Source organism: Tamandua tetradactyla, chromosome 3 (genome assembly GCF_023851605.1).
Source record: "Tamandua tetradactyla isolate mTamTet1 chromosome 3, mTamTet1.pri, whole genome shotgun sequence".
Lineage (NCBI taxonomy): Eukaryota > Metazoa > Chordata > Mammalia > Pilosa > Myrmecophagidae > Tamandua > Tamandua tetradactyla.
The window spans coordinates 15,723,291-15,795,379 of NC_135329.1; the positions used below are offsets into that span (position 1 = coordinate 15,723,291).

Consider the following 72,089-nt stretch of genomic DNA (forward strand, 5'->3'; position numbering starts at 1 on the left):
TAGTATCGATCAGTCAAATGGGCCAAAATTAATCATTCTGACAATACAAATGTTGGGAAATATACAGATTAGTAGACAATCTTATACTCTTGGATGGAAATATGAATTTGTACAACTGTAAGGATAACTTTTTATCTTATTTTTTAAAGTTAAAGATTTTCCCACCCTCTAGGATAAAATCATGAGCATGTATACCAGGAAATACATACAAATGTTTCCTAGCAGAATAATAACAATAGTAGCATAAAACTGGAAAAAAACACTCAAATGTGCATCAGCATTAGAATGAATAAATGTAGACTGCTATGCAGCAATAAAAATAAATAACTATAGCTGCCTGCAATAACAAAGATGAGGAGTCAGCAAACTGCAGCCCATAGGCCAAACAAATCTTCCCCTGACCAGTTTTTTGCATGACTCCCAAGCTCAGAATGCTTTTTACATTTTTGAGGGTTGTTAAATAAAGAAACAAACAAAAGAGAATATGCACCAGAGACTGTATATAGTCTGCAAAGACTAAAATATTTACTATCTGGCCCTTTACAGAAAATGTTTGACAAATGTTTTTATACTTACTCTTTTTTGTTTTTGTTTTTGCAGACATTGCCAAATTTCCAGAACCAGAAGCTGAGTAAATGCTACCTTTGCATTCATGCCAGGGAAAAACGTTGAAGACAAATACAGCTTCTACTGATTTCATTTTAATGCATCAATCAACAACAATTAACAATCAATAACAAATATTTACTTTGCAAGGTACTTTGTGTATGTAAAGAGATATAATACATGGCATAACAGAGTTAAATTCCTTGAATGTCACTCTAATTCAGGATTTCTCAACCTTAGCACTATTGACATTTTGGACCCAGATAATACTTCTTATATTAGCGAAGTTGTAGGTCTACAGAAAAATCCTGCATAAAATACAGATTTCCTATATGCTAGCCTATTATTGACACCTTGCATTATAATTCATGTTATAATTCATGAAAGAATGTTTTTATTTAGTGTACTATTAACTATAGTCCATCATTTGCAATACGGTTCCCTGTTTGTTTTGTACAGCCCTATGTCAAACATACTTTCGATCAAATGAAGTAAGACGTAAGAATGCAGACTGAATTATTCCTGTCGTTTAAAGTTCAAAATCGAGGAAAAATAAACTCTTGCTTCCTAATGAATACATGTGATCTAAAGATAGTTCACAAATATTAAGGAATATAAGGCTAAAAAAACTGTTATCTGAAGATACTTCATAACGAATGCATGTGTTAAAACTACAAAAAGGGAAAAAAAACTATTGCAGAATTGAAATCATAATTGCTACAAAGGAAGAGGAAGAGGTGAGCAAGGACATCAGGGGGCTGGGAGTACTGTCCCATTCCTTGGCCGCAGGTGCTCCCTCTATGATTATTTGGTAGGCTAATGCTCACATACACACATGCTCACACTCACACATTTATGGCATTTTCTGTATACATGCTTTATTTCTCAATACTTTTTTTTGAAGAGTAATTTGGAATTTGTTTCTTGCAACATGGAATACTGAGATATAGAACAACCTCCCTGCCACAGATAAATAGAAATGCTTGGTGGTATGTGATCCCAAATATTTCCTATGCTATTTGACCCATGAAAGAAGGAAGGGAAAAGTCTAAGATGTCAGAACCAGAGACATCTTAAAGTCAGAGAGGAACGCTCTGGAAGTGCTGCTCTGCTGGCCCAGAAGGGAACTGGATCCCAGTGCTGGCTTTCGGTGCTGGGACTAGGGAGGTGACGCCTGAGAAGGGGCAGGGGCCATGACATCAGGCCGCTTGGAAAAGCAGTCTGTTATCCAGACTCCTGCATAAAGTCCTGAGCTGGGATTCTCTGGGTAAAAGGAAAATAAAAACACATCCATCCATTAGCTGAAAGAATGGACAGATCTGTTTCTCCTTAGATGTATTGAACAAAATCCTCAGTTGGATATTGTACTTCATGGTCAAAGATGAAAGATTCCCTCTAAAGTGAGAAAGAAACAAGGTTGCCTGTTACCAGCACTTTCTGTGAAATTGTACTCATAGTCTTAGCCAGCCCAGTAAGATAGGAAAATGGGAAAGACAGGTAATTTGGAGGAAACAAAACGAACGTTAATCAAAGGTGACATGACTGTCTCCATAGTAAAGAAGGAACATGCACAAACTTTAGAACTAATAAAAGTACATCAGCATTACTGGATATAGGATCAATGTACAACATACAATGCTCTTTTGAGCCACAGTAAAAATTTAGAAAATATAATCTAACAAAATCCTATCTATGATAGCAACAAGAGCACATAGGAATACATTTTAGAAAGGTAGGGAATATACTTTATGGAAAAATTCTCAAACTTTATTGAAGGATATTAAAAAGGACTGAAATAACTGATGGTATAAAACAGGTTTTTGAATAGGAAGACACAATATTTTCAATGCAATTCTAACCACTATCCCAACAGTGGATTTTTTTTGTTTGCTTGTTTCTTTTTACAAAGAATATAAGAAAGACACTAATACTAATATGAAAGATAAAGATTACTAAGATTACCCTCAATAGGGAGACGAGAGTGAATTTCAGATAGCACGAGTTTTTATAAGGCTGTTGAGTGTGACGCAGATGCGTGGAGAGACAATTGAGCATCAGAGGAGGCCTGGAACAGACATGCATGTATGCTCATGCAGGCTAACCATCTGAGGCGGCTTTATAAATCTACAGTGGGAAATAAAAAGAGCTGTCATAAATATTGTTGGAGTAATTATCCATTCATAACCAATTATGTTAGATCTCTATCCGCCACACTGAAAATAACAACTACAATAACAAACCGTTCTTGTTGAGTGATCACTACATGCTAAGTACTCATCTAAGAATGCTCTGCATGTGCTAAGTCATTTAACCTCCTTACATGCCAGTGAGATATTACACAGACGAACAAATTGAATCCCAAAGAAACAGAATTTGCTCACAGTCACACAGTGAGTAAGTGGCAGAATGCTGCTTTATACACCAGCAATCAGGCGCCAGAGTCCTTGCTAGTAAGTCCCATACACTATCACATCGCGATAAAAATGAAATTTCCTGTAAATCAAGGTCCTAAAGGTGAAAGAAAACTTTCAAATTTCAAGAAGCAATTTTAAGACATACGATGCTGGGTTAGGAAATACATTCTATACACATACCAAATAATTTTATAAGCACAGGAATGTCATATAACATCCTGAAAATAGTGATAACATCTTGGAAGGAAGTAGAAGGGATGGAATAGGAGAGGAAGTTTTTAGCTTTCGGTGATTTTTTTTTAAAGCAATGATCTATGACAAATATGGAAAAATTATGTTTGTTAAATTTGGTTGGTGGATACAGGTATGCCTGTTTAGTTCTTCATAAATTTATTTCTCAAATATTTGCATTTTTAAAAATAGACATGATGTGTAATTTTTTAAAGGAATGAATTGGAGATAAGAAAGTTGAGTCAGTCAGTGCTAGAAAAATTTTACGATGTAAGTTTATATATATTTTAATGAGGTTGCAGAAGTTGAGAACTAGATAAAGTTGCTTGGAACTCTCTCATTTTTCTTCTTCCAAGTAAACACTAATGAATATGGCCACTAATGTGATAAAATTACCCAAAGCAGTCCATTCTCAGATGTTTATATCAAATTCTGGTTACCACCTGGGTCATATACTGCTTTGTTCATTGTAGCTCCTCAGTAAATATTTGTTAATTGAGGCATTTACAGTGGTATTAAGATAAAGTAAGCCTAACAGGTGGTCCTTTGGTTACAAAATTGATTTCCAGGTGTAACATTCAGACACGAGGCTACTGACACTGATTTCCTTCCTCTCTGCAGCAAAACAGATTCAGAAGTTTGTGCAAATTGAGTTTGAAAAAAGCTTCCTTGGAAAGTGTCCAGGGTTTGTTTACTCTTTAAGCATTTCACTCTCTACTCACACACTCAGCTAATCTCTCTCTTCAGCTAGTCTTGGCTGACCTCAGATGGCTTTTTCCCCTGTTTAGAATTTTGCAAAGATAAATTTCCATTTCAAGCACAACCCAGTGCTTCTGAAATTGTTCCCATCGTTTGCAGCAGTTTTCTCATCCTGATGGTATTTCCATTTGCTCTCCTCAGGGCATTCCTGAAGCCAGACTGCACAAAACTCAGGGGTATTCGTTTTTTTTCTCTTCTTCGTTTTGTTTTTTTTTTTATATCCATGATTATATGAAAATGCATGGAGATTAGATGTTTCAACATATTTGTCTAATTTCCTAGGACCGGATTGAAAGGATATGCCAGATGATGCAGGCTGTGCTGATAATGTTGTTTTTCAGTAAACTGTCAAGAGGTCATTGTGTCCTAACCTTCAAATACAGGTTTGCTTTAGTAATTTTTAGCACAGTTTGATGTCCATCGCTACTTTTGTTGTTGACTGGGTTTTTTAATTAATTTGTTTGTTTATGTGTCTATGTATTCATTTATTTATTTATGAAGTTGTGAGTTTACAGAACAATCATGCATAAAATACAGGATTCCCATACGGCACCTTACAATTAACACATTGCATTGGTGTGTTACATTTATTACAATTGGTGAAAGCAATGTAATTGATTTAAAATTTATGGTTTATTGTTTGTGTTGTGCAGTTCCTTGGGTTTTTAAAAATATGTTTATTTTAATTACGTATGTACAACCTAAAAGTTCCCCTTTCAACAACATTCAAAGATCAGTGCTGTTAATTGCATTCAGAATGTGCTACCATCACCACCAGCCATTAACAAAACTTTTCCATCTTCCCAGATATATATACTGGTTCTACACTCCTCTTGTTCCCAGCTTTCTTTGTACTTGTTACAATTATATCTTTGTACATTGAATGTCCAAAGCTTTACATATCATTAATTTGTATGCACTTTCATTTCAGCCTTGTAAGAAATAAGAAGTGGAGTTACATACCAAACAATACAATACTATAGTACCGTCATTGATAATTACCTTGGTGATTAGCTTTTCTGGAAGTCTTTATTTCTTTATGCTACTTTGAACCACTGTGGGCCAGTCTGAAAGTACTACATACCCCAGAAAAGCCATGTTTTAATCCTGATTCGATCTTACAGAGGCAGCCATTTTTTTTAATCCTGATCCAAGATTGTTGTGGAAAGTTTTGATTAGATTATCTCCATAGACATGTGAAGCATCCATTTGTGGGTGTGACCTTTTGATTAGGTGAAGATGTGACTTCACCCATTCGGGTGGGTCTTGATTAGTTTACTGGGATCCTTTAAAAGAGGAAACATTTTGGAGAGAGTTAGAAATGACAGAAGCCTCAAAGCTGACAGAGAGAGAACCAACAGAAATGACAAAGCTGGCAGAAACTTCAGAGAGCAGAGCTGACACAGATGCCAACACTTGGAGAACAGAGACATCAATGTTTGGAGATGCTGGAGCCCAGAAAACGTTGCCATGAGATGTTAAGCAAGCCAGAACCTCAAGAGAGCCAAGGAAAGCCAAAAAATGAAATCCAGCCTTGGAGAAGCAAAATGAGGAACCCCACAGAAACAGAGGCTGAAAGCAATGGAGCCCAGGAGCAAGGGACCAGCAGATGCCAGCCACATGACTGACTATCCAGCCAACAGAGGTGTTTCTGACACATTGGCCTTCCTTAAATTAAGGTACTTTCTGGATGCCTTAGTTTGGATATTTTTATTGACTTAGAACTGTAAATTTGTACTTTATTAAGTTCCCCCTTTTAAAAGCCATTTCTGTTCTTATATATTGCATTCTAGCAGGTTGCAAACTAACATACACCATCTAGTATCCTTTTCTTTCAGTCTGAAGAACTCCCTTTATCCATGCTTGAAGGGCAGGTCTAATGGAGGTGAAGTCCTTTAGCTTTTGTTTACTGGGAATGTCTTAATATCAAATGTATTAATATCTTAATCATTTGAAAGAAAGTCTTTCTGGATATAAATAATTTGTTGGCAACTGTTTTCTTTCAGAACATTAAGTATTTCAACTCACTTGCTTGTTCCATGGTTTCTGATGAGGAATCAGAACTTATTCTAATTGGAACTCCCTTGTACTTAACACATTGCTTTTCTCTTTAAATATTCCTTGTGGCCCTTTTTCTCTTTCTCCCACTTCTTGCCACCCCCCCCCCCCCCCCACCGTGTGTATATTGGGATCCTTGATGGTGTCCCAGAGGTGTCTTAGGTTATTTTCACTTTTATAGTTCTCTTTTCTTTCTGGTTCTCAGCCTTACTCATTTCAATTGTCCTATTTCCAAGTTTGCTGATTCTTTCTTCCGCCAGTCTCATTTCCTGCTGAAACCCTCTTGGAAATTTTTCATTTTAGTTATCGTGGCCTTTGACTCCAATAGTTCTGTTTGGCTCCTTTTTAAATTTTCTATCTCTTTATTGAGATTCTTATGTTTCATATATTGCTTTTCTGATATCCTTTAGATTTTTTCTCTGTATTTTCCTTCATCTCTTTGGGCTTATTGACCATCATTTTCTAAAAGTCTTTTGTCTGGTATGATCACAGTCTGTTCTTCTTCTTGATGCTTTCTGTTTTTCTCTCCTCTTCCGTTGGATGGGCCATCATCTCCTACTTCTTTATTTGTCTTGTAATCTTTTGTTGTACACTGTACCTTTTAATACTTTAAAATGTTAACTCAGATTTATTCCCTAAGATGTCTCTCTATTGATTTTGTAACCAGATGGTGATATGACAGAGTTTTTCCTGAGTGTCGGCCCTGCCATTGGTAAGGTCCATCCAGGCGAATGCAAAGTGCAGGGCCCAACCTGTCATTTCTGGACCTGGGGCTTGTCCTGGGCTTGTGTTAGCCAGTGACTTAGGAGCTCCCCTGTTTGCAGTTTGAATGCCTCCTCGACTTTGCAAAAGACAGACCATCTCCCCACCTTTAACTCGTTGCAGGAGATAAAGCAGGCAGCCTTTGCCCTAGGCCACCTGTCTCAATTGCTTCTTACACTACTTTCTTGTGGTGTTGCTTTTTCCTGGAGGGCAAATTCTGGGAAAGGGGCACGCCTGAAAGAGTTTCCTAAATCAGTCTTTTCCAGCCAGAACAAAGCCAGGGGCTCCCAAAGGGAGCACTGGCCACCCCAAACTGCCCTGGAGAGGGCATGAGGGAGTGGCAAATGGGCACCGAAAGCGTCTTCCGTGCTCCACAAAACTGCAATCTCTTGCTCTGCCCAGCAAATACAGCCCTTCAACTGTCATCTGCAACGCTGAAGAAATTTACTGTCGTTCGGTCTCTTCTGCTGCCTTTGTCTAAGTGACCTGGAAAAATGGCCACCCTCAGAGCCAGGCCCCGCTGATCCAGAGTGGACAAACAACAACCCTGATCAACAACTGCCCTGTGCCCAGCATAGATCTTGGGGAAGTAGATTTCTATGTCTCCTTCTGGCAACAACAAGCTACACCAGAGGCCAGACTCCATTGCTGTCTGCCCCAAGAGTGGGCTTCAGGTGCCTATAAGTGTAGCATGGAGAGAGCAGTTTACTGGTATTTACCATAATTTACTGGCCTCCTCCTCCTGCCTGCTCTTCCCTGGATGCTGCTCAGTGTTCTACTGGATTTTTGAAGTTCAAAATAGTTGATCTTCATGCTTATAAATGTTTGTACTATTTTTGTTTTGTAATTGTCCATATTCTCTCTCTTCACCTCTTTCTCTCTGACACTGTGAACAGATTTTATTCTTGTTTCCACACACTATTCCCACCTCCGTTTTCCCAAATATTTATTAAATCCCTTGTCTTAACCACTGTGTTCATCAGTGATGTCCAAAAAGAAAATTCAAATATGAATAAGATATAATCCTTTGAAAGTCTACTTAGAGAGATGTGAAACAATTAATTATAATACATTATGTCCTGTAAAAGAATTTAGACACCATTTATGGGCAATATCTTTGCATCAAGGTGCCAGGAAAGACCCTGTAGAGAAACTAACATTGGAGTTTGGTCTGAGGCAATATCAGATGGTAGTTAATGGACTTTGGAGTAGAACAAGCCCTGGTTTGGCTGGAGCTCTCAAATCTATTAGCCATATGACCTCAGCTGTGCTCCCTGTTATCTGTAAGCTGCAGTTTCCACACTGTCCAATGGTCTTAATGGTACTTATCTCAGAAGCTTGAGAGAATTAAATAAGAAAATAGATGGAAAGTATAGCATTGTGCCTGGCAACTGGTAGGCACTTAATAAATAGTAATAGTTAAATGATGTTATTTATTGATGTGCAAGTGATTCTTAGGCATATGGATCAGTCCTTGTGCAGGGACTAGTATGCCAGTAAAACAGTTCATGCAAGTTTATGACATATATCAATGAGATGACAATAAGCTCAAGTAATGCACAAAATGTAGTGTTTGACAAAGAAAGAGTTAAAATTTCACTGCAAAATGTAAGTAGACACAGATGAGTGTTCTTTCTACTTGCTAAGGAGTTGAATTTGATTCTGTTCTATTTGGAAGCTTACACTGTTTTTAGTAGGGATTGACATGATGTCCTTTACATTCACAGGACTGTGTAGAGATTACAGGGTAACAATGCACAAATGGCATCTGATTTCTAATCACCCAAGCAAGATTTAATGAGGTTCCAAATTAAGCCATGGTGCTGGAGAATAGGAGCAGAGATGGGATGTTTAAATGGTGGTATCAACAGATTTCAGAAAAAAATGAAATATGTGTGTATATGTGTGATTATACCCTCCTCCACTTGGCTTCAAAAATTGAATTGTACATATCAAAAAGGTTTGTGTTCACCACAAATACAATTCTATTGATACAGATTCTATCCAATAGTCCAGTCATCCTTTTATTTTTTGATAAATAAAAATTGATAATATTTCAATTATCGTTTGATTGACACCCATAGCAGAGGAATGTAAAAATAAATGAGACTCACTCATTTCTGTTTCAAAATGTTTCTGACTGGTAGTGAGAAAAGGGAGCATATGCATTTGTCTTTGTTCTGATTTTTAGCCATAAAGGACTTTTAAGTCAGAAAAAGTCCCAGAAGCTAGCCATTGCTATTTTGACTGTTGACTGGTATTTTGCTTTCTCATATTCCCAGCTCAAGGGCTATAAGAAGCTTTCTTTGCACATGATCTGCTGTACTGAGGGCTAAGTTAGTTATTTTTAGATGATAGTGAGAATTTCTCAAAGCAACTTGGGCTAAGTTCCATATTATATTTCCCTTACTAGATAAGCATCGCACGAAGAGTCATCATTTGCATTTTATTCTAATTTACTTTTCCTGGACATCCCTCTAGGAATACGTGTAGATACGTATATATATGCATATGTACACATATAAAAATGTGCTTATACAGTTAATATTTTATTGCATTTTTATTTTTTAAATAAGATAATTGACAGGATAGATTAGGTTATACTGTCATAGTGAACAAGACCAAAATCTCAGTGGTTTAACAAAACAAGATTTATCTCCTCATACATAATGCAGGCACATGGAGAGCCATCAGTGGGCTCAGTTTTGCTTCATTCCCTCTCCAGGGCACACGCTGATGGGGCAGCCACAATCTGGAAAGAGAAAGAGAATATAACTAATCGAGTACCAACTCTTAATGCTTACACATGGAAGGACAGCATGTCCTTCTGCTTACATTTCATTGGGCAACACAGAGCACTTGGCCACATTTATCTACAAGATGGGGGATGAAGTGGAGAATTCATTCCTACCATATTCCTGGAAGGTGGAAAAATGGAGTATTTGTGAGCATCCTCAATGACTAATCAGAGTTCCCTCTTGTAGGCACCAAACATTCTGTTCATTCTCCTTCCCACATGCAAAATGCCCACACCCCTTCCAATCAGGAAACAAACCAAAAGTCCAGTCATGTCATCAAGCTGAAAGTCCAAGGTTGCTGATGATGCTGTGTAGTCTCATTACCAGGGAAAATGTGCAATAGTCTAACTCAGACCCAAAAATGGGACTTCCACACAGAGGCTTATGAACCAGAAAGAAAAATTACCTGGCGCCTTCCAACACACACAGCTGATATACAGCCAATAAGAACTTCTTTTTACAAGGGAGAATAAAGGGGTACATACGGCTGTCAGAGGTTTTTAAGCAATTCTTAAAAATCGATTGGGAAGATATTTACTGGGCCTTCCAATTTGAGAGTAGAGAATGCCCTTGATGGCCTTCAGGGAAGTTCTTCTTTTTTCATCAACCTTCTCGACTACATCTGAAAAGGGCATTGGGGAATTTGTCCACCTCAGGTGCTGAGATGGTTTCTCATCCCACTTCTTGCCCAGAAGCAGTTGAGATGTACAGAGTTAATTTAAAACTTAAATGTACACATTCTTCTTTAGTCTGGCAGGATGGTTCTTTTCACAATAAAGTAAAAAAAATACCATTTTTAGAATTGTGTTACTTGAGTTGTTAACTTCTGGAATAGTCGACATAAAGGTATGTTGAATATGAACTGTCTGATTTCATCTGAGTGTGGCTATTGGTCTATGGAGATGATAGGAGTCACTAGATGAGATGCTAATAAAAGTATGTAACATTTTATCCCTTGAACAACGGTCATGACTCTTCTACCCATATTAAGTATCATATTCCTTTATTTACTTCTGGATGGAATTATATTCTGCTATCCCTCGTTTTTAAACATTTATCTAAATTTCCCTTCATATGGATGTATAATTTTATTCACTATGGCTGTTTTTACTTTCAAATGTATATTTGGCTTCATTTACTTTTACGCCCCCTTTTCAAATGTATACCCAGATTGTGTTTCAGATGTGTGTTATCCATCTTTGTGCTCCAGTGACCCCGTTAAAACCCTTCTGGGTGCTCCTAAACCAACCCCCTCCCCCCAAAGGCAGTGACAGCAGTGGGACCATATGTGAAGGAATGTTTTTCCCATAACATGCTTTTATCAGTGACTTCTTGAGAGAAGTGCTGTTTTTTGAAAAACAGATCATCTGAAAAATGGCAATAGACATATTGCCATTCCTCCAGAAATGGAATATTATTTATAGTTCGGGGCAAAATATTTCTCTCTCTTGAAATTCATAGATGGTAGTCAAATTTTTGTTTATGAGGGTACTTGTCTGTTCTAGTCTTTGGGATGAAAACAGAAACGTCTCTGTCTTCATTATGGAACTCACGATCTAAAGGGCAAGCACAGACCATAAACAACCAAGGAAGAAAATGTATCAGATGAAAAGTTTATTATTTGTTGTTGTTACTCTTTAAGAACCTTATGAATTCCCAAATAACCTCTGGAAAGTTGTCATTGGTGGTGGGGAATCTTGGGTTGTAATAAAAAATGAAAGAGAACCTGTAAAATTGAGCATTGGAACTGAGGGGAGGTGGTCACCAAACTTCTTGACAGTAGCTTCATCCCTCAGTTCTTGAATGCAATTCTTCAGGAAATAGGAAAAGTCAGACTTAAAACTTTCTAAGCCTGTGTTCTTTTTTCCGGAACAATCGCTGCGATTGATTACTTTCTAGATAATTAATTTTGTGTTATTCTTTTGCTTTCTCGATTCCATCTCTCTCTCTTTAACATATACACTCACTCTCTTTCTCTCATTAGATATTGTCAAACTTCTAAATTTTTGCCAGTGTGGTAGGTGAAAAGGGTACATTTTTATGTTCATTTGCATTTTTCCTGATTACTAGCCAGGCTGAACCTTTTAAAAAATATATTCAGTAGCTATTTATGTTTTTCCTCTTCAATTTCTTCTTCACATTCTTGGCTAATTTTTCCGTGGGTTGTTTGTTCATTGGTCAGTTGGTTAGCTGGTTTGTTTTTTTGCATTAGTTGGTAAGAAATGAATTCTTTTTATAATTATCAGAGCAGATCTTTCTTAAAAGATATACTATGACTTATAGTTTTTTTATGCCTTAAATTATTTTTAATTTTATTGAAAGTATATTCAGTGTTTTCCATTGTCAATTAGTTTATGAATCCAGCTTAAGAGGGTCAAATACACTCTATGTTGTTAAATGTATCAGCGACTGTTCTTCTGACATTGTATACTTTTTTGTGTGTAGGTCTACAGTCCATATAAAATATATTTTGTGAATTTTGAAAAACATGGATTTATAATTTCCCAAGTGTGGAGCCAGTTTTCCCAATACTATTGACTATATCAGAATTTCTTTTCAATATATGATGCTTTAATGATATAAGAGATTAGGGGAGATTTTATATATATATATATATATTTTTTATGTTTTTTTAATTTTTTTTTAATTCTTTTTTTTTATTTTTTTTTTTTATTTTTTTTTATTAATTAAAAAAAGAATTAACAAAACAATTAGAAATCATTCCAATCTACATGTACAATCAGTAATTCTTAATAACATCACATAGTTGCATATTCATCATTTCTTAGTACATTTGCATCGATTTAAAAAAGAAATAAAAAGACAACAGAATAAGAATTAAAACAATAATAGAAAGAAAAAAAAAACAAAAAAAACAAAAACAAAAAACCTATACCTCACATGCAGCTTCATTCAGTGTTTTAACATAATTGCATTACAATTGGGTAGTATTGTGCTGTCCATTTCTGAGTTTTTATATCCAGTCCCGTTGTACAGTCTGTATCCCTTCAGCTCCAATTATCCCTTCTCTCTTTTTTTAATTAACGGAAAAAAAGAAATTAACCCAACATTTAGAGATCATACCATTCTGCATATGCAATCATTAATTCTTAACATCATCACATAGATGCATGATCATCATTTCTTAGTACATTTGCATTGGTTTAGAAGAACTAGCAACATAACCGAAAAAGATATAGAATGTTAATATAGAGAAAAAAATAAAAGTGATAATAGTAAAATCAAAACAAAACAAAACAAAACAAAAACCTATAGCTCAGATGCAGCTTCATTCAGTGTTTTAACATGATTACTTTACAATTAGGTATTATTGTGCTGTCCATTTTTGAGTTTTTGTATCTAGTCCTGTTGCACAGTCTGTATCCCTTCAGCTTCAATTACCCATTGTCTTACCCTGTTTCTAACTCCTGCTGAACTCTGTTACCAATGACATATTTCAAGTTTATTCTCGAATGTCCGTTCACATCAGTGGGACCATACAGTATTTGTCCTTTAGTTTTTGGCTGGATTCACTCAGCATAATATTCTCTAGGTCCATCCATGTTATTACATGGTTCATAAGTTTATCTTGTCTTAAAGCTGCATAATATTCCATCGTATGTATATACCACAGTTTGTTTAGCCACTCTTCTGTTGATGGAGATTTTGGCTGTTTCCATCTCTTTGCAATTGTAAATAATGCTGCTATAAACATTGGTGTGCAAATGTCCGTTTGTGTCTTTGCCCTTAAGTCCTTTGAGTAGATACCTAGCAATGGTATTGCTGGGTCGTATGGCAATTCTTTTAATGTGTTGTTGGATACGATTTGCTAGAATTTTATTGAGGATTTTTGCATCTGTATTCATTAGAGAGATTGGTCTGTAGTTTTCTTTTTTTGTAATATCTTTGCCTGGTTTTGGTATGAGGGTGATGTTGGCTTCATAGAATGAATTAGGTAGTTTTCCCTCCACTTCGATTTTTTTGAAGAGTTTGAAGAGAATTGGTACTAATTCTTTCTGGAACGTTTGGTAGAATTCACATGTGAAGCCATCTGGTCCTGGACTTTTCTTTTTAGGAAGCTTTTGAGTGACTAATTCAATTTCTTTACTTGTGATTGGTTTGTTGAGGTCATCTATGTCTTCTTGAGTCAAAGTTGGTTGTTCATGTCTTTCCAGGAACCCGTCCATTTCCTCTAAATTGTTGTATTTATTAGCGTAAAGTTGTTCATAGTATCCTGTTATTACCTCCTTTATTTCTGTGAGGTCAGTAGTTATGTCTCCTCTTCCGTTTCTGATCTTATTTATTTGCATCCTCTCTCTTCTTCTTTTTGTCAATCTTGCTAAGGGCCCATCAATCTTATTGATTTTCTCATAGAACCAACTTCTGGTCTTATTGATTTTCTCTATTGTTTTCATGTTTTCAATTTCATTTATTTCTGCTTTGATCTTTGTTATTTCTTTACTTTTGCTTGCTTTCCGATTAGTTTGCTGTTCTTTCTCCAATTCTTCCAAGTGAACAGTTAATTCCTGAATTTTTGCCTTTTCTTCTTTTCTGATATAGGCATTTAGGGCAATAAATTTCCCTCTTAGCACTGCCTTTGCTGCATCCCATAAGTTTTGATATGTTGTGTTTTCATTTTCATTTGCCTCGAGGTATTTACTAATTTCTCTTGCAATTTCTTCTTTGACCCACTCGTTGTTTAAGAGTGTGTTGTTGAGCCTCCAGGTATTTGTGAATTTTCTGGCATTCTGCCTATTATTGATTTCCAACTTCATTCCTTTATGATCCGAGAAAGTGTTGTGTATGATTTCAATCTTTTTAAATTTGTTAAGACTTGCTTTGTGACCCAGCATATGGTCTATCTTTGAGAATGATCCATGAGCACTTGAGAAAAAGGTGTATCCTGCTGTTGTGGGATGTAATGTCCTATAAATGTCTGTTAAGTCTAGCTCATTTAAGGTAATATTCAGATTCTCTATTTCTTTATTGATCCTCTGTCTAGATGTTCTGTCCATTGATGAGAGTGGGGAATTGAAGTCTCCAACTATTATGGTATTTGTGCCTATTTCCCTTTTCAGTGTTTGCAGTGTATTCCTCACGTATTTTGGGGCATTCTGGTTCGGTGCATAAATATTTATGATTGTTATGTCTTCTTGTTTAATTGTTCCTTTTATTAGTATATAGTGTCCTTCTTTGTCTCTTTTAACTGTTTTACATTTTAAGTCTAACTTGTTGGATATTAGTATAGCCACTCCTGCTATTTTCTGGTTGTTATTTGCATGAAATATCTTTTCCCAACCTTTCACTTTCAACCTATGTTTATCTTTGGGTCTAAGATGTGTTTCCTGTAGACAGCATATAGAAGGATCCTGTTTTTTAATCCATTCTGCCAATCTATGTCTTTTGATTGGGGAATTCAGTCCATTAACATTTAGTGTTATTACTGTTTGGATAATATTTTCCTCTGCCATTTTGCCTTTTGTATTATATATATATCATATCTGACTTTCCTTCTTTCTACACTCTTCTCCATACCTCTCTCTTCTGTCTTTTTGGTTCTGACTCTAGTGCTCCCTTTAGTATTTCTTGCAGAGCTGGTCTCTTGGTCACAAATTCTCTCAGTGACTTTTTGTCTGAGAATGTTTTAATTTCTCCCTCATTTTTGAAGGACAATTTTGCTGGATATAGGAGTCTTGGTTGGCAGTTTTTCTCTTTTAGTAACTTAAATATATCATCCCACTGTCTTCTAGCCTCCATGGTTTCTGCTGAGAAATCTACACATAGCCTTATTGGGTTTCCCTTGTATGTGATGGATTGTTTTTCTCTTGCTGCTTTCAAGATCCTCTCTTTCTCTTTGACCTCTGACATTCTAACTAGTAAGTGTCTTGGAGAACGCCTATTTGGGTCTAATCTCTTTGGGGTGCGCTGCACTTCTTGGATCTGTAATTTTAGGTCTTTCATAAGAGTTGGGAAATTTTCAGTGAAAATTTCTTCCATTAGTTTTTCTCCTCCTTTTCCCTTCTCTTCTCCTTCTGGGACACCCACAACACGTATATTTGTGCGGTTCATATTGTCCTTGAGTTCCCTGATACCCTGTTCAAATTTTTCCATTCTTTTCCTGATAGTTTCTGTTTCTTTTTGGAATTCAGATGTTCCATCCTCCAAATCACTAATTCTATCTTCTGTCTCTTTGAATCTATCATTGTAGGTATCCATTGTTTTTTCTATCTTTTCTACTTTGTCCTTCACTTCCATAAGTTCTGTGATTTGCTTTTTCAGTTTTTCTATTTCTTCTTTATGTTCAGCCCATGTCTTCTTCATGTCCTCCCTCAATTTATCGATTTCGTTTTTGAAGAGGTTTTCCATTTCTGTTCGTATATTCAGGATTAGTTGTCTCAGCTCCGGTATCTCATTTGAACTATTGGTTTGTTCCTTTGACTGGGCCATATTTTCAATTATTTGAGCGTGATCCGTTATCTTCTGTTGGCGTCTGCGCATTTAGACAGATTTTCCTGGGTAACGGATCCAAAAGTTTGGAAGATTTTTCTGTGAAATCTCTGGGTTCTGTTTTTCTTATCCTGCCCAGTAGGTGGCGCTCGTGGCACACGTTTGTCTGCGGGTCCCACCAGTAAAAGGTGCTGTGGGACCTTAAACTTTGGAAAACTCTCGCCGTCCTGGGGGTTCGCTAGCCGAAGCGGCTTGAGCCGGCCCGGGGTCCGAATGCAGGGAGGGTTGCTGGTCGCCGCAGCCAGGGAAAGAGCCCGTCCGAATTTCCTAGTCGGCCCTGGGCAACAAGCGTGGCGGGAGGGCGCCAGCGGCAGCGGCCCGCCCGAGAGAGTGCACGTTCCCCGGGAGTCACGGGTTTGGAAGGGGCCTCCCGCACCCGTCACCGTTCTCCGCGGCCTGGGGGTTTCCAATCCAATTCTCTCAGTTGGTCCGGGGGCTGCGCGTGGTGTGGGCGCCAGCCGCCTTGGTTTCAGGGGACCACCTCTCCAATTCTCCCAGCCGGCCCGGGAAGGGGGAAGGGAGTAACTCCGGCCGCTTGCCACCCCGCCCGGTAAGGCCCGCGCGCCTCGGCGATCTCACCCGAGCTGCTTCTCTCAGCCAGCCAGCCGTTCCAGGATGGGGTACGCTGTCTTTTTTATCTCTGTTGTGGCTTTGGGCGCTTTCTGTATCGTTTCTACTCCCCTAGTAGGTGACCTGGAGAAGAAACTAAGATCCGCGCGTCTTACTAAGCCGCCATCTTCCAGGAAGTCTCCAGATTTTATATATTTTATATGTTCTTCTTGTAGACTCTTTGATCTGTGCCATTGACCTATTTTGTTTTTTTGTTGTTGTTGTTTCCCTAACAGCACATTGCCTTGATATTTAGACTTTATAATGTGTCTTGATATTGGCTAGAACAAGAATTCCCTGTTTTATTTTTTCCACTTTCAAAGTTGACTTGGGTATTCTTAAACATTTCTCTTTCACTTGAATTTTAAAAATAGGCTATCAAGTTCCATGGCAAATTCTACCTCTTATTCATGATTTATGCCTTTCTATCTCAGTTGCCAAATATTTATTCATGCTGTCAACTTTAAAATATATGGATTTTTCTGGGTGTAGAATTACAAGCCCAAAGTTTTTTTCATGTTTTTATGTGTCCAATTTGATTCTCATTTTTTCAAATGCTCTTTTAAAGCTCATTTTGTATTTTCTCTTTATATTTGATATGTTAATGTTTCTAGATGTGGGTTGAATAGGATTTTTTATTGTTTGTATTTAGTTATTTTGCTTTGGTTTGTAGGCCTTTCCTTCTGAAGAAGTCATGTCTAAGACTGGAATTGAAAGTAAGAACTCATAGTTTCCAATATATTTATATAGATTTGCAAATAAATATAAGTAATGCAAATGTAAATTCATACATGTTTGTGTGTGGATATATTTGTATACAGACATATGCATATATATACCTTTCTTAGCTCTAATCACTGAGAGTTCTTTGGAAAAAATGACACTACCGATGGCAATTATCACATCTAGTCTTAGATCTTGATTTTTAAATAGTTTTTCAATGAAAAGAATTAGGGATACCCTTGGAGAAATCAAGAATTCCAAAGCTGGACATGGAACATTATAAGATAATCTTAGAATACCTTTTGATGCCAGAGAAATAAAGAACTGTTCAAAGAATGATGGATACGTCAAAAGAACATGGGACCCAGTTTGAAGAGGCCTGGGCTGGCCAAACTTGAAGCAATTTGGGCATCAAAATAAATAATAATATTGGATTTTTAACTCAGACTAAAAACCCATAGGTCTGTATTAATATAAATGAACAAATAAATAAGTGAGAAAAGAAACTTCTTCCTTATAGTAGAATTTCAAGCAATGACTATAGCTAGCATGATGAATTCAGAAAATCACCATTTGGCAAATAGCACAGTAATAATCCTTTCAGTCAAGAATCATCAATGGGTGCTAAAACTAGTGGGTGACAGTTTGATGAGAAACTTCAGCACAGTAAACAAAGTTAAAATCACCATTAATGGAACAAATCAGTACCATATGACTCCTCTAGGATGCACTGAGAAGGACACAACTTTGCTTCTGTAGCATTCTTGCCAAAAAAAAAAGTGCATTTTGTGGATGGATCTAAGTAGAATGAGTCTTCAGCAAATCCTAAACTGAGGCACATTCTACAAAATAAACGGCCAGTACGCTTCAAAAGCGATCATGTTCCTGAAAGCAAAGAAAGGCTGGGTAAGGCTTTGAATTAAAGGAGAATAGAGAGACAAGACAACCAAATACAATGTTGTCCTGGATTAGATCCTGGACTAGGAAAATAAATCTTCAGCCTGTAAAGCATGTAGTGGGACAAATGACAAAATTTGAATAAAGACTATCGATGAGATAATAGAAGTGTATATATGTAAATTTCCTCATTTTTAAAATTGAATGCTGGTTTTGCAAGAGAATAATGCTCCCATTTTTAGGAACAAATCTACATAAACACACTGATTTTTCTGTGTGAGAGAGAAAAGGGAAGGGAGATTGAGAGAGAGGGGAAAATAATCTGATGTAAACGTAGAATTATTTCAAAATGAAGAGTTAACATAAGTTCTTTAAAATATATTATTGGTAAAGTGTCATACACCATCTGGGCACAGTAAACAAAAGTATGCAGGTTAAAAAATTTTTGTCTTAAACAGATTACAGAGGCAGAGTTACGTGCTGTCCCCTGCCAAGGACTTGTGGCATCAGCAGCAACAATCTATGATGCCACCTCTCCGTGGCGTTGCAGAATAAGAATATAGTTTGAACAAATGTTCAGTTCTGGCATTTGCCAGCAGAAGTCAAGCAATGAGAACATGCCATGTAATTGCTTATTAATCTTCGCTTAGTTGATAACAAAAGAGATCTCTAAAAGGCACGAATTTAGGCAGGCCACCTTTACAAAATGAATAGTTCCGGGGTCACTGAGAGACTCCATGTTGAGTTTAAAAGTCTACTTACCAAACCCCCTAGGAATGAAACAAAATGAAATATTAGGCCAGTGGATTCTCTGCCCCTATGGAACTGCAGGACACATAAAGAGAACATGAGGTTACTCTCAAATTGGCCTTTGAGTTACTGGTAGTCACATTAATGAAATCTTAAAAAGGACAGGGCATTGGTGAGTGGGTGATACATTTATGGGAAGCAAATGAATATTTTCCTCTGCATTTAGTGGCTAAAAGTTTTCCATAAACAGGAAATGAAATTGAGCTTCTTCATTACTGGAAATGCAGACTTGATTAAAGAAAGATGTTCAATGATTATTTTTCCCTTGGGCCGTAGGAAAAGAAATTCATGTGTGGTTTGCCTCCTATGACATTTTATTGTTCATAAAAGGCTGTTAATGTAGGGGACCATGTTTATAAAATCATTCGTTTTTCTTTTGAATCCCTCTCACTTTCCTTTCCATGACAATTTGAAAACAACCACCTTTCATCTCAACAGGAAGCTGACAGCTCACTGGGGAAGAGTGAGAATCGACAAAAAGGAATTGTGTTGACCTGATTCTTTGCTTAGTTGACTGGTTCTTCCCCATGCGTCTTCCATTTATGACTGGAGCTCTATGTCAGAACAGGCCTTCACTTGTTCATTTACCCACTCACCCTATGTTCACTGACTCTGCACTTACTGAGGTCCGGCATAGGTCAGGCCCAGCACTGCTCTAAACATTGAAAGGAATGAGAAAGAAAGGGCAAGATGTTGCATTTTAGAGTTCCTGCCTCATGCTTTTATTTTATGTATATATACATAGGAAATAATAATACTCCTGTTAGCTACTCATTAATTTCTCAAAAGAGGCAAAATCTAGATGAGTTTCTTTCCTAGACCCAGTGACAAATTTATAGATGGGATTGACTTAAAAAAGTTTAGGTGGCTTGAAAAGGCAGAGTAGAGGGGACATTAAATTGGTCCCTGACAAAGAGGTGGCCTGTGGAGAGTCAGAAAGGAGGAAAGATGAACTGAGCAGCTGGAATGCTGTGTTCCAGGCCCATGGGAGAGGTTACACCTCAAAGAAATCTTTGTGGCAAACAGGTGGTAAGGGGCTGGAACAGAGTTGGGTGTAGTCGTGATGTTCTGGGACCATCTTAACAATGTGATTCTGTCACTGCCTCAATGACTGTTCCTTCCTCTGCCCTGAGACCTGTGGGCCTCAACCCCCACGGCGCCTCATGTCTGTGGAACAATTTGCTATTGTTTTCAAGATTTCATTACATTGAAATCCATAGTCCTCAAATTGAATTTAATGAAGGAGAGAGTGGGCAGATGACTCAAATGCTTTCTCTAAATATTTGGAACCGCCTCACCATGGCAGCTTCCACACTATTAATCACCAAACTGGGCAGGATTTCAATGCTGCCCTTTGCGAGGAGCCACATGTATAGGTTTAACTTGTTCTTGTAAACCTACCAGCCTAGGAGACCGATTGTGTACATGGAAAAGCTACTTTGTTGAGTGTTGCTAACATAAGGACATTAAACATTAAAAAAAAAACAAACAAAAAAACAAAACCCACCTTTTTTATTTTAGAACAGTTTTAGACTTACAGATTGTTATAAGGGTAGTGCAGAGAGTCCCCAATATCCCCCCACCCAATTTCCCCACCGTCCCCATGTTGCTTCCACTAACATACTAGTCTTTTATTGTTGAAGGAACTCTCACCTGATGCACAGGCTCCGGGTTGCAAAATGGATTCCAGCAAAGTTGGTGTCCAAGGTGGAAAACCCTCACCACTGCAATCGGACTTCCAGTAGTGCAGTCTTCCAGGTTTGGAGAACAGGACTTACAGGAAACAGGACAAGAAAAAGAGGTGTAAGCTGTGACCAATCAGTTTTGGACAATTTTCCTTCTGCCTCAATGTTCTAATCAGCATCTCGAACAAAACTGATGTGACAACCACCATTTCCTTTTTTTTGGACTGTAAATTCCAGTGCCCCTGAAGGCTTGGAAACACCTGCTTTGATTTGATGTTGCCCAATTCATGAATTGTTATCCTGTTAATAAAGCTCCCTTTTCTATTTGCAGTAGCAGTCCCTTTGACATTACTAATATTAATGCTAATTTATCAGTAGGATATATTTATCATAATTAATGAATCAATATCCATACATTATTATTAATTAGAGTCAATACTTGATTGAGATTTCCTCAGCTTTCCCTAATGTCATTTTTTCCCCCCTCCATCCCACCCACAATATCGTATCACACTTAGTCCTCATGTCTGCTTAGACCCCTCTTGGCTGTGACAGTTTAAGTGACTTTCCTAGTCTTTTATGATATTAACAGCTTTTAAAGATTACCAGTCAGGTATTTTGTAGAATGCCCCTCAGTTAGGATTTGTCTGATGTTTTTCTCATGTATATACAGGAATCATGGATTTTGGGGAGAAAAATTACAGAGGTAAAGTGCCATTCTCATCACGCCATGTCAGGGATACATACTACCAACATGACTTATGATTGCCGATGTTAACGTTAGCCCCTGGCTTGAGGTAGTGTTTGCCAAATTTCTCCACTGTTAAGTTACTTTTTTAATATCTCTTTTCCCATATAGCACTCTTAGGAAGAAGGTCACCATGTGCATCCCACACTAAAGAAGTGGGGAGTTATAGAATACCTTTTTAAGAGTGGAGGATCTAAATAAATTATTTAAAATTCTTCTGCTCAGGAAATATATCGATTCCCTCCATGGATTTATTTTATTCAATCACTTTTTTTTATATTAGTACGGACTGATGGATTATCTAACACTTTTTGTTATAACCTAATACTACCTTGTTTTTGTTGCTCAGATTTTGACTGCACCAGCTTTGGCTATTGAGAATACATTTATTTGATTTCTGTGTCCCTTTGACATAACCCCATCGATGTTTGTTTGAACACTTTTTTTCACTTTCTGGCACTACAATATACTACAGTCACATCTTGAATATTTCCTGCCTCAGTTCTAGAATTAGCCTTAGTTCCTTTTATTGAAGAATAGTATTAGAAACCAAGCTATGTGTGCCTATTGCTTCTGCGGTATTCATGTCAACAATTTAAATGTGAATTTCACCTGGAAATTCTATGCTGATCTATCAAAAATGCTGGAAGTTGTAATATTCTCTTTAAGACGTCTGCCGATTTTAGGATCAAGAGATGATGCAAGCATTTTATTAGCATCAGTTTCTTTGGTTCTAAAAATAGCATGAAAAAAATCTAGGCTAGTCTCAGGATATTGATGACAATAAAAGGGAACTTAAGGCGGAGATCTGGGAAATTTAGAAATTACATCTTTGTGTCCATATTCAGCAAGCCTTCTTCCCCTGTCATAAGGTAAAAAAGGATTTTCCTCTTCATGAGACAGAGAAGGACACACACTGTATTAAGGGTTCTCCATACAATGGTACTCCAGAACTAACAGGAGACATATATATATATATATATATGTATATATATATATATATATGTATATATACAGCATGTAATATATACAGCATATTACTATATATTATATAACATATTATATACGTTTATACATAAATATTATGAGATTTATAAAATATACATATGTAAACATTATGAGATTTCTTATAGGAGTTGGCTTATATGACCATGGGGATTTGCAAATCCAAATTCCAAGGGCAGGTTGCAAGCGACAAACTCCAATGTACATTCTGATGGAGTCCCTAGGAGAAGAGGGTTGGCTGAAGCTAAGATAGAAATTCTTTTTCTTCTGGGTCCGTGGACTGCCGACTTCTGGCTGCTCCCCATGGCTTCTCTCTCTGTGGCCTACTCTACGAGACCTCCAGTAACAGGATTAAGACCCGTCCTGATTCAGTGGGGCCACACCTTAGCTCAAAGCAACCTCATCAAAAGTCCTGTTGACAATGGGTCATGCCCACAGAAATGGATTAAGGTTGAGGACACGTCTATCTGGGGTACATAAGTCAAGCTATTATACACAACGACTTGGTAGAGTGGGATTTGCTTCTGGATTGTTGTTTCACTTTAGGGACAAATTGGTGCATGCTTAGGGAGTAAATGGAGTATCCCTTTGGTGTCTTGCTAGCACCACCTCCCACCTCGTTTGTTTGTATTTATTATTTTGTTCAGAAATATTATTTAAGCATCTACTATGAAAATGAATTTTTTAAAAATCCAGTGTTCTGGTTACCTTCATAGCATAGCAAATTACCCCCAAATTTAGTGGTACAAAAAAACCATTTTATTTTGCTCAGAATTTTGTGGATGAGGAATTCAGAAAAATACAGCTGAAACAGGTGCCAGGAGTGTCAAGAGGTTCTATAGGCTGGAACCATCTGTCTGTCCCTGCTTGAGAAATGCTGATGGTCACTGGAAAGCACAAAGGGAGGACCATCCTCGTTCCCTTCTCCACTCTGTCTCCTTTTGCCTTCCAGTGCCTCTCGGTGCCAGCTACTAATAAGAAGAAAGAGGACAGAAGCATCGCCTGACCCAGCATCACATCCAGAGGATCAAAGGAAGGGCTGGAAGCAGAGAGAAAATAAGAAATAATTAATGGTAAAATGCTATAAGTAGCTGAAAACTTCCTTAAATGCCAAGAGTCTTTTTGTGTCCATGTTAAGTAAAAATAAAAATTGAGACTCTCCACAGAAGATTCTAAATTTAATTTTTCTTGGTAATTTAAGGTCAGTAGTGGGTTTTTTTTTTTTTGCTATTTATAGTAAACTATTTCCTCAGGGCCCACTGCACTCTTAAGGTTACCACCCCACCCCCAACCCATCAAAGGAACTGTGTTTTTTGAGATATTACTGATTTTCTTTCTTCTGACTTGAAGTAATTTCAACTGCTTTAGATCATTGACAAAAAAAAAATCTTGCCTATTTCTACACTCTTATTTTTATGTTATCATGTCAGTTCAGCTATCAAGTAGGAAAACGTATTTAAAATAGTACAAAATAATCATAAATAGGCTGGACTAAGTGTCTGAAAGATTTGTCTACAAGTTAAGTGAATAAATCTCATTGCAAGCACCATCCATTTTAGTTACAGTTACTTAGAGGTTCTGCTTCTAAGTTCTGGGTATTGAAGCCTGCCAGATAGCTGAGTTATGATTTGGGGTAGTGTGAGCATCCTCACCATTTTCAGTAGTTCTTTTTCTTTTCTTTCTATTTCTTTTCACTTTCAGCTGTTCAGAAGAGCCATATGGAAACGTTTTATTTTCCTCTTAGTCAGTCTCTAGGTGTCTTTAAGCAGCATCTGATTTCAGACAGGGCAAGAGAAAGTCATTAGGCAGAAGTATATTGCATTGCAAGTCCCTACCAGGAAGGTTTGAAGAATAACTTAAAGCATTTCTCCATAACCTGTGGGTCACTCTAAAGCTGATAATCTGAGCCTCAAAATGTAGCTAATATATATTCATCAAAGAGAATACCTTGACTGAGTAGTGGTTATTTAAACTCAAAGAAAAATCATCCTTCTTTGATGGATGGCAGGTTTCATTTCGGCAAGATCATATCAGCCAAACCCTATTTTCCTTCTTAAGGAAGGTCATTCCATTTTGTAGTGTTTTAGTACTTCGGGGATGCCATGCTCAGCACAGAAAATGTCAGATAACATATTTCTTATCCCAATATCTGAACCTCCTTTTGAGGTTATATTTTAAGGGTATATTTACCCTTTCCCCTGGTTTTCATTGCCCTAAAGAGTTGTCTAAATATCAGATTGCAGAATAGGTAATTAAACTCAGAAAATCCTAGGGATGGTCTGGAGGGGGTCTCTGATCATTCAGTGAAACATAAGATGCTCTTGTGATAGATGGCATATGCAATTGTATATTATAGATTGCAGCCACAGGAAAAGTCCTTATTAGAAAATAAAGGAACTTAAACTGGCCCTATTTCAAACATATTTCCCATAGACATTAAGAAATAAACTATAAGAAATTCACTTAAATATTACCTGGAGCTTCAAAATTTATAGGAATTACAGTAATGGACAAATATTGCCACAGCTTCATTCTGGTGTTAACTAGAATCTCTTCTCATTGTGTTATTCTGAAGCTATTAAGGAGGCAGCTTAAAAATACAAGTTTGGGCTTTGAAACCACAAGAGTAAATGAAAGCCCTGTAGCGAAAGTGTAGAGTGATAAGAGCATGGAGAGCAGAACTCTGGGGTCAAGGTAAGAGGAAGTGGTCAGGATCTAAAAGGAGAGTCCTGAGAATGGCACTACAAAGCCAAGTGAACCATTTCAAGTAACAGTGAGTATTTGATGAAAGATCAAAGAAGATGAGGAATTGAACATTAGTGACTGATGTCTCTTTCATGTGAATCTGGAAAAATAAAATGTGACAGCTGGATTAAATTCAGGTATGTCTTTCCACAACCTATGCTCTTTCTACCATACTATGATACCATAATATATATATTATATATATTTGAGATGCTGAAAAGATGAGTCAAATATTTATATAGAAATGCATGCATTAACTCAATAACTATTGACTCCATGACTACTATGCCTTAAGCCCTGCTCTAGGCAATGTGTATAGAATAGTAAATAAAGTGGATATGATATCTGCCCCTTGTGGAGGTTACAATCTTATGGAGGAGCTAGTTATTAATCAAATAATCATATTTAATCAGTTCTATGAAGCAAGAGTAATCAGGGCTCTATAAGGAACTCATCAGGAGGGTCCAACTGGGTGTGAGGTTCAATTATGGCATCATGTTTGAGCTGAGAGCTCAAGAATGGTGGAAGCCAACAAGGTGGGATGCGCTGGGGTGTGGGGCAGGGGTGGCAAAGGGAGAATAAATGTGGAGTGTTGAGCAGCCAGCATGGAATGGTCATTAGGGGCCAAACTATGCAAAGCATGGTAAATTGTGTTAAAAATCTTTGTTTAAATGTAAGGAGAATCCTCTGCAGGGTATTACTTTTATAGTGACTTCCCTCCCAGGGCTGAGTGTGAGTATAGCCAAAAGGGGAAGTCAAGGGTTGTGTATGTCACTACAAGGAAAGTTAGAGGATAAAACACGCGATATAACATAGTGAACCCTGTTGTGGATGGTGACTGTAGTTAAGGTACAAATATAAGAAAGTTCTTCCATGAACTTATACAAATGTCTGCCACTACTATTAACATGTTAATAATAGAGTGGTACATGGGAAGAATGTAATTAATACAAGCTAAGGACTACAGTTAACAGTAACATTATGATATTCCTTCATCAATTGTAACAAAGGTACCATACCAAGCTAAGCATCAGTAATTGGGGGGTATAAAAGGTATGGGAATTTTTTTATTCCAGAGCAACGAGAATGTTCCCAAATTGACTGTGGTGTTGAATGCATAACTCTGTGTTCACACCAAGAGCCACTGATTGTGCACTTTGAATGAATTTAATGGTATATGAATAAAACCATTAAAAATTGTTCAAAATTATAGTTATTCTCAAACTATATTTCTGATCCACACTTTCCTGCAGCTCTTACCAGTGAAAAGCACTGCTTCAAACAGTGGAAATCAATGTTATCATTTTTCCTAGCTGCAAAGTGCAACTATGGGTGATTTTCCCTCTTCTTCTTCACCAAGTTGACTTGAGTGCCAACTTGGATTAATAAAGATTTATTCTTGTAACATCAGCATCATAAAAGCCATGATTTGGTAAAAGTCCTAGAGAGATGATCTGATAGCACTATGGTATAATTCTACCTTGTGGATCCATATCAATACAGTATTAGAGAAGAGAGGAAAATTAAAGGTATGAGAATTGAAGCCATAGTGAGCTTATTTTGACTTTAAATAGGAGTAAACCTAGCAGTGAACACAAATTTATCTTTGGAGAAAGGAGTGTCAAAGTCCCAGTGAGAATTAAGGGTGACAATGAGGCAACTCAGAACTATCCTATAGCCGGGGACCCACTAAATCAGTTTGCCACATGGATCTTTGTCCCGGTTGCAAAATGGTGCAACTCAGCTCAGTAATTGTCCTAAAACCTATTAATTGGGAGGTGGAAGTTGAAAGCTCTTTTGATAGTTCCTGTTTGGACTGTGATTCAAGAAGACTTAGCTCCATTCTGGACCCCCTAGATTCAGTCACTCCCAAAACCTTATCTGAGAAACTCCCTTGTTTGTTCATATTATTTATTTCTATTTGGAGCAAGTTGCTATGCAAAACACAGTATATCCCATGGCTTTGTTCACTCTGAGTTTTCAAATCATCATTTCCTGCTTGGTCCTCTTCTCCATGATACAAACCTTAAACTTCTAGTTGCTTATGGGACATAACCATCCTTCCCTCAAAGTCATTTTATGAAACTGAATCCATCATCTTCTGCTAAAAGTGATTCCTTGTTCCAAAAACCAAAAATCTCAAGCTCATTCATTCATTCACTTATTCTGCATTTATTGAAAATTTATGTGCTGAGCTCATATAAAAGGGTATAAAGTGGAATTTTTTTATAGTCCTTGCTGTCATAGAACTCACATTTCCATTACACTTCACTCCTGCTCATTTCTGTCATTAACACTTCCATTATCTCCATCACCCTGGCTATAAATATTAGAGTCATTTTCCATTTCTCCATCTTTAACTTTAATTTCTGGTCAGTCTGAGCTTTTTGAGCCATACACCTCAATTCCTATCTCTACCATTTGAATTTCCTTCAACTCTCACCTTCTACCAATTCCTCAAATGACATCACACTAAGTAAAGGAGATATGAACATCTGAACAAACATATTTAGTGGTGATGTAAATATAGTTGAGAAAATAAAGGAGTCATCAGAAGTTTACATGGGTCTTAAGGGTTTACATGTGAATGGGTAAAAATCCCCAAATAAATTCATCCTAGAAATTAAGGCCAAACTAGTGCTTGGTATAGTTGAGGGAATTGACATGGAAAATGCACTCTGTTTGCATTCAGGAAACACCAGGTCTCTTTTTGATCAGCATGAGAGATCCTCAGAGGCTTCAGTGAAACAATCATTTCTAGCATGCAGGGCTTCAGTATTTTGATCCAATCTATTGCTACAAACCATACTGAAAGTCTTTCTCTCTCTCAAATTCTGGGGCTTAATTTAAAATTACTTTCCATCAGAACTAAAACGAGAAAGGCCCAGTGAAACACTCTTCCGTCTTCTCCTCCAGAATTTCTCATTCTTTCAATCATTTATTCGTCGAGTGACCAGTTTTCTAACTTTGTAGAATGAGAAAGTTAGATTCGATGACCTCAAAAATGCTTTTCATGTACTGTAATCTGTTGCAGTTATGAAGTTAAGATTTATGAGTTATGAAAGATAGTACAAGTCCTCCTGTCTGTGAATATTCAGTTAAGTTGAATAGTCTATAAATAAAGCCCAAACATGAAGCCATACACTTTGTAACTAACCGGTATATTTTGCCACTAGTGGCCAATGACATGAAAGAAACCACAGATGCAGTAGAGAGGAGAGGAAGGTCCTTAAAGGATTGGGGACTATAGATGGGTTTATTCAAGATGAACTTTGGAAAACAGAAGACAAATTAGAGGAGGTGGTGGAAGCATCCTAGGAGGGGAAACTTATTGGGGGATACTGTAGGCCTGAGGGATAACGAGGCGGTGGGCATACCAACTGGAGTTCAGATTTCAGATAGAAGGTAGTGGAAAAAATTAGAAATGGAATATGGAGACCACAATATTGAAATGTTTTGGATACCAGACTTGGGGGTTGTCTCTATTCTTAGGTAAATGACTTTCGAATTTTACACAGAAATGTCCCAAAGAATGGTGAGAATTGTTGAGCATTCTTTTTTACTATTCAGCTATAAAGGCCAAAGAGGGATCCTCTTGAAGTTTTATCCTAACAATGTATGGATGATTTGAAAAATAAAGTGAAAAAATGTATATGAGTGTTGCATTCTACCCCATGATATTTATTTTCATTTTCCTATAACAATAGTGATTTTCTTTTACCAAAACTCCAGTACATCCAAGCTGCAGGAAGATGCTTTGTCTTAGAACTTTAAGTACTTCTTACTTACAGTGGAACAACCTTTGAGGTAATAGTACTCCAGTGAAAAGTACCAGCGTTAGGCAATACAAAACCATTGCAGGTGTTTTGAAAAGAAGAGACTCATACACTATTTCAGGACATGACACACTTCAAAACCAAACAAAAGCTATAGGCAAATGAAAATTTTTTCTGTTTTTTTTTTTTTGGAGGGGGGGGACCTCTTCCTTTTCCTGGGTTCTTCCCCACAACCTGGAAACTTTTCAGGGTAGAGAAGATGGAGATCATCACTATCATTGCTAAACATGGATAGTCTCTACCTCTTCAAAGTACGTGCACACTCATTATTGTACTTTGATCTCAGCATATTCTGCCAAGAATGGCTCAGAAGCTAAATAGTGGGTGACAAAGAGACCCCTGAGAAAGTATGTGCATTTTGCTCCTTATTTGATGTGAATATTTCTTTTATTTAAAAAGTCAAAGGTTTATTTCAAAAAGTTTCTAACTCAGGAGATATGAAATTCCAAGTACAATCTTCACTTCTGACCAGCGAGGCCTTTTTCTGCTTGGTGAGATAATACTATTTTCCATCAAGTTACTTGTATGGGCTAGGCTAAAAACTCTGCAATCAAGAGTATATGCATGCATGTCGGCGGGCCGCGGTGGCTCAGCGGGCAAGAGTGCTTGCCTGCCGTGCCGGAGGACCCCGGTTCGATTCCCGGCCCCAGCCCATGTAAAAAACAAACAAACAAACAAAATATAATAAAACAAGAAAATGTTTAAAGATGTTTCCCTTTCTTCCATCCTTCCTTCCTTCTCTGTCTTTCCTTCCCTTCCTCCCTCTCTCTTTAAAAAAAAAAAAAAAAAAAAAAAAGAGTATATGCATGCATGCTGATAGGTCCTGGTTCCTAGGAGCTGGGCAGGGATGCTTTTTCTGGAAGGACAGTTGTTCTTGGGGCTGTTGTAAGGAAATCACTATTAAAATTAGTGTATGTACTTGTGATTTACAACCTTTGTTTACATGTGCCTTGATGTCTAGCATATTCTATCTTGTATAATTTATAATTGGGGATATAATAGAATATTAGAATGTGCATGATTCTTCCTGTGTTATTTATTCCTTAACTCTCCAGTGACCCCTAAGTTTTAGGTCCATGAAATCTGAGTTGGAAGTATATCATATAAATAGTGATTAGAAAAAAGTAGCATTTAAATGCGGGCCCTAAAAGCCCCTATTTAAATGCTACCACAGATATTTCTGTCCACCCACCTGCCAAGAATCTGCCAAAAATGTAAATTTTTCGAAGTCGGTTATGAAAATGCAAATACACTTTGGGGATGAAGAGTGTAAGGAGAAGGCAGTGAGATTAAGTCCGTGTCAATATTATCTCCCACTTTGGAATCTCAGAAATTTGTATGCCAGTAATATATAAGGAATGAGCCTGTTCATATTTCCACCTAAAATGGCAATACCTTGTAATTTCAGAAAAGTTGTCATCCAGCTTCAATTCCAATATAGTTAAGACCTAGGAATTCACCACATAATCTACCACACAATTTCCTCCATAATTACATCATAATAATGGTATCTGCTTTAATTCTTGTGCTTACAATTTTCAGCACACTTTTATAGCTATATTATCTCATTTAATACAGTGTTTTAAAATACACCTGCTACAACTCAACAGTAAAGACACAGCTCGATTTAAAAATGGGCAAAGGATTTGAAATGACATTTCTCCAAAGAAGATACACGAGTGGCCAAAAAACACATAAAAAGATGCTCAACATCATTAGTCATTAGGGAAATGCAATTCAAAACCACAAGGAGATACCACTTCACACCCACTAGAATGACTATAAGAATAAGATGGAAAATAACAAGTGCTGACAAGGATGTGAACAAACTGGAATGCTCATACATTGTTCATGAGAATGTAAGATGAGGAGGCTGCTATGATAAACAGCTTTTCAGTTCCTTGAAAATGTAAATTACTATATAATCCAGTAATTCCACTCTTCGGTGTTTAAACAAGAGAAATGAAAATATATGTCTACACAAAGACTTGTACACAGATGTTAATGGAAGCATTATTCACAATAGTCAAAATATGAAAATGACACAACAGTTATTCATCAACTAGTGAACAGATAAATAAAATATGGTCATGAGTATGAAGAATGGTCTAAGCCTCCTTTGCTATTAAGCGTAGGATGTGATCAATTTTTGGTCAATGGATGGAGGTTTCCATTCCTGCTGGCTGGAAGGTAGACATGATGACTGGAGCCAGAGCAGCCATCTTGGACTAGAAGGTAGAAGCCACTACTGAGGATGAATGGTAGAACCTGGTTCCCTGGTGATGGCAGAGTCACCAAACCAGTCCTAGATGATCTGGACTTTTAAGCAAAAAGAAATAAACTTTTCTGCTTAAAAATAAGTTCTTTCCTATATTGAACTATAATCTGCCTCCATGTAATGTCCATCCTTTGTTCTTAATTCATTTGCTTGGAGTAGCAAGCACCAAAAAAGTAGCTTCCATGACAACACATCATGTATTTAAAGATCATTCTCAAGCCCTTAAGTCTGGCTAGGGTGGGAAAAGGAAATATCAAACTTCTTTCTCCTTCTTCTCACTGTACCTCTCCCCCTCCCTCTCCCTGGTGTGTGGGGAGGGGTTCACAGGACTTCTCTGCACCTCGTCTTAGGATTTATATGGAATAACTTTAGAAACTGTTTAGTATCCCAGAAAAAATAACTATTTTAAAGATAGTTGCATGAAAAACCATTTATGTATAATTTCACTTCTTGCATTTTCAATAGAGAGAGAGAGATCAGTTAAGAAAATAACAATTTATCTCCATCATGCAATGTGACTCAGCTATTAAAAATTATTGTATAGTACTGCATTCAGACATCGTGTCATATTGAGTGAAAGAAGCTGCTTATAGAAAGATATATTTGATTCCATTTAGCAAAGTTATAAGCATATGTATTCATTTTTAGAAATATGCATGAAGAGATGTAACTAAGCAATGATTAATGTCAGTTATGTTTGGATGGTGGGAACAGAAAGAACTTAAAATTTTTTCTTCTTTATATTTTTTATTTTCTTTTTACAAGGGTCCTCTTTCATTTCTTCCAAGAATATAGCTATTCTCAAAATAAAACATCAACAGAAAATGACAGCTTAGTGCATATTTGATACTAAGCACACACTTGTTGAATTGAAACTTGAAAGTGAAAATAAACCATCACCCAAATCCTTTAAGTTTAGAGAGAGAGATTGTGGTATATGTACATGTATGTGTGTGTTGTGTGGGAACGAGGCAGAAAATAAAAGAAAGAAAATTGCCAGGTGGTCTAAAAGAAACAATGGAAAGAAACCAAGAAATATGTTAAAGCTGAATTTAAAATCTCCCAACTGAGAGGTACACTGGATGAGCCACAAGGGAAATGGGAGAGTCTATCGCTTGAGTCATGCTAAAAACAAAACAAAATGTGAACAAAACAAAACAAAAATACTAAAACAGCATTTTGTATATCTTTTCCAGTTTCTGAAAGCTACTTTTTAGGAGCCTATCTCCATTTCTTCCATTCATTATGAAAAAATTAAAAAGCATCAAAATTATATGTCATATTTCTCCTAGAAGCACCTCCATGCAGGAGAGTGACCATTCAGTGACTTATCTGTGCAGAGAACAAGCTCTCCTACAGGGGAATATGTTCTTTGTAAAATTCTAGCCTGGGGCCTTTGCAGCTGGCTGGGCATTAGCTTCTTAGGTGCATCATGGAAAATGAGGGTCTGCATTAGTGACACGTGGGCTATATTTAAACAGTATGCTATGGCCTCCTGCCTCTGTGTAGGTTTTTCAGAAGGTCAGAACACATCTGGTTCCAGTTTGTCTTTGCAGTTTGAGCAGGAAGTAAGTAGGCTCTGCAGGGGCTGCTTCTGAGCATTTAGAAGGAGGTTGTGAGGCCGTCTTGTACAATTAAAGGGAGTACAAAGAGTATTTTAGCATTTCTTCTTTCTCCTTCTGATTAATATAAGCCAATATTTGAAGCTCACATTTCAAGCCACAACATAAAGTCAAAAATCAGATTATGAGGCTCATGCTGGTATCTCAGGCCAGGGCAGTGCTTTATATGAGAATCTGTAGCTTCTCGGCCTGTTTCAAAAGTTGTCCCATGCCCAAGACATCCCCAATCTAGAATAAGCAATACTGTCTCTGTAGCTGCAATCCTACTTCACACTCTCTGGTGTCTTCTCCCTGACCATTGCTGACTCTGTCGTCTGCCTTTAATACCTTCATTTGGCATTCCACTCTTCCTTCAGCTCCATGTACTGCCTTTCACCCTAAATCCCATCCCCAACAATGAACTCAGTTGTTCCATTCAATTTTGGTATACTCTCCACGTATGTAATCCTTGATATTAATGAAAGTTTTGGCCCTCATACCCATCCACTCCTTAGAACTCACATCCCTGCTTCCTTAGCATTGTACTGTCCTGTTTCTCCGAATAACCTTCTCTTCCTACACCTTTGCTCTGCTTTAATGGCACGTTTTTCTCTTTCACTAAAGGCTGTTCGTGTCCCCTCTGCTCTTCTCTCTTGTTCTAATTCCCTTTGAGGATTAGCTGCTCTAAATGCTTTCACATAGTTGACTTCTGTAGCAGTCACAAACTCAACATGTTCAAATAAAACTGGTCATTTCTACCCGTCTATATGAAAATCACATTTTCCCAATCATTTTATTCTGTCCACCATCTTCTCAATCTTGAAGGCCAGTTTATAATTAAACTCTATTCTTCCCTTCTTGTATGTCCATCTTTCCACCAAAGTCTTCCTCTTTTTTTGCCTTTAAATCACTACTCAAACTCATCTATCCTTTCTCCTTATATCCCAGCTATGGATTATTCCAAAAGCTTGGCCTCTCTGTACTGGCATTTCAAACGCCGCACGGCTATCAGATGAATTTTCATAAATATTCCCTCTGCCTGCATATACTGGATCATTCCATTTCTCAAGAACGTATAATGACTTCTTATAATTACATGAAAAATGATAAACATTTCTCTCTAGCTTTTAAGGTCTTCAAAATCCAACCTGTACAATTGCTACAAACTTTGAACCCTCTATCCCTCAGAGAAATTAAGTCAGACTATATATTATGTATTTCTTTTTCTAGTCATCTTGGTTGACCTTCTGTTTCAGCAACTTCTTCAGTAGGATGGAACTGAGTCCAAGCAGAGAGCACCTCTCCAGTGATTCTTTTTGACGTGGCTCTTAACTCAATAACCACAGTGAGAAGGAATTTTACATATGAACTGTGGGAAAAATATTCTAAATGGGGAATAAAGTAGCTTTCATCTCACTTTTTGCCCAGAGCATTCATATATAAATCACTGCAGAAAGTTCCTATGAATAAAGTATTTCCTTCCTCACATCTGAATTCGCATTGACTCTAAAATGAAACCAACAGCAGTAAATGTGAATTGTCGGAGAAAAAAATCCAATTCAAAGGAGTTTACTAATAATGTCCCTACCCATTTATAGCCTCAGTAGAGAATGAGCATCATAAACACTTTACTGTTTTTATCCCAGAAACTGCCTCCATTGCTAGGTCAATCTCAAGGGGATTTTATGTATATATATATACTGGTGAACTTTCTGTTAGGAGCAAGATATAAAGCCAAATTTCATACTTTTATGAATATGATTCATACTTTTATGATTTTATGCATATATATATATATATACTGGTGAACTTTCTGTTAGGAACCAGATATAAAGCCAAATTTCATACTTACGTTTTTATAAGCATTCTGCACTGTTGTGATAAGTGAGATGAATTGAAAATTTTCTTTGCTTTTGTAAAGCCATATTGATAAAAATACAGTACATATTTAAAAGCTTTATATTTTAAGCTTATTTCACAAGTTGGAATTAGTTTTCATTTTGTACTCAATGAACTTTAACATTTCCTAATAATGATTACAGACTCTTTTTCTGAAAACAACAATTATTTATTAAAAACACTCATGGCTCACAACTTGATTTGTAATGACAAGAAAGGATGTTTAGCAAAGGGAAGTACCACAATCTGAGAAATCCTCCATTCTTTTTCTAGTTAAATTGTCTCACAGATTTTTGCCAGCTAGCATATGTCACTTTCGTACACTCCTGGGAATATCTGGATATTTCTCTGAATATTTTTTTCTTCACAGTCTTAGGATGAACACTAAATTACAGAAAATATCATAGAATACACATTAAACATCCAATTGGCATGGATTTTCTAGGGGTGATATTACTCAACATTCCTACAATCAATTGCTGTCCCTGCCCGGTGTTTTATTGTGAAATATGCAATACATACACTGTAAAAATTATACATGTACAGTTATATGAATAAACAATAAAATGGACACCTGTGAACTGACCACCCAGATTAAGAAACTGAACATCGCCAGAACCTTAGGAGTCCTCTTTGTCTTCCTCTTCTTTGTCCTCTTCCTAGGCTGGACCATGAGACATGACTGTGCCGTTCCTTCTTGGGTCCCTTCTGCATATGATTACTGTTTAGAAATGGCCTTTTCTCTTCTTTTCCTCTGCTGGTCCAGCCTTCAAATACTCAGACTGCAATTGCTCCACAGTCTGCCTTCTAGAAATCCAATCTTACCAGTTTTCACCTGTATCAGCCAGGATCCTAGCGGGAAGTATATGGCACACTCAAATAAGGTAATTCAAGGAGCATTTAATAAAAGAATTTTTTTTCTCACACAGTTCTGAGCATAATTCAGGGAAACCAATACAGAATAATTTACTATTGCTGAGCTAGAAACAGAGGAAAACTCTTACCACCCGATCTGTAGGGTTAGAAAAGAAAACAGTTTCTGGAGCCCAGAACTCAAGAGTCCTGTCAAGTTTGAAATGACTTGTAGCCTTTAGCAAGAGAGATAGGCACTATGGGAATTTGGCATGAGAAATCAATGAGAGTAAAAACTCCAAACTCACTCTACTCCTTTTCCCTTGTATTCTGATGACTGCCATTCACACCAGTGAAGAATCCAAAGGGAAGACAAGGGATAAGGGAAGCCTTTCCTTCATTCTGTGGATCACCCTCCTGGGTCATTAAGCAGGTAGAGAAGAACGGAGAAGTCTGGAGAGTGAAATGGAGAGCACCCACCTCAGCTTCTAAGACACCAGTGAAAAAAAAGTGGTGGAAATCATAATCTCTAAAAACCTTTCCTCCCTTTTTTTCCTGTGTTCTTTGTCTCAACTCAAGAATTGATTCTCATCTTTCTTTGGATCCTCCAAGACCCCTCTGCCCATTTTCCTTCACCTTGATCCCCTGAGGACCTGACCTGTACATGGCATCTTTTACACATATGTCTGGCCAAATATAACAATATCTCAAAGCTCAAATAAAATAATATTCCTTTCCGAGGAACTTTCCTAACTACATATTTCTCAGAAATCTCTTTGCCTCTCAATGGCTTTTGAACATAAAACCCATACTCATGTTCTGCAACCTTTATTGGTCACAGAGCTTATCAAAAAAAAAAATTTTGAGCACACTTCTATTTGCCTATTTATAAATTATATACATGCACTGGACTAAAATATGCATTATAAAACAGACACATAAATAGACATTGAAATAAAAAACAAATATGAATAAAAGTATAAATGTTTTCTTCACTTAAGTCAATGAATTAATCCAATTTGGAGATTCTGAGTCTTTCTTCTTTCTCTAGCTTATTTCTCTTCTTTTGCGCCGATGATATTTTGAGCTTCCTTCACAATGCAGAGTTCTAACACTATTATAACTAGATGTGTGAGATAGAAAATATCTGCATTTTGTATGGGTGGTAAACTTTTGTGAGCATGTTTGGAACTTTTGTTTCATTTGCATGTGTGTGTATGCATGCACCTGTACTTGTATGAGCTGTGTTGCTATGCAAAACTTATTTATTACTGTGGATCTTGTTTTTAAAAATGGAGAACCACTGCACCAGACTAAGCCTTTTAAAGGTCTGCACCCAGAATTTGGCAGGAAAAATGGAAAAGGTGTCTCTTTTGCTACTTCCGGCCAGCACATAACATTTATGCTCTCATCTAATAAGGTGCCGATGCCTCCCCAAATTTTAGATTCCATATCTTACTAAATCAAAATGTGCACTTCCTCACTCTTTTTGATTTAGAGTTAAGCCATGCGAGATTAACTGAACTGCTTTAGTGGGCGACGATGTGTTAATAAGCTCTTTCATTCTAGTAATAGGATTTTAAAAGATCGTTTTACTCCACTACCATCCCCCCTTTCTTTTTGGGAAATAATGTTTATTTTTTCTGACTGTAAATTCATATTCCTCATAAAAATATAAAAATAAAATAAAAATAAATTCAAACACATGTCCATACCCTTTAGAAACCTGGTATTAAAATTGGGCTTTATGCTTCCAGTAATTTTCCATGTAAATCATCTTTTACGAAAAAAAGGAAAGTGTATTTTTTTTGGAAATCTTCCATTTTTACTTCATATATCATGAACGTACTAATAATACCTTGAGGATATAATTTTAATCACACTATAATATTCCACCATAAAACTGTCCTATGATTTAACAACTCCTCTGTAGTTAGAAAGTTGTAAGGTTTCCAAATTTTCACTACAAAGAACATTCATTTTCAGAAGTAACTTTATATTTCTCATATAAAATGAATTCTCTAAAGTGGAATTTCTGTAACAAAAATAAAAATCTTTTTAAGATGATTGATATTTATTATCAAATTTCTCTTCCATTATTGCAGCGAGGTAAGAAGGACTGAATATTTCATCAAATGGTGATTTAAGTATTTTTACATACTAGCCAATTTGGTAAATGAAAACTGTTAAATACTTTTTTCAATCACGTTTATTTGATTGCTAGTGAGGATGAGCACTTTTCCAAAATGTTTATTGGCCATTTGCCTTACTCCTTTTGTAAATTGCCTGTTACTTATCATTTACCCATTTATCTGTTGGGAATTGATCTTTTTCTTGTTACTAAGATGTCTTTTACATAAGAGACATTAATCATTTCTTTGTCTTATAGGTGCCCAATATAAACTCCCTGAGTTTTACAGAGAAGGACCTTCCTTAATCACAAATAGGCCTCATGATCTGAAAAATAAATAATCATTGTTAGGATGAATTCTGCAGGAACCAAATCTTAGGAACTTTCATAGACTCTATGTTAATACCGCAAAGGAAACCGATTATGCCGCTTAAAGTCAAATTCACCTCATTTTCCCCTTAATCCAGAGGTGGAAAAATGCTGGTGGCTTTGGATCTGTTTGCATCTGTCTCTGTCGTTAGGTCCAAACCTTGTCTAGAGTCTTTTCTGCAAGAAATAATAGAAGAAAACAATTTCTTCTGGATTGCATAGTAATCAAATGGTATTCTCTGAAATGTTATGATTCTGACACATTAAAAAGTTTCCAGGACCATAGAGGAACCAGTCTCTCCTAAAGTATTAAGATGCCATCTAAATGAATCATGTTAATCTGGGAAGCAAATTGTCTTCTTAAATATGATACAAAATAGCTAAGCTAGAATGCCTAAAACACAATTTCTTTTGGGGGGATATCGCGTCTCCTACTAGTTTCTTAGTGGTTTCCATCATTCATACCTTCATCTGAAGTAGATGGGTTGCTGAGAAACATTTTAAACCCACAGACTTTGAAGTTTAAGCTGATTTTGTAGTATTCTTACTTGTACAGACCTACCAAGAGTCTTGATCAAATTACCCAGTTTTTGGCCTTAGTTGTCCCAAATGTAAAATAGCATTGAATTGTTTCATTGTCTAAAGCAAGATACCCAGAAGAGGTGTCCGCTTAAGGTCCCTTCTCAAAAACCTCTGACCCTTGCTCCCGTGCCCTCCCGTGGTGAGACAGTCCAGTTTCTTTGTTGGAGGTTTGCTGAGCGGGGATCCAGCCAGAGACCAGAGACAATAAGGAGCCCGAGACTCCCTACACGGTGTAACTGTGGCCAAACACTTTAAAATATATCTTTGATTTTGTTTAAAAGGATGCAAAGCCATCGCCTAACTCACTCTTATAAAGGTGTTAAAAGTGCAAACGTAATCTTTAGAACTCTCTTATTGCTTCTCTGGGAAGAATATGTGGTCAACCAAACGCACAGCAAAACTCAAAGCATTCTGAAGGCAGTGCATCTTCCTTGTCTGTCACTGGGTAATGATAATAGCTGTAAACAGCATATGCCAAACATCTGTGTCTTATATTTTAGACGGCTTCTAGCTTACCTTCTGTCTCTATTTATTCTTCCATCAAAAAAAAAAAAGTTAAACAGCTTTTTCACAGAAGTTATTTTCATAGCTGTTATGCATAATAAGCACAGAATTCAAGCACATATTTTTATTGGAATTAATTTACAAGAATATTTTAGCCCTTTTACTCTTATGCTTATAAATCTGGAAAGTGGAAATGTGTGAAACACCTAGCTCTCTTCCGTACTTGCTCAAAGTATTTGATTTCTCAGCAGTCTCAAGTTTTGTCTTAAACTGAACATACCCTGTAGGTATACTACTCTCTCATCTCTAAAATACGTAGTATGAAAACTCCTATGCAAAGCTCTCCCTGCCTCACAAAGCTATTGTGGTACTCAATGGCATAGTAACATTAATAGAAATGGCTGAGCATATTGAACGTTATGTGCTAAGTTCTATAATATATATTTTTCATTTAATTCAGTCCCCACAACAGCAGTGCCATTGATGGAGGCAGGACCATGCTCCCCAGATGACAGCTGGGGAAAGACAGTTACTTGCCCAATATTATCCAGGGAGAAGTGATAAAGATGTAAATATAACCAGAGACTATGAAACTCCCAAACCTCTGCTCTTAAAAATTATATCATATTCTAAAAGCACTTTGAAAATCATGAAGCCCTCTACTAATTTAAAAAGCGATTACCATAGGCTCATTCTCATACTAAGCTCTGTAGAACTGCAAAAGCTGATGACATAGTCTTTGAAAACATGCAAGCTATTGGTTAAAGAAAACTAACAAATCAAATCCCAAAAGAATGCAGAGCAGAATCTTTTAAGCTCCAAGTTATGTTCTAATAACTAAATGCTAAGTGTGTTTAGAGGTAGAGGTAATCGTGGAGGTCAGAAAATACAACAGAAAAATCGTTCCTCTAAGTCAAGAGGATAAAAAGGTATATTGAAAAGGTTAGAATAGAAGAACAGTTTATTTTCAACAGTGATCTATTTTAGCATTGGCAATTCAAATCATGTCAGCAAGAGACGCAATAACTAAAAAATCTTTTAATCTTAAAACTTACTTTAATGTGAGAACAAGACCTTGCAATATATACATTACATGCAAATAGAAAATTTGGAGACTAAAAGGTTACATTCAACCAAAACATTTTCTAAATTGAGAATGAAACCATCATTTCTTTTCCAAGTTATATCCAGAGATTTGGCTGTGTTTTACCTTTAAAGCTCTTGCATAAAGGTGCTTCAAAAAGAAAATTATTGCAGTAGAAACTTTTGACCATAACTTTGCAGAAGTTCTTGCAGTTCTGAGTAGTGTCCACAACACCCAAAAGGTGGATATTGGAAGATTTTGTAATATTAGATTTCTCTAAAATGACAGATGAGAGTCAGATATCACCAAGAAATGGCATCGTGGGAAATAACCAGACAGCAAAACAAGAAAAATTACATCCAGCAACTTTTACAAGATTTAAAGGATAGCTCATTCAACCTGAAGAAATAGTTGATAATATGCTAAACAAAAATGATGTGGGCGGGAATGGTAAAGGAAGAGAAGCTGTAACATGAATAAAATGAATTCAAAGTTATCAAATAACTGCATTTTCTCAGCTTCCTATATGCAAACTGACAAAAATATTTGCCAACCGCAAAGTGATTTGGAAAACAATTCTATGCAATGGATGTAAGCAAGAAGTTTCGTTTATTGCAATGATCTTTTAAATGACATGCCTATAGATAATGGTTTGCCAACTAATTACAACCTTGACTATTAACCCAGGGTTTGCCTACAACTGTGAAAAGCATACTAATTCAGAGAAACAAAGCGCAAGATCTTCCTTAAGTCTAAATTATGTGGAATTTTTAAAGAGAAATTAAACTGTATGTATAAGGCTTTCTATGTCAGTATGTGCTCATTAAGATTATAGGGACAATAGAAAATTCATTATCAGTAATATCAGAGCATTAAAGAAATAATTTCTTTTGTTCTTACTGAGAAGTTAGGTTTCAAGGGATGATTGTGATTACTGAATTATTATATAGTTATTACTTTTTTACTTCCTGGAATATTGAAGCAGACAGAGGGAAATACATGAAATCTTTGAAGTATAATCCAGCTGCCTTGATCTCTGATGATGACTGTATAGCCCTTGCCTTGTGCCCTTGTGTTTGTAAAAGGTTTGTGTCTGGCCTTCACTTTACCCGTTTATCCGGTTTTTGAACTTGAGAGTCTTGTGTTGACTAAAGGCAGCCCCTAATGTTATTAATGAAGGGTCTGGGGTCAGCCCAGAACTAATCCACTCCAAGTCCAAAGTTATCTTGATAACCAAAACTGGATTGAACCAAAGTGGGCCTGTCTGCCACATGCGGTAACCTATAAGTAATCTAAACCTCATTATAATACTACAAATCACATCCATTATTATATTAAGTCTGCCATTTTCTTACACATGTCTGTGAATAAACATGTAATCAATCTGTGCATGCTCAATAATTAGATCACCTGTAGTTATATCATCGGGGCCGCTGTGTTCATTATCCTAAACCCTGCCCATCTTTTAATGCTCTAAAGCTATCAGAATTGCTGCAGTTTGGGAAGACAGATTTTTAGGCCAACAAGCCATCTGATATCCTGCTTCATGCCTAGCAAAAAAAAAGCTTTTTCTCTTTCTGAAACCCTGGTCTCAGGAATTGGCCATCTGAGTGCACCAGGCAAAAGAATCCAGCACTTTTGTCCAGTAACACTATCAGTTTCATAGTTATTTAATTTAGACATAGCTTCTTAATTCCCCATAAATGGATTCTTTAATGTAAGTAAACAGCTCAGCCTTCTAAATAATTTTAAACATCCGTGCATTAAATTTTAATTTAATTATTCATCTGTATTGCAAGCATTATCTTAATATTCAATGGACACTCGCCAAATTTCTTTTCTACGACATTGTTTTAGCAGATGTTGAGAAGATGTATCTCTGAGCTTCTCTAGATGTTCTCTGTTTCCTAGTGAATGGAGCACAAACACCTCCCATAATGTTGCCCACCTAAGCTATTTAAAACGCTGCTAATCCTTTTTTTCAGACACAATTATCATTTACCTTTCCCTACCAACACATATTCAGTTTTGATTCCAAGCTTTTTCACACCCTGTTCCTTTCCAGGGAATTGCTGTTTCTTCTCCCCCTCTCACCCCCAGGTTAGAACATAAATAACCTTTATCTCCTGGAGCCACTCATCTTCTCAGTGAATTCTGCCTTGACTACGGCCCATGCAGCTTCATTGTCTGAAGACTTAATGGTCTACAGTTGAAGTTATATGGGTGAGGAATTAGGTAAGGGCACGGTTATGTTGTTCTCAAGTTGTTTTTCTTATTCTTGTCATCGCCTTAAACATTTTTGCGTCCTCTGTGCAAACTGATTAGAATAGTATTGGATACATATTATAGTAAATAATTGACAACCTTCAAAGTATTTTCTTAATAGAATGAAATAAATGGACAACCTACACAAAGTTTTCCTAATATAATGAAAACGCTGAGATGAACTCTCCTTGAGAATGTTAGATAAACATGGGAAGACGTCCCCTCTAAAGACATGGCCAGACTGTTCCAGGTCAGTAGAAAGATTCACATGTGTGCAAACACAATGCTACTGTGTGTCGAGGAAATAGTCACGTCCAGAATTCCAGTGACATGATTTATGGAGGCCACCTGAAACTTGGCACAAGTGCGTCTGGATTAGTGGCACTAAGGCTCCAGCAGAACAATAAAGTGGCTGCCTCTCTTAAGTAAGATTAAACCAAAATCCCCAGAGAGGGAAATGCAGGATTTCCCCTTGCCGTCAGCACAGTGAGTCAGCGTCGTCGCCGACATCAGACAATAGATGGATACAAAGACACTTAGAGACCTTTCATCTTTAGCCTTTTTTTAGTAAAGCATGTGCCACATTTTCATATGTAGGATCACTGCCGCCTTACCTTCTGCCCCTCTTCATCATCATTTATTAAACAGGAAGCCAGCAACATTCTTTTCAGTAATGGGGAGAGGTCTGCTGTTACCCAGCTATTAAGGCAAAAAGTTTTAGTTCAGGTGAGTATTTCAGAAGAGGGATGAACAAAATAATACCTGGAAGAACCAGTGATCAGCCCCAAAGAGAGACATAATGTATTACCCTAAAAAATATGAATTTTATCAGGACACCATGCTCTTATTCACTCAAGTATCTACATATAAACGACACTTTAGGCAAGTTTACCCAGAACCAAATATATGACCTGAAAAACTGGAAATTTACCCCTTTGAAAGAAATATATGTGTCATAGTTCTCAGCATGAACTGTTCTGTTTTAAATTTGGGCTACCAAGGAAGTGACGACTTAAAAAAAATAACTCATATTTCTATTGACTCAATGTTACCCAGCAATGTTGACAGAAACACACATATCAGAACCAAGTCCCACAGTGTCACTTGTGTTCAGCCTTATAAACTCTCACTTTTACTTCCTAGGAAAGGTTGAAAATCTTGAATATCTTTCAAAGAAGAACATAATAAATACTTGTGTGTTCCATTGGAGGTCTTTCCTGGGTTTCCCTGTTAGGAATTGTTAATAATAGAAACCCTAAACCCAATCATTATTTTTTTCTCTCTAGAAGTAGGAAGTTCAGTTTGGTATGGAACCTTCACAGTTTCACCACAGAATCAATCTCCTTTTAGCTTTTTGTTCCTCCATATTTAGGGTGTGACTTTTTGTTCTCACGCTCTCAAAATGATTCCAAGAGCCAACATATAAGGGAAAAGTGAAGGAAAATGCACATTGCTAAAAGTGAAAGAAGCCAGGCTGACAAGTCTATATGCTGTCTGTTTCCAAATATATGACCTTCTGGAAAAAGCAAAACTAAGAAGACTGTGGAAAGGTTACTAGGGGTTGGGAGAGGGACTGGTTAGGATGGAGAACAGAGCATTTTTAGGGCAGTGAAGTGATTCTGTCTGACACTGTAAGGGTGGATTCATGTCAAACTTACACTCATACTATACAACACACAAAGTGAACTCTAACGTAGTCCAAAACTATGGACTTTAATAATAAGACATCAAAATCAGTTCCTCAATTATAATAAATGTACTGCACTAATGCAAGATGTTAATAATAGGGGAAACTATATAGCAAGGTGGGGATGCGAGGGTATTGGGGAATTCTATACTTTCTGTGCAATTTTTCTGTAAACCTAAATCTGCTCTAAAAATTGAAGTCTATTAATTTTTTTTTTAACAGTGAAGGACAACAATGTGCCAGCCATGTTAGTCCCCTTTAAAGAGCTTTGCTGGAAGTTCCACTCAGTAACTTCCACTTATATCTAACTGTTCACAATTCAGCCATCTGACCACACGGTACTGCAAGCAAGGCTGGGGAATGTATGATCATAGACAGACTCTGTTGGAGTGATGGATGTTAGGAAGTACACCGTACTTGAAAGAGAATAAGCCCTCACCCGATTGTGGAAAAGAAAAGAATTTACTCACGATCTTGCAAGAACGAGAGCCCACCCGAAAAATGGTGGCAGGTGCGCCAAACAATAGAATGCCATGGGTATTTCTATCCTAAGCCTAGCGTGCAGGCCCCTCCCCTCTTTCTCCCCTGATTGGACACTCCAGAAGTTACAGCATATCCGGATAATCTAACTAATTCAAATTTCCCGTGGAAGGTTCCTGCTTTTGATTACGCTTTATATATCAATGACCCTGGCTGTTATTTATTAAAACTTTTTTCTACTTGTTTGGTGCCAATTCTAGACTTAGGACAGAGGCCTCTTCTTCCCTGTCTGCAGCCTGGGTTGTTCTGCAGCCCTTTCTTGGGCCATTTTGTGTGAAAGCTAAACTTCATTTTCTTATAGGAGGTCAACCGCAAAGTTTATTCCAGGTCAGAAATTCATCCAGACAAAGTTGTCTCAGCAAGTCTTATGTCTTCCCGTGAATCATTACTTGGTTCACAACTGGGTCAACATCACAATAACTTTCATGTATTTAACATCATGTAGTTCTATGTTTAATTTTTGAAATAATTCCAACACTTTTAACAATCATTAAAACCACAAAAAATTTCAGAGTAAAATGAGTATAAAAATATGTGCCCTATAGAATTGCTTCTAAATGATCTTAAATTTCTTTGTTTCCTACTAGATTATTTGGGATTTTCAGCAAAGTTTGGTTACTAGATGCTTGGCCTAGATGTAAGAGTTCTTTCAATAAAGTTCTACTCTGAAATTTACTAAGAATCTTCAAGCTGATTCCTTGGTCTTATAAAAAAAAAATCCTGGCACCATGTAGATAAATATGTAGTCCAATTAGATAATAATTTTCTCTCTTTCAGGTATGGTTTCACACCAGCCTAGGGGCACATCAGACCTCAATAAAATAGCATTGGTATAACTTTCTTTAAGAGACATTATTCATTTCTGTTCTCAGTTAAGTCACTATTTTGCAGTCTCCTTTTTAGGCCATTAGCTCTTAAATGACATGGGCATTCTATTTGAAATTCTTCATTGTTATGTAAAGGGGTTACCCTCTCACTCATCATACACTGAGTAGGAAACATTTAGTAGGAAATACTTATTTCTGCTTTCTCTTGGTGGTTAATAGGAATGATTAATAACTTAAGAGGTCTCAACTTGCCCTTTAATGTGCATATGCTGCTTCAACTGACCTTGATCCTTTCTCTCTGCAATCAAGTCAGAGTATTTAGACCTGTGCCTTCATGGTCTAAATACCGAAGCTGTTGAACTCAAGAGGTAGCCATTCTCTGCTATAGAAAGAGAGTGGAGAAAGAAAAAATAAAAGAACAGAGAGGTTTTTACAATTCTCCTTTTTTTTGGTGGGGTTGGGGGTAAGGGAAGAAGAAGAACTGAGAGTATGTAATTTTGTGCTGTACTCTTGTGTTTTGGATCCCACATTTTATTCATAACCTCAGTTTTACAGTCATCAATTACATGGAGCTACTTTTTGTAGAAAAAGAGAATTACTATCGAATAACACACATCGGTGCACTTTTGTGGCCAAGAACCTCCAATGCTTCTAGACGGTGCAGTCTTTGAAAGCTGACAACCCTACTCTAAATATTCTCATGTACTCTCTCATTTTCTTCCTTCTTCCCTACCCTTTCCTCCCCTCCTTCCATCACACACACACGCGCGCGGGCACACACGCACTCAACACAAACTCAACCAAGGTTTTGTCCAATAATATGATTTATATTCAACACCATTAATTCATTTAGTGAACATTTCCCTAGTGTCCATTAGATACTGTTTAGATCATGATAAGAAATAAAAAGATGACTGAGACTTAGAGGAGGTCCTCAGGGAAATTAGGGTCTAGTGGAGAAATAACCTAGAGGAATGGTGCAGTATTGAAAAAAAAACAACAACCCTAAAAGCCTTTATATTATTGCTTCATGGCTAGATAAAACAAGATGCCTCTAAGCAGTGCTGCCTGTAAAATGACAGAAGCGAAGAGGTGTGTGTTTACACGTGTATGTGTCTGCAGGCATGTCTGTTGGTGTGTGAGTATGTATCCTCATACTTCAGTGTCTGTGACCTGTACAAAAAGTTTATAGATAAGGAACTTGTTTAAAAAGAATATGAAGCAGGACTTTTGCATGGGTTCACAGCTGACGTTTTCTTTAGCTTTAATTGGGAGTGTTCCATGTTGTCTTGTGAATACTATAAATTTGTTACAAATTTCAGCTTACTTTCCAAGACTGGTGAAATTCTGTAATTTACTTAAAGTCACTAGCAATTTATCTTGTCATGTATTGCACCATTAGAAACTCAAAGAGATGGCACTGAATTTATGGGAAGTATCAAGCTATTAGTCTCAATGCGATTCTAAAATTAATTATATTCTTTCTTTCTTGGTTTTGCATATTATAATTACCTTATAGTTGTGTGGGATAAGAAAAAAACTGAATACTAGTGGGCAAAACTGAAATCTCTAATTTATGGTGTTCATTGGAAGAATCATGCTTTTTCTAGATTTTTCATTGTCTTCATTGTACACAAAATTCTATTGGATAAGAATTAGTTCTTAAGTCTTGACCCCTTGGAAAATCATGCAACAGCTCCTGGATTTAAAGCAACACCTCCTTCTCAATTCCAAGAACTTTTGTTTTCATACAAAATAAAATAAAATAGAATAAAAAAGGAAAAGAAGAAGAAGAAGCAGAAACAAAGGAAAATAGAAAAAATTCCATCAGACTGGGATAGGGAGAAAGAATAAAGGGGGAAAAAAATGTCTTTTCAACTGCTATACAGCTACCACAATAGCACATTATATTTATAATCAACGTACTTCCAGAAGTCATTTGAGGTGACCTATAAAATTAAATATTAAATAATTAAAACCATGATCAAAATGAAAACAGAAAACCAATAATGAAGGGGAAATAGTTATTAAGCCAGTAAACACTGACCTAGGATATTTACTGAAACTGAATGTCACCATTTAACTCTGAGCTTCCTGCAGCCAGCGAAAATTGAAAATCAATAAGATACAAACCCCTCATTATCTTATTAATGTAGAGCAAACCATTACATCAGGAGATTCCTCTTCCTCATATAGTTTAGTATGATAAAAAGGATACGATCCTTGATTATAGAAATAAAATTTAAATCAATGTGTGTTCTCCTTCTGCCTTCGGCTGTGTGAACAGAGCACAACCATTTCCTTCTTGAGATTTTGAAGAAATATTTTTATTGAGAAATCTTCACACGCATACCGTCTAACCATATTATACAATCAATGGCTCACAATATCATCACATAGGTATACTTTTGTCACCATAGTTTTCTAGAACATTTGCATCACTCCAGAAAAAGAAACAAATGAACAGTAACAAAGAAAACTTGAGATGTATTTAATTGAAAGGCGGAAGCGACATAGAGGTCATTACATTCCAAAGGTTGCTGTAGAGTGCCAGGTGCCACTGCATTCACACACATTATCGTTGATGCACTGATTCACCTTTTGATATGGGGCAGCAGCTGTGCCTGCAGCATCTCTAGCTCCCCAGGCTCTCACTGGATATTCTCCTCCAGCTTTGTGAGTCCTGGACCAGTGTGTCCAGCTCTATGGCAAAGGACACCAACTTCGATTGCAGGTCACGTGCACTGCCAAAGTTGGAGGGCAGTGAGAAATCCTAAAGCTGACCCTTATGAGGGTACACAGGTTCCACTTTGCCTTAACGCTCCCCTGTCTCACTGCAGGTTTTTTCTCCTGGCCGTTGGTTCTGGATGTGAATTGAGTTGTGTACCAGCTTGTGTATTCTAGTGGTTTCCATCCATGTTCTGGTGTGCATGGACTGTTGTAAATAAGATCTTCTCAAGTTATTGCTTCAATTAAGGCATGGCCCAACTGAATCAGGTTAGGGTTTAATCCCAATTACTGGAGACCTTTATAAATAGAGTGAAAGTGAGGTGGAGAGAGAAGCCAACAGGAGCACCCAGAATCCAGAAGTCAATGGAACTTGGGGAAAAGAAAGGAGAAAAGGCCACCATGTGAACTGCCAAGTGATGGAAGCCAGCCAGATGATATCGACTCCAGGAGGAAGCAAGTCTTCTAGCCTCTGAAACAGTGAGCCAATAAATTCCTGTTGTTAAGTCAACCCATTGAATGATGTTTGTTTTAGCATCTAGGAAACTAAATCAGTCCGAATAACCTACAGGGACTTTATACCTACCACCGGATTCAGAAGCAATAGTGTGCCACGGATTTTTTCACCCACTCTCACAAATGTGTGATGTCTAATCCCTATGGCACATCCTTTATTCCATATCACTCTTAGGAGTCTATTTGTCTTATCAAACCCAGTCCTATGAAATCCTTGGTACCTGAATTGGATCACTGTCATAATAGAAAACTAGTGCATCGTCGTTGGAGCTGTGTGGTAGGTAAAAAACAAAACAAAACAAAAAAAACAACCAAACCAAAACAAAAACTAGACTGGTCTTGAAGAGGAAAGTCTTAAAGGACATTGAGAAAATTTTGATTGAAGGCAGAAGAAAGGAAATGGATGCTCTGCGGTGGCAGAAATTTTGATACCATTCTGGTCAGTAGGAATGTGGAAAGTGGGAAAAACACCTAATGAGTTGGAGAATTTGGCTACGGATATTTCCAGGTTAAAGTTAGAAAGTGACGATTTCTTTTATCCACATATGATATGATGTTAAGAGAGAGAGATGGGCTAAAATAAAATAATTTTTCTGTTTTTCAGCAGAATTTAGAAGTCATATAAAGGAGCCAGGCTTTGAAGAGTTTGAAAATAAAATTGGTAAAAATATCTGCCTGGTACTGGCTGGTAGGGAGAGGGGAAGTAGAATGGACATCCAATTATAGTTCTCTATTCTGTGTCTTTCCCCCCCATTAGTCTGTAAAATTCCTGAGCAGAGAAAATGGTGTTATGATACACTTGAAAAATATTTTTAAAGTATTTATTCATCTCTCTACACCCTATTATATTTTTCGTCTAATTCATGACTTTCCTTCCTGCTTAGTTCTATTTACATGGCTGCTTTCATCATAGAGCTCCCCCTTTTCTTTTGTCTTGGAATCCACAAAGCTGAAAAATTAACATGCAGAAAGTCTTTTTGCAAAAGTCTCAAACAAATATGGTGAGACAACGGAAAAAAGCAGGGACATGGTCACACGGGGTTGGGTCACCCAGTCTATCTTAGTTACTTAACACTCTGTCATATTGAACTTCCTGCGGCTTTGGTTGTCTGATGAGTTAAATGGGTTGCTGTGGGGAGTATTTTAGATAATACGTGTAATACGGTAATGTGAATAAAGCCCCCCATGAATGCAGAACTCGGGGGAGGGGTGGACAGAAAGGCCTGGAGGGGGTCAACAACTGGAGGTGCCTATAGCAACCTGATGGAAGGACTCTGATTTGCGATTCAGATGGGCCTAAATGTAAAGATGTGAACCTATGCATTCATTTATTAGCTGGATCTCAGTTTCCACAAATAGCTGATCTTCAAGGACCCAGGTAAGCCTCTACAAAGTACACGTAAGGTGCCTGGAAGCTGCCTGGAAACTTAATTCTCTTACTCCTTTCCTCTACCCAGACTTGTAACCTTGCTTGCCAGAATGCTAGCTATTTACAGTAACCAGCTATCTAACGTTATGTTTCAGGGTTTCACTTTTTAGACTATTAACTTTTCTGCAGCATTTTTCTAAGAAAGAAACAAATTCCCCCCTCACACCACTATCATCAAAACGAAAGTACAAAATTTGGAGGTAAGCAGTGCCCAGGGTATAGGAACACAATTAAGATAAATTCCTAATTGCCTCCCTAAAATGAGGGACATATGGTCTGATATGGAGGCAGTTAATGAAGAGTGAGATTTCTCCTCCTCCCTTGGAGTTCTCAGTCTCTGAAAAACAAAGTCTTAATGTTTACTGCAGTCACTGAGAAACAATAGCAAACGCCCAGAGAAAGTCTGAATTAAGTTTCATAGCACATCGCTCAGATCTTTATCTTACACACCTTTTCTAAAAGGCTCTACAGCACTTCTCAGCTCTAAAATGCTCAAATGCTGTGTTTATAGTACTTGATTTTAATGTAAGGCATCCGATAGACAAGCCCATTCCCAAAATATCTGTTCAGTAGATGATTTAATGTCATCTAGTCTTTCACAGTCTTACTGGCTTCTTCTAGGCAAACAGAAAACTGTGATCCAGGCTTGAGATTTAGGCAACCTTCTGTTAGTCTGCTCTTTTTTTTTTTTAAGTGTCATCTTCTATCAGTGACTTCCTGCCAGAAGTACAAAGAGGAAGGAAGGTGAGGATGCCCAAACAGCCAGATTCCGTTTTCGCACAGCCTGAACCTTCCGTGTTACCCTAGGGATCTGGAACTCAGAGAAAAGCACGGAGGGCAAGTGAGCAGCTTAACCTCGCAGCTGCTTGCGGTGCAGTCTCTGGCTGAGTTTCTCCTCTTCCCTCTGGATTAAGAGCTGGGGGTGAGCAAGCGCGCCAAGAAATACAGTACACTCTGGGGACAAGGGGCCTGATTGGACGAGAGGGAACTCGGTGTTCTGAGGTGCCTTAAGGCTAGACAAACAGAATGTTGGAAATTAGCTGGGAACTGGAGATAGAGAACCAGCCATAGTTCAAATGGGCATACATTGCAGTGGTGTTAGAACAGTTCTTTTATAAATCAAACATAAGTGAGCACAATGCTAGATACTTAGGATGCTCTCAACGTACACGTTGTAACTTATTGATAACTGCTGTTGGTCAGGTATCCAATCCAGTAAGGCTCAATGATTAAGCAACTGAATAGAAATTCTGATTCTGAACAGTAAGGAGAACTGACCGTGTGCTTGCACTGACTCTCATGGAAGTATGGCTGAAACATACTAAAAGTAAAAAAAATAAGGCTTAAATGCCAATACCTCCTATAAAAGGCTCTACCGAAATTTGTTCTTACTTGCTTTAAAGTGTAAAGTATTGACTCTTTATCTTAGTGGAGAGTTAGTTTGAATAGAAGGGAAGGCATTTGTACCTGGAGAGAAGGAGGAAAAGGAAGCTGGGATACTGAAGACAAACTTTGTCTGCTACCCAATTTTGCAGGAGATCAGCCGTTGGTTTGTTTAAGCCTTGCTGAGTCACTTGCAAGGGGCTTGTGCCCCTCAGAAAGTTGCCTCATCTTCCTGAACCTAACCTGTTAATTAGGCATGGTAGTGCCATTCTTGCCACAAATTCTACATGATAAAGCAGATAGCATTGCTGTGCCAAGATTTCAGCTGAATTTCTTTTTTTTATAACCAGAGGAGTTATTTAATTATAGTAAACTTTAGAACACAATTCACTAGAAATAATTTAACAGATTTGAGAGCATGTATAGAATGCTATACCTTGAAGAGAAAAAGAGAGATAGTATGCTGATGTCAAGGACTTTTTAAAAATAAAAAGTATTGGAAAATAAATGAAGGTCAATAGATTCTGAAGGGTTCAGTAAGTACTTCATGTTTTTCAGTGATCAGGGACCAATCCGTCAATGTTGAAAATAAAAAGAGACAAAGTTCAGGGACCATGATCCAATTCTTCTGCATCTGAAGAATAAAATTCAAAAGAAATTCTGACTGAGGGGTGATCTCTGAGTATTCCGGAAAATGCATGAATACAGTAAAAAGAAATACTTTTCTTTCCCTTCTATACAATCCTTACCTTTGTAGCTATCTAAAAAGCTTAGGTCTGACCTGCTTGTGTAGAAAAGAGGAAGTGCTTATCTACAGAGTTGCATATTCAGTTCACATAGCTGTTATGCAACTTGCCTGACATTTCAGGGACTTTCAAATTCATGCATCAACAAAAGAGTAAATTAACCTAGGGTCACTTTTCACTCCATGCATTCTAAAATGGGTGGCTGGTGGAGGTCTTGGGAGTCTGTTTGAATCTGCTTTGTCCACTTTTCTCCAGGACTATTCATAGAGTTTACCTCACATCCAGCATCACCGTCATTATCCTGTATCATCGTTCCCCTGTCATGACTTTGGTCCTGTGGCTTCTAGGTCATTTTTTCTGTGTAAATGGAGCAGGGAACACTTTTGGGTGCTTGTGGAGCCGCAGGAAGGACTGTCAACATACAGTGTCTGTTCTTTTAGGACACAGCAAAGTGGATGGGAGGCATCCAATTCTTTTTCTTGAATGAATGAATAAGTGATCAAAAGAATGCATGAAGAATGAATGTCTGTATGGTCTAAAGTCATACATTTTTTTTTCTACTTAGTTCCCCATCTAATTCTAGAGACAATGTTAAAAAGAGTTCCAAAAACGACTATAGTAATGATGGTAGTCCTGGCCTGCCTGCATTACAATAAGACTATATCGAAGGTATTATACACAATTGTTAAAACAATACTAGCAGCAGCAGCAACGGAGACAACAATATGTAATTTAAAATGTTATTGAAGAACATGATGCAATTTCCTATGCTTCATGTAGGAAAGATCATTACAGTTGTCGAGTCATTCATTCTCAAATGGCAAGTTGCGACCCATTGGTGAATCAGGAGATCAGTTTAGTGGATTGTGACTGGCCATTTTTCAGAATGAGAGAATAGAATACAATAAAATGGAAAAATAACAGTGCATAAACGTAGTTAGTTTACTCCTTTTTTTTTGAAATTTGAGTTTGTTATAATGTTCATCAGTTATATATTTGCATATATGCATGTGTATGTGCATATGTATAATGACTGAAACAAAAGCGTTTCACTTGTATATGTGTTTGTAACGCAGTAACACAGGCTAAGGGTCTTAGTCACTGGTCTGCTTGCACCATATTTGCAGGCATGTGCAGTATACTGCCTTAATGCTCTCTCTGAATACTTTAGGAGGCCATTCTCTTGTTGGAGAAATGCCTTTAATTGTTCTGAGTCAAAAATCCGTCTTGTGTGAGCTTCCTCAGTGGTCTTAGTCCTCCCCCTACACATCTTTCAGGCAAACCTAAATTTTTTTCCACATAAAAACCTTTCAAACATGTAAACTGAAATATCTCGCTCCTGCTAAGTGCTCATTTCACCTCGCAAAGCATTCCAGGGTCAGCTGTCATTCAATAGCTTTGAGAATCTAAGCTGACCAGATGGCTCTCATTTAGCGCCTTCTGTTTACTCTCTGTCCCTCACAAGCATGAGCTGCATAGAGTTCTGGGAAAGTCCGAATCAGGTAGGTCTGTAGAAGAAGGAGCTGGCTCTGACTGTACCATGCTTAGGGGAAAACTAGAGAGAAGACATGCTTTTGGACGTGCCGTGGGTTTTGTTTGCAGCACTGCTCACAAAGTCTGGGAAACACATGCAAGAACTTCACATTTCTCCTAGAAGCCCCAATTCTAGGAGACTGAAACTGTCAGCCAGAAGCACGCGTTGAGTGGGTGAAGATAGGAGTAGGAGGAGATGCTTCATAAAGAATGATTTTGACTTTAGTCATAGATTATAGAAACACACACGCTACTATAAATACATACAAATATCTCATGCTCACTTCCTGAGAAAAACATGTTAGTTTATGTTCACAACTGTTTTCGTTTTAAAGAAGCCATAAATAACAAGGGCCCAATATCTGAATCTGAACAACTAATTAAAATTTAAAAAAAGGAACAGCTTATCTTCAGTTCCTTTTTTAGGAAACATTTCAAATATAGACTGCTGGCTTAAGCAAAGACAGCTGTTTCATTTTACATGCAAAACCATCATTTACAAAAGAAACACTTAATAAAAACGGTCTTGGCCGCAATTCTTCTCCATAAAGTTGTGGATTCCGCTCTATCCCCCATTCCCCTAAATTTTGACTGAAAGTCTTTGAAAACATATTTCCTCATTTTTCTCTGAAATTTGCATTGCTTCAGAATTTCTAACCAGTTTCCTTTCTATGATCAAAAATAAATGTCAGAATCAAAGTTTCTAAATAAAGTCACCATGTTTTCTCATCAACAACAACTAAAGATGGAAAATATATTCAATTCAATTTGCTAAAATAAAAGGATTTTAGATGAATTAGGAAAAGGGATTAGCCACGACTATAGAAGAGATGGAAAACTAGAACATGTTTTATGTAAAAATATGGAATGTAATTTTTAAAAGTTCCCAACGATTACTGAAGAGCGTGACTGTGGTTTCAGTTGTCAATTATAGAAAATGGAGTGATTTCAACATCTATTGAAAAAAAACAGCATGACCTTTAACCAGCAGTTTGATCAATGTGTGTTACTTAGTCCTCTCTGGGCATCGGTATTTTTCTTACGTGATATAATGTCACAATTATTTATTTAAAGTCCATTGTGTACCAAGCATCGTTCTGGGTTTTGGAATTATATATAAGTATGATAAAGAAAGTGGTGGCTGATGTTGATTCCTTGAGAATTATTACTGAGAAATGATGAAAATTAAAATTGTATTTCAGATTTGTCCTTTGAGCTCTAGAGTTAGATATTCAACTGTCTTCTTGTCTACTGCCCAAGAATTTTAGACTCTCCATGTTCATAACTGAGCTCTTGATTTTTCTCCCTCATCTTTTCACCTTTACCGTCCGTGTTTCATTCTTCCCCAACAAGTGACCCAAGACTAAAACCTAGGAGCTGCCCTTCATCCTTATTATCCTCGTCTCTTATCCAATTCATCACCAGGTCCCACTGAGTCTATTTGTAAAATACATTTACAATAACCTACTTGCTCTGTGAAGCCACAGTTGTTCTCTCCAGTGGTGGTCTTTGATGGTCCAGAAGCCAGAGTAACTTAAAAACTCAAAACCAAAATAGCAGTTCTTCTTCTATGTTTATAAGCTTTTAAAGACTGTGCATTTCATGGAAGACGGAATTTTAATTCCTTAACATGGACTTCAATGACTTACATCATTTGTCCTCTATCTACCAGTGTAGCATTATCTTCTCTTCTTCTCTTTACTTGTCTCCCAGCTGTGCTGTCTTTGTGTCTGTTCTCCTGCTGTTCAGCTTGTTTCTACCTCAGGGCCTTTTCACAGGATTTCCTTTCTTTCTACAAAACTCCCTGCTGTGGTTTTCCTCTGACTGCTTTTTTTTTTTTTTTTTTACATTTGCTCAAGTCTCAGTTTAAATGTCACTTCTTCAGAAAGGCTTTTTGTAACTTGAGCAACCCAAATTAAGCCTCAGCTCTACCCTCCTTCACATCACCCAATGCTTTTCCTTCCTAACACTTATAACAATTTTCTTCATATACTTTTATGTTTGCTTATTTACTTAAAGCCCCTCTTCTAGTCTAAATCACAAGTTCCACTTCTGTAATACTCAAGTTTTCGTAGCTGTACAATAGGAACAGTAGTGCTAGTGGCATTGTGAAAAAGTCAAAAGAGATGACGTATGTGAAAGCACTTTGTAAACTGTAAGGCACTGAGCAAGTTTTTGTAGTTGAAGCAAAAATGTCCAGAGATAATTCAATTGAAGTTTGAAGCACAAATTTCAAAATAGTATTTTTATACTCTTCATATTTGGGAAATTGCAAGGGAGATAACTTGATATACATAGGTAGCATTGATTCTATGTATTCTGTGTGCTTACTGTCTTTCTCTTATTTAGATAAATACTCATCCAATAAATATGTATTCAGTAAATACTCATTGAATACCTATATTGTGTTCCAGATACAGTACCAAACACTTAAGATATTAATTTAATATATCATTATTTTTAATCAAGAAAGATAAACATAGCATACAGGCAATGCAAACAGAAGTGGCAAACAGTCCAGCCAAAGGTGATGAAAACTTTCCAGAAGAGATTTTGGAGATTAAAAAAAAATCTGGAAATAAATTCTGGTTCCACCACTTACCTTGGGCAGATTAAGCCTCTGATCACAAGTCCCTCATTGCTTTGGAATAGAAGACAGTGGTATCTACCTCTAGCATTGCTGTGTAAAGTAAATTAGATATTACGTGTAGAAAACTAGGTATACTAGTCCCTTGACAAATGTTTATTTTCCTCTTTCCCTTCGTTTTCTTAAATCTCTTCAACAGACACAAACCTAACCCAGCACATTTGTAACTGGCAAACGGACATTTGATCTCTTAGTATATGAGGAAGAACAAACGCTGGAAAATGGGTGCCTAAAAGAAAATACTTAACAGCCCAGAAACTCCTCATAAACAAGCTTCATTATCTACTGTCTTTGCCACAGAAAGCAAAATCCTGCAAGATGCTCCAACCGACCGGAAATGTCCTGTCTCCATGCTATTTGTGAGTCCTTGTCAGTCCTCTTTTAGATCCCATTGTCTGCATCATTCATTGAAAATTTTTATACAAAGGAAAAGAATAGGATGACAGCAGTAAAAGGCTTCTCAAGCATATGTGGAGTTACCTTTGACAAGGAGTGTCAGCAAATCATCTTAAGTCTTCTGTGACACTGCTGGATGTTACGTCTTTGTAGATGGGTTTCCTCTAAACAATTTCGAACCCTTTAAACTCTCAAATCCATGTGAATTATTTTAGGCAGTACTGCAGGGGAACTGCTCAATGTAATGTAAAATCATTATTTAGATTTCTTGGAGACAGATCTTGCAGCTGATCTGAGCACAATGCAGTATCGGGTTTAAGATCATGGGCTTTGGTTTCAAACAACCTTGGGTTTAAGTTCTCTTGTTATGGATAAAATATTTGGGGAGTGTATTAGTTTCCTGTTGCTGCCGTCACCAATTGCTACAATCTTGGTGGCCACAAACCACGTCCATTTATTATCTTCTAGTTCTAGAGGTCGGAAGTCTAAAATGGGTCTGCAGGGTTGCATTCCTTTAGAGGCTCTAATGGTGAATCTGCTTCCTTGCTTTTTCCAGTTTCTAGAGGTCACCTACATTCCTTAACTTATTCGCCTTTCCTCCGTCTTCAAAGTCAGCAGCGCAGCATCTCTGCTCCTTTATGGCCCTCTGTCCCCCTGTTAAAAGGACACTTGCAGTTACATTGGGCCCACCTGGACGATTTAAGATAACCTCCCCATATCAAGATCCTCAACCTAATTACATCTGCAAAGTCTGTTTTGCCATTTAAGATAATATAGTCATAGGCTACAGGGATTAGGACATGTGCAGGTTTGGGGGGCCACTATTCCGTTTATGACAGAGGCAGAATTATTTCCTAGTTCTCTAATCTTTAACATGAGTATTGCAATAGCTCTTATAGTATAGGATCACTATGAGAGTTAAATAAAATGGCACACATTGCTATTAACACTACTATGAAAACAATGTCTGAACTAGGTGATCTAGGAGCATGAGACATTAGTGAGTAAGGTAGATCCAATCCCCGGTCTTGGTGGAGATATACTTGTAATGAGTACTCAAATAATACAAATGTATATTGCAAATAGAAACCAGTGCTACAAGGAGTAAAGTGTGCAGTGACAAGGACACCTAATCTAGTCTAGAAGGATCAGGCAAGGCTTCTCTGGGAAAGTAGTTTTTAGTTGAGATTTGACAAGTATATAGGAATTATCTAGCTGAGGTAAAAAGAGGATATCATTCTGGAAAGAAGAAAAACATGTGCCAGGACAGAAGGAAAGAATAAGCATGGTTTTTCCCAGGAACTGAGAGGCATAGACGCAAGGGGAAGAGTGACAAAGTGTGATGTTGCAGAGGTGGTCAAGGACCAGAGCAGGTCGTGGGAGAAATGTCATGTTAAGATTTGGGGGCTTCTCTTAAGGGTAATGACAAGACTGTCCTGATCTGATTGCGTATTATAAACTATTACTCTGGGTGCTGTGTAGAGAATGGAGGACAATTGTGGAATACCAGGAATACCAGTAAAGAGGTGTGTTCCTAGTCGAGGTGAGACATGATAAGGTGTCACAGATTGGGGTCTGAGGAAAGCCAACTCTGAGATGGAGAACAGCAGACAAGTAATTTATTACAGAGGGCTCTTGGGGTCAATATGTACAAGTGGGAAAGAAAGAAAACAGGTCTGTGCAGAAGGAGGCTTCAGCCAACCCTAAAGGCTGCTCTGAAGTGTGGATGACCCTCCAGAGTTGGGGTGAGGGAGGAGGTCTTTACACTGCTGGGTGGTTCAGTCACTGAATGTGGGCTGCACCATCGTGGGAGACAGCCTGCTTGAGTGGTGACAAACCTCGAAGGGACTGAGAGCTGGGTGTCTGAGGACAGCCACCATATAGAGGTTTGGCCTAAATCATGACAGCAAAGATGGATGAAAAGTGGACAGGTTTGAGAAATATTTTGCAGATTAATTAACAGAACTTTGTGATAGATTATAGGTAGCGATGAAAAAGACGGAGATATCAAGAATGATGGCCTGGTTTCTGACTTATATAACCAAAAGGATATGTATTCCTTATTCATATATATTTGAATTGATCAGATTTTTAGACAAATGAGCCTACACCTTAGAGGACAGGTTTAAGCTAGGGTTAAAAAAATTGGGAGAAATCAATGTACAGCTGATAATAGAAACCATGAGCACACAGAAAAATCATCTCAGAAGGAGCACGGCCTAGGAAGGTTCACAAAGCCCGAGTAATAACAGTAATTAATCTCGGTTATATAAATCGCTTGACATCGTGCTTGGCACGTAATGAAGACTCAATAAACTCTTGTTGTCATGATGATAACTATTTTTTATTAGCAATGGAGACAGGCTGCCACAAAAGTGTGCTACAGATGTCACCGAACCCATAGTCATAGACAGAACAGGACAAAACGTCAGGCTTCTGGGGAACTGATTGACCACCAGCTCACCTAGAATTGTCATGAGAGGAAGCATCCTAGAGCAAGGCATCCTGGGCTCTCGTGTGTCTTTCATTCCTCACATATGATCTTTTTAGAATGCTTTTGGTTTTATCTTCAAAGTACACCCAGCATAAAAATTTTGCAAGTAGTGGTCTCCTCAGCTTTCACCTGGATTTTTTTGAAAGCCTCCTCATTAGTCTTCCTGCTCATTCCCCACTCCCCCAACCCTTTGCCTCTCTAAAGTCTATTTTTTACTAAGAAGTGACAGCTATCTTTTAAGATCAGAAATAAATGTTGGTCATTTCTCTATTGAAACTTTCCAAAAGCTTCCTATCACATGCGGAGTAGGCCACCCACTTGACTGTCTTAGTGTCCCAACTACCATGACAAATGCCATTCAATGGGTTAGCTTGAACAATGGGAATTTATGGTCTCATGGTTTCAAGGCTGGAAGGCTTGCTTCCTTCGGAGATGGGTAGTTTTCTGGCTGGGCAGCTGTATTTGGGGTCCTTGGTTTCCCCATCACATGGCAATGTCCTCTCCTTTCTCTTCCAGGTTCTGTTGACTTCTGTCTTCCAGCTCCTCTCCATGGATTTCTCTTACTATTTCTGAATTTCTTCTGCTTATGAAAGATTCCAATAATCCGGATTAAAACCCAACCTCATTCAATTGGGCCACACTAAAAATACCATCTTCAAAAGATCTTACTAACAATGCGTTCACATCCCCAGGAATGCAGATTAAAGAACACGTTTAACTTTCAGGTACATAACTTAAGCCACCACAATGGGAAAAGCCTACCAGGTTGTACATAATCTTGCCCCTTCCTGCTGCTTTCTTACTGGGACCTCATCCCCTTTAACTTTTTCCTGCTCATTTTGTCCAGCCGCACTGGCTGCCTGGTTGTTCTTCAAACACTCTAGACCACAGTATCTGGTCTTTAGGTCTGTGCACATGCTGTTCCTTCTGCCTGAAACATGGGCCCCCCAGATAACTACACAGCTTATCTGCTCATCTTCTCCAGATCTTTGCACAATGTCACTTTAAGAGCAGCTGTCCCTGAAAATCCTATGAAAATTTCAACCGTCCCCTCCTGCACAAATTTGCTTCATTGTTCCTCATGACATTTATCACTTTCAGATTCATCTATATTTTAAACATACATTTTTCGACTGTCTGTTTCCCTAGTAGGACATATGCTACTAAGCAGACTTTTAGGAAATATTGGTGGAATAGATAGGTGAGAGATTGGATTCATTAATATGTGAGTTCTCTAACTCAACTTTCTAGAGAAGTACATTCCCCATACTGTGTCCTTTTGTGCATTTTCTAAGCCTGATTTGAAGATATCAGAGGAAAATTAAGACCAACATTATCTTCTTGGAGTCCTAGAAAGCAGACCAGGCATGAAGTCTGTAAAAAGTTCACTTTAAAATTCAAACCTGGCATTCTGGCTGGATGCAAGTTCTCCATACAATCTATAGAGAGAGACACTGGTTGACTGAATACTGTGTTGATGTCTTTCTGATGCCAAAGTGTTTTTTTTTGAAAAAGATCAACCCACTCCATATGAAATATACATAGACCACTTTATGAACTTTTCCTCTGCACTTTCCTGATACCTATTTTGGATACATATAAAAAACAAAGGAGACAGGTCCCATTATTAGTAGTAGTACTATTATTATTATATTACAGTATTATATTACAGTATATTCAGTGAGAATGAACTAGCATGTGTACACAGTCTCTGAAAAGTCATGGTTTCAGGTTGTGTCATGTAGATGGTTTGTAGGTAAACTCATTTTATAATCAGACCTACTCCAAATTGTCATCCTTGACTGTCAACCTTTATCTCAGTAGCTCACAAGTTGTACTGGAATGGCAAGTGCAAAGGGCACGACTGGTGGCTGCAAGCTGGCTGGAATGCACTTGAGTAACTTCAATGGGAGTTACATCTCTCCTGTGGTGAACAGAAAGCCTTGCTTCAATTGTTGTTTGGGACGATTTTGAGAGTCCAAATTACTTTGTTCACGTCTTATTTTTGCACTCTCCTGGTTTCAGCAATTTTTTGAAGAAGGCCCTGAGTCTGGAAAATGCTATTGTCACACATGAAGTCAAAAGAAATCCCCCACACTCCTATTCCTGAATTCTGAAAACCACTTTTAGTAACATTTTGCACAAGAAGAGTTTGTGCAAACTCTTGGCAGCTCAACTGTTAAACCTGCCTTTGATTATTCTTCCTTGAGATCACTCTGATGTCATGGGTGTAATTTGACTCTGGAGCTTTTGTTCACACTTTAAATAGCAGCCCGGGAATGATTTTGCTACAGACGCTCTAGAGAGCCCCAGAGCTGAATTCCAGAAGATCGTACATCGATGAAAGCAAAGCCAAGCCACCAAGCCATCGCCATGTCCACCTCACTGAGAGTAAGCCCGTCCATCCACGGCTATCACTTCGACACAGCCTCTCGTAAGAAAGCTGCGGGCAATATCTTTGAAAACATTGATCAGGAATCACTACAAAGGCTCTTCAAAAACTCTGGAGACAAGAAAGCAGAGGAGAGAGCTAAGATCATTTTTGCAATAGATCAAGATCTGGAGGAGAAAACACGAGCCCTGATGGCTCTGAAGAAGAGGACGAAAGACAAGCTTCTCCAGTTTCTGAAACTGCGGAAATACTCCATTAAAGTTCACTGAGGACACGCGAATGGACCAGGAGAACGAACATTTAAAGACCAAAAGTGAGTTTGTGAGATCCTAATACATGCAGCCTTTTGCTGCTTCCTTGCAAGCTTCTCTTCTGTCAGGACTCCCGAGCCTGGGAAGGAGCAAACGAACTGGTTGTAGTGACTCAAACCGATTCCAAGCATTGTGCTGCTACAGTGGAGAGCAAAATGCTTCCAGCAAGGATTGAGAACTCTCCCCACGGCAAAGGACTGATGCTGGAGTTAAGAGAAGAGCCTGGACAGATGGAATGGGAACCGGAGACAGCAGATGGCTTGGGAAGAAATGCATCCCGAGTCACTTTATCAGACCCTGAGGACTTAAATTCGACATGAACTTTTCTCTTCTTCTTCTTCTTTTTTTTTTAAAACTAAACTGGGTAGGGGGTTGGGAGGAGGGAGCAGGGAGCGGGATAACAAGGAGAAAGAAAACCATGCTCAAATTGTTTACTGATTTTTTTTTCTTTGAATGTTCAATATGTTGCCAAGCCTCAATAGTTATCTATTGGTGTAGCATTTTAGAGATCAGTAATTGATTATTTATTTGCATTTATTACAATGCCTGAATGAGTGCACCGCATGGGTGCAAGGACAAATTCAAGTAACTGCAATACTTTTAGCAGCTCAGTAAAACTCTATGCCACCTTCTGATTTGTAAAAGTTTTCATACATTTCAAATGGTTGCACAAAGTCTAAAAATAATGGGGTCTTTCATAAATCCTAAGTACTGTGAAAAAATTTTATAATGTTTTTTTATCTTCTGACTAATGCTAAAATATATCTAATTGAATTTCTTACAGTACAGCATTAAGCTTTAGGAAGTATTATCCACTATACAGTTTATAAAGATATTATGGTTTCTATAATTTATTATACATGGAAAGTGATATGCAGAGGTAATAAATTATTATAAACCTAGCTGCTCTTGGTCTGTGATGCTTGGTCTCAAAGGGAAAATAAGAAAGTACAGTTTGATTACTATAAACTTTTTGAGGGATTTGACTCTAAGAATAAAAGGTGATTTTAGAGTAGCTTTACATTCTGGGCCAAACTCTTTTAAAATAAGTTCTTCTATCAAATATCCAGAAAGTTTCTCCATCCCAACTTTAAAGTATAAAATACAAACAATAGAAATTCATAGACTAGCTCATCAACATTGCTCTTTGTCTCTATTCAGGAGGGGTTTTAAAAGACTTTTCTCCCTGGATTTTTGAAATGTGTCCTCTGTGGCTACAGCAGCTCTCTGCATTTGTTACTAAGCCAATATTTATTTATCCCCAAACAACATATTTTAGAATAAGAGTCTGAATTATGATCAAGAGTCTGTAGATTTTCAACGTCTATTTAATATAAACCAATGTGGGGATAACATTATAGTCTCTTTGCTTATTTCCTCATATAATTACATAATAAAAGACCTATAAGGAGGCATCTATTAACGCCTGCTGAGCTTTCCTGACAGGAACAAATAAAAATTTCTGAGAAATTAAGCATTTCAGAAACACTTACAAAGGTTTTTGAAACTGCTGATCATAGTAAAATAAGGCAAGCAAACTATCTAAAATCTTTTGAGAGGGGTATACATCAGGATTTTAAATAAATTTTAAAAAGGGAAATTAAGTGGCAAAACTTATTTTCAGATACTAATGGGCACTTTTAGTAAAGGTAGTACAAATTATTCCAGTAAAAGGGGTTCTTTTCATGAGCGCATCCATGAGAACCATGAAATCGTAAGCAGATTTCTGCTTGTATGCACATTCTTTTGGGAGGAGAATTCATAATATTCAGCATATTTGCAGAAATACTCACGAGGCCAAAAAGAGTTAAGAATGACAGAAGGAAGGGCTTTAGAGGTGGGAGGTTTAGCTCTCGGGGGGTTTTGGTACTGTGGAAGTGAAGGTCTTGAAGAGTTCCTCTGCCCCCTGGACCTCTTTTCTCCATTCTTGGGAACTGAGCCTGATGAATGATCTCATCTGTAATCTGCTCCATGTGTGCCAGGAATAAGTTTCCCTTCCCTGTCAGAGGCTGTCAGTGACACATTTTCTCTGTCCATTTAGAATCCCCAAAAGACATGAATAAACTGCATGGAAGTCAGTTTAGCAACCTGCTCTTCCAGAATATCTAATACACCCCATGCTTCCGATAAGAATTTTTAAGTTAGTTTCTACTCAAAGACATCTTGGATGGTGGATGCAGTTCAAGGGTTGAGTTTATTCTACATACTCCTAGGCATTTACTCTGCTTCTGCTGTCAGCAGTTGGGTGCAATGCATACCCCACCCTCTCCCCACATTAGCATGTATCAGACTAGTTTTCTTGCAGAATATTATCATTCATTTATGATTTTTTTTTTAATTTTTTTTTTTATTTTTATTAATTAAAAAAAGAATTAACAAAACAATTAGAAATCATTCCAATCTACATGTACAATCAGTAATTCTTAATAACATCACATAGTTGCATATTCATCATTTCTTAGTACATTTGCATCGATTTAGAAAAAGAAATAAAAAGACAACAGAATAAGAATTAAAACAATAATAGAAAGAAAAAAAAACAAAAAAAACAAAAACAAAAAACCTATACCTCACATGCAGCTTCATTCAGTGTTTTAACATAATTGCATTACAATTGGGTAGTATTGTGCTGTCCATTTCTGAGTTTTTATATCCAGTCCCGTTGTACAGTCTGTATCCCTTCATCTCCAATTATCCCTTCTCTTTTTTTTTTTTTTTTAATTAACGGAAAAAAAGAAATTAACCCAACATTTAGAGATCATACCATTCTACACATGCAATCATTAATTCTTAACATCATCACATAGATGCATGATCATCATTTCTTAGTACATTTGCATTGGTTTAGAAGAACTAGCAACATAACCGAAAAAGATATAGAATGTTAATATAGAGAAAAAAATAAAAGTAATAATAGTAAAATCAAAACAAAACAAAACAAAACAAAACAAAAACCTATAGCTCAGATGCAGCTTCATTCAGTGTTTTAACATGATTACTTTACAATTAGGTATTATTGTGCTGTCCATTTTTGAGTTTTTGTATCTAGTCCTGTTGCACAGTCTGTATCCCTTCAGCTTCAATTACCCATTTTCTTACCCTGTTTCTAACTCCTGCTGAACTCTGTTACCAATGACATATTTCAAGTTTATTCTCGAATGTCCGTTCACATCAGTGGGACCATACAGTATTTGTCCTTTAGTTTTTGGCTGGATTCACTCAGCATAATATTCTCTAGGTCCATCCATGTTATTACATGGTTCATAAGTTTATCTTGTCTTAAAGCTGCATAATATTCCATCGTATGTATATACCACAGTTTGTTTAGCCACTCTTCTGTTGATGGAGATTTTGGCTGTTTCCATCTCTTTGCAATTGTAAATAATGCTGCTATAAACATTGGTGTGCAAATGTCCGTTTGTGTCTTTGCCCTTAAGTCCTTTGAGTAGATACCTAGCAATGGTATTGCTGGGTCGTATGGCAATTCTATATTCAGCTTTTTGAGGAACCGCCAAACTGCCTTCCACAGTGGTTGCACCATTTGACATTCCCACCAACAGTGGATAAGTGTGCCTCTTTCTCCGCATCCTCTCCAGCACTTGTCATTTTCTGTTTTGTTGATAATGGCCATTCTGGTGGGTGTGAGATGATATCTCATTGTGGTTTTGATTTGCATTTCTCTAATGGCCAGGGACATTGAGCATCTCTTCATGTGCCTCTTGGCCATCCGTATTTCCTCTTCTGAGAGGTGTCTGTTCAAGTCTTTTTCCCATTTTGTAATTGGGTTGGCTGTCTTTTTGTTGTTGAGATGAACAATCTCTTTATAAATTCTGGATACTAGACCTTTATCTGATATATCATTTCCAAATATTGTCTCCCATTGTGAAGGCTGTCTTTCTACTTTCTTGATGAAGTTCTTTGATGCACAAAAGTGTTTAATTTTGAGGAGCTCCCATTTATTTATTTCCTTCTTCAGTGCTCTTGCTTTAGGTTTAAGGTCCATAAAACCGCCTCCAGTTGTAAGATCCATAAGATATCTCCCAACATTTTCCTCTAACTGTTTTATGGTCTTAGACCTAATGTTTAGATCTTTGATCCATTTTGAGTTAACTTTTGTATAGGGTGTGAGAGATGGGTCTTCTTTCATTCTTTTGCATATGGATATCCAGTTCTCTAGGCACCATTTATTGAAGAGACTGCTCTGTCCCAGGTGAGTTGGCTTGACTGCCTTATCAAAGATCAAATGTCCATAGATGAGAGGGTCTATATCTGAGCACTCTATTCGATTCCATTGGTCGATATATCTATCTTTATGCCAATACCATGCTGTTTTGACCACTGTGGCTTCATAATATGCCTTAAAGTCAGGCAGCGCGAGACCTCCAGCTTCGTTTTTTTTCCTCAAGATGTTTTTAGCAATTCGGGGCACCCTGCCCTTCCAGATAAATTTGCTTATTGGTTTTTCTATTTCTGAAAAATAAGTTGTTGGGATTTTGATTGGTATTGCATTGAATCTGTAAATCAATTTAGGTAGGATTGACATCTTAACTATATTTAGTCTTCCAATCCATGAACACGGTATGCCCTTCCATCTATTTAGGTCTTCTGTGATTTCTTTTAGCAGTTTTTTGTAGTTTTCTTTATATAGGTTTTTTGTCTCTTTAGTTAAATTTATTCCTAGGTATTTTATTCTTTTAGTTGCAATTGTAAATGGAATTCGTTTCTTGATTTCCCCCTCAGCTTGTTCATTACTAGTGTATAGAAATGCTACAGATTTTTGAATGTTGATCTTGTAACCTGATACTTTGCTGTACTCATTTATTAGCTCTAGTAGTTTTGTTGTGGATTTTTCCGGGTTTTCGACGTATAGTATCATATCGTCTGCAAACAGTGATAGTTTTACTTCTTCCTTTCCAATTTTGATGCCTTGTATTTCTTTTTCTTGTCTAATTGCTCTGGCTAGAACCTCCAACACAATGTTGAATAATAGTGGTGATAGTGGACATCCTTGTCTTGTTCCTGATCTTAGGGGGAAAGTTTTCAATTTTTCCCCATTGAGGATGATATTAGCTGTGGGTTTTTCATATATTCCCTCTATCATTTTAAGGAAGTGCCCTTGTATTCCTATCTTTTGAAGTGTTTTCAACAGGAAAGGATGTTGAATCTTGTCGAATGCCTTCTCTGCATCAATTGAGATGATCATGTGATTTTTCTGCTTTGATTTGTTGATATGGTGTATTACATTAATTGATTTTCTTATGTTGAACCAGCCTTGCATACCTGGGATGAATCCTACTTGGTCATGATGTATAATTCTTTTAATGTGCTGTTGGATACGATTTGCTAGAATTTTATTGAGGATTTTTGCATCTGTATTCATTAGAGAGATTGGTCTGTAGTTTTCTTTTTTTGTAATATCTTTGCCTGGTTTTGGTATGATCATTTATGATTTTGAGACCTGAACATGGGAAACAAATCGAAGAGCCATTGAGATAGGATTCCCTAGTGTGTGGGGAGTGGCATTTCCAGCAGAATATTACATACTCATGCTGTCTTTCCCCTTAATGGAAGATAGAACGTGGAATCAAAGTGACTCTACAAGGATGATTTTCAGTTTCAGGAGACTTTTATGATTTAGTATGAGGTGAATGTAATGATCATTAGAACAGGGAGGGACTAGACTAGCCCTGTTCAGAATACATACTAAGGAATGGTGATAACAGGCCAACTGTATCTCTAGATACCTCTTTGTAGCCAAAGAAATCAAAGCAGTAAATGTGAAACAGCTCATTAATGATATTTATATCAGTAGGATTATAATAATAATAGCTAACTTTAAGTGTTCACTAAGTTCCTCGTGTGTATTAAATCTAGTGGTTTGTACTGTGGGGTGAGAGTATGTGTGTGTATGCATGCTCCTACATATATACAGTAATGAAACCAAAGCACAGAGAGATGAAGTAACTTGTCCAATGACACACAGCTAATCATTCCAAGAATCAATTCAGGAAGGCTGGCCCTACAGCCTTCATTCCTAGCCACTAGGTAAGACTGATATTCTAGGAGAAACCAAGCCTCTCTTTCTTTCTTTAAAGGAAGAATTCCTTTATGCCAGTCAGAAAGACAGGAAGACGTGGTCTCTGAGAAATCACTTTTATCTTATATGTCTGTTTGTCTTTTTGTTTATGTGGCATTTGTGCCTTGTGGGGAAGTATGATAAATTTAATTGATTCAAGAGTTTCTTAGCTGCAGCATTTCAAGGTTTTGGTTAAAGTAATAACACATACATTAGTGCCTTGTAACAATGAACACATATGAGGTCTCATCCAGTGGTCAGTCAAGGCTTTGGGTCTGAGTTCATTGATGGAAACAAGAAACCTTGGATTCATTATTTTACTCATTTAATGCAGAGCTTCTCAGTTCAGCATCCAGGCCCACAGCAAAGGGGGTCTGTACCTGTGAAAGTACCTGGCAGATGGGATTTATTGAGAAAGGAGTCCAGGGCATATGACTGCCTATGTTCTTTCCTATCGAAAGAGGGTTAGCAAAGGACGCAACCCCGAGGTTTCCCTGGAAAGTCTTATCTGCTAATACACAAATGATTAAGCCATGATGGTCTTGGAATTGTGTATTCTTACAGAGCACCTCATTCTTTTCAGCTCTACACGAGGGTTTCCCAGAATGGCGTATTACCTTGTCCACCCCTTCCTCACACCCAGGGAGTTGTAGAGAAAGAGCAGGATTTACATTTTATCCATTCATGCAGCAAAAATGCACTCAGAATCCATTAGGTGTGGTGCCACTTCGTCCTGAACAGAAGATGCATAGATGAAAAATAACCCCTGCCTCCATAGTGGAGGAAACAGAAAATGTTTTAAAATAAATATAATACAGTGAGATGTATGATAGGTGATTAATTTATTAAATACATGGGAGCACAGCCCAGAAAGTGTGTGTGTGTGTGTGTGTGTGTGTGTCAGGGGATGGTAGGAGAATTTGAGGAAATCTAACTCAGGGTCCTGAATATTTGGGAGGAATATTAAAAATGCAGTCAGACTTTAAACGACAATTTTGAGTATTAATTGTTTGCTGAAGCTAATAGAGAATCATTAAAGATTTTTTTTTTTTTTTTAAAACATGGGTAGGCACCAGGGAAGGAACCCAGGTCACCAGCATTGCAGGCGAGAACTCTGTGACTGAACCACAGCTGCTCATTAAAGAATTTTAAGTAGAGGATTAACATCTACTGTCTAACTACTCTGCCTCAGGCCCAAGGAAAAGAGATGGCTAATATTTTGAGAATTAATGCACTGTCTAGCAGCTGAACTATTTATGGGTCATGGTTTACGGCGATTCTTCCAGAACTCTCTATTGTTTCATAGTTGATATACTGAGGTGAAAAGCCATCAGGATCTTTGCAACTCAGTAAATACACGGGTAACTGTGGAAGCTGAAGCTAAACCACAAGTAATAGATTTCAAAGACTAGAGTGAGGCAAAAGTGTAGAAACAGCACACTCATACATTCTAACTTTTAAAGAAAATGTGGTCATGCGTTAACCTTATAATCAATCTTATTTTTTCACAAGTATTGTGAACAAACAACTAGGAAGGCTCTCATTTGATCATTACTTGAATAACTCCTCTGCACAGTTTCCAGATGTTTGAAGTGATTATCACAGACACATACAAATATGTGCTATTTTAATATATATACACATTGACATAGAGGATATGGTTTTGCTACGTACTGGCCAAAGGATGTTACAGAACTCTGGAAATAAACATCTTGTCTCACAGGGTTGAGCAGTGGTTTGCAACAAAAATGGATGAAAAGTAAGAAAACTATTGTAGCTATTCCTGCAGTATGCAGCCTTCTCCCTCTCTCTCCCTTTCCCTGGCCCCTCCCGCCCCCTTTCTCTCTTTCTCATATGTGTGTGCATGCACACACACACACACACACACACACACACACACACACAGGATACATCGTCCTACTAGGAGCACAGCCGCCTTCTCCCCTGAACCTTTGTTACCTCACCTGTGGGCAGTAAGTAGCACGGTGTTGAGAAAATAACACAGGAATGGGGCCAGAGAGCTGCGTTTATTTCCCCAACACTGCTTTGGGCAAATGCTTTTTTTAATACTACATTTCCTCTGTAAAGAAAAAAAATTTCTTACTGGGTGATGTCTTACTCCTAGGTCTCAGAAAATGGGAAGTAATAATGTACCACCTCGGAAGGCAGGATATTTTTTCTAGATCAATCGATATTTCATATATGATAGGAATTTCTTTTAAATAAACAAAAGTCTAATTAGAAAGTTTTGATCACTAGTATTGATTGCTGAAGGCACAATGTGAATGAAAAAACTTTCTGTGGGTCCATTTGGGTTTTATTAGTAATGTCTTTACTGATGAGTAGAAACCCATGCTAGGGCCGACTGTTAATATTTTGAAAATCACATTTACACCCAGGGCATGACAAAGTCACAAAATCAATCTCCATTATTAGTGAGAATCAGAGTCACCTGGGGAGTTTTAAATTTATAGCTTCCTAGCCCCAAACTCTTTGGAGATTAACCCTAGTGATGGGTAATTTTACAAAGCTCCCAAGTTAACTAGAAAGAGTTACCAAATACTAAGAACCATTTCTTATATTACTGTTGAATCTTTTGTTAATGGCACATCTTAATATAACACCCCAAAACGATTTGATTTTAGGGCATTGGTTAGTGTTTTCTTGCCATATTGTCTGTTATTAATTTTAAAAATCTCCCGAAGAAGAGATCTAGTTTTCAAGAGAATATAGTTACTTTGGAATCGTAGTAATTGCAGTAAGTGTAAATTAATGCTTCCATCACTTAGCTGGGAATCCTCCCCCTTGAATGTTGGTCCTGGTGTTCATCTACTTTGATAAATGCATGTTTTACCAAGAGAAAAGCTTTTGATTCCTATTACTGCTTTTTCTTCTTACTCTCTTGCAACTTGTACATGTCAATTATTTATGCCTAGATTTTTATCAGCTGAAAAATTGTGGAGAATCCTGCTGATCACAGATATGCCATAGGAAGCACAGTTCCTGAAGTGCTATTTATAGGAAGCACCGATCTCTACAAATAGTGCAGGATACCTGGGAAAGTGCAGTTGTTTCCAAACCTACATGCTATTATCATCTCCTGGAGAACTTTTAAAATCCAGGCCTCTGGACATAATGATTCAGAATTTCTAGGGCTAGGAACCTGCTATCTTTGCTCTTAAATTACTTCCCAGGTGATTTTGCCACTCAGTCAGATTTGAGAACCAGTGACCTGGGTTACCTGCTCTTTAAAGCTATAAACAGTGCGAGTGTTTTATTTTAACTCACCCATATCTTCCCAGGCACATTGCAGAATTCAATACATTTGAGTCTAAGCAATCTGTTGACACAAGATTTGACCAGTACCTTGTCTTGGAATATGTTCTTCCTGTGATCTCTGATCCACCTATCACCATTATTTGAACTTCATTCTAAATTTCTTTATTCTAAGAAATCTTGCCTGGCCATATCAACCCTCTATGAGCTCACTGTTATCTAAACTCCCAGGAGATTTATAATCTTAGAAATTAAAATGTTTTTTTAAAATAACAGAAGGCTTTCCTCCCCACTTAAAAGTATTTATCCATGCCTGCTATCTTAGACATTCATTTCTTAGACTAAACAAAT

The 72,089-nt window shown here is 37.4% G+C and overlaps 1 protein-coding gene and 2 long non-coding RNA genes across 5 annotated transcripts; 2 read left to right on the forward strand and 1 right to left on the reverse strand.

The window, feature by feature from the left end:
• Window positions 1-4,076: 4,076 nt before the first annotated feature.
• Window positions 4,077-18,536, forward strand: LOC143677062 (uncharacterized). 2 transcript variants are annotated; one of them, XR_013172366.1, is made up of 4 exons: window positions 4,077-4,186; window positions 4,293-4,393; window positions 4,942-5,689; window positions 17,418-18,536. It is a non-coding gene; the product is annotated as an uncharacterized LOC143677062 (long non-coding RNA). The 2 variants fall into 2 exon arrangements; XR_013172365.1 differs by lacking the exon at window positions 17,418-18,536 and having other exon boundaries at window positions 4,942-6,162.
• A 16,622-nt stretch (window positions 18,537-35,158) lies between these two features.
• On the reverse strand, window positions 35,159-55,900 carry LOC143675962 (uncharacterized). Of its 2 annotated transcripts, XR_013171716.1 has the most exons (5): window positions 46,096-46,188; window positions 43,373-43,457; window positions 38,401-38,500; window positions 36,132-36,276; window positions 35,159-35,823 (listed from the first exon to the last, which is right to left on the reverse strand). It is a non-coding gene; the product is annotated as an uncharacterized LOC143675962 (long non-coding RNA). The 2 variants fall into 2 exon arrangements; XR_013171715.1 differs by lacking the exons at window positions 43,373-43,457; window positions 46,096-46,188 and adding an exon at window positions 55,615-55,900.
• A 6,049-nt stretch (window positions 55,901-61,949) lies between these two features.
• TCIM (transcriptional and immune response regulator) lies at window positions 61,950-63,288 on the forward strand. Its single transcript, XM_077151826.1, has one exon. The coding sequence runs from the start codon at window positions 62,024-62,026 to the stop codon at window positions 62,342-62,344; it is 321 nt and encodes a 106-aa protein (XP_077007941.1). The 5' UTR covers window positions 61,950-62,023; the 3' UTR covers window positions 62,345-63,288.
• Window positions 63,289-72,089: the final 8,801 nt, after the last annotated feature.

Coding starts and splice junctions, on each gene's coding strand:
- TCIM (XM_077151826.1), top strand. CDS start 62,024: ATGAAAGCAAAGCCAAGCCACCAAGCCATCGCCATGTCCACCTCACTG.